This window comes from Coenobita brevimanus, chromosome 107 (genome assembly GCF_032717465.1).
Source record: "Coenobita brevimanus isolate Jiangsu-jjx chromosome 107, ASM3271746v2, whole genome shotgun sequence".
Lineage (NCBI taxonomy): Eukaryota > Metazoa > Arthropoda > Malacostraca > Decapoda > Coenobitidae > Coenobita > Coenobita brevimanus.
The window spans coordinates 15,561,039-15,633,127 of NC_137060.1; the positions used below are offsets into that span (position 1 = coordinate 15,561,039).

The 72,089-nt window shown below is 41.6% G+C and overlaps 1 long non-coding RNA gene across 1 annotated transcript; it reads left to right on the forward strand.

Moving 5' to 3' along the window:
- The first annotated feature begins 5,168 nt into the window (after positions 1 to 5,168).
- LOC145416804 (uncharacterized) lies at positions 5,169 to 57,728 on the forward strand. The gene is made up of 2 exons (XR_013900332.1): positions 5,169 to 5,356; positions 57,584 to 57,728. It is a non-coding gene; the product is annotated as an uncharacterized LOC145416804 (long non-coding RNA).
- The last annotated feature ends 14,361 nt before the right edge of the window (positions 57,729 to 72,089 follow it).

Consider the following 72,089-nt stretch of genomic DNA (forward strand, 5'->3'; position numbering starts at 1 on the left):
ATTTTATTCAGCTTAGGAGGGACTGTTCTAACTGGGGTGGGGGGGTTGGATACAAGCTTTATTAACCTTTTCACTACCACAGATCGTTTCTAAGCTGAGTAAAATCGTCTGGAATCGGAAATTATGAAATATGCATGACATCTCTATCTATAACCAAACACCTTAATCCTGCATAGGGTGGCCACAGACAAATCGCCTCCATATCGCCCTGTTCTCTACCATTTGGCTGCCCTGCTTCCAACTCCCCCTCCCCCCCTTTCTCACACATCTCTCCACTTCATCCCTCATCTCATTCTCAGTCTCCCCCCCCTCCTCCGTCCACCTCCACCTCACTCACATATACTCTTCCAGTCAGTCTCTCAATCTCCACCCTCTTCACATGACACCTCACTCACATACACTCTTCCAGTCAGTCTCTCATTCTCCATCTTCTTCACATGACACCTCACTCGCATATACTCTTCCAGTCAGTCTCTCATTCTCCATCCTCTTCACATGACCCCTCACTCACATATACTCTCCTAGTCAGTCTCTCACTCATCATCCTCTTCACATGACACCTCACTCACATATACTCACCTAGTCAGTCTCTCATCTTCCATCCTCCCCATTAACATACTCAGACTGAAGGGGATGAAAATGCAGCCCTATCTATTTCTGAAGCCCTAGTCTATCTATTTTCATCTGAAGGAACTGGATCACAATTAAATACTAATATCGTGACTGCGTAAAATTAGATGAGTAATGAGGTTGGAATGAGTCTCCTTGGTTACTAGTCAAAAATACATGTTCCTCTCTGACTACACCTAGCCTCCACCTGAGCTGAAAGGGGGGTAGGGATCTTGGACAGGTAAAAAAAAAAAAGACGGCAATACAGCAAAGTGAATCACAGTGACGTCTTTACTACGATTCTGTGTGTGTGTGTGTGTGTGTGTGTGTGTGTGTGTTGTCTGCCTGTCTGTCTGTCTGTCTTGTCTGTCTGTCTGTCTGTCTATCTCTCTGTCTGTCTGTCTCTGTCTGTCTGTCTGTCTGTCTCTCTCTCTCTCTCTCTCTCTCTCTCTCTCTCTCTCTCTCTCTCTCTCTCTCTCTTTCTCATTCCTGCTATCTCCAGACGATTTTATTCAACCCTGGAAACCTCTCTCGTGGTGAAGGGGTAAATGAAGCCCATATCTAACCCCTTCAGTTCGAGAAGCCTCTGAATAAAAACCGTCTGAAAAAAAAGAAACATGAAAATAAAACGTTCTCGGTCTGAAGCGGTCAATAATCTCCTTGGTTACTATGGGATTCGAACCTAAGGCCTGTATTATATGTGGCACGCTTCGTAACACCCCTTCTTTATCGATTTATTTTGCACCTCACATGTGTAATGAAAAAATCCCCCTATGACATTCGAGTTCGTCCTTTTGAAGCTTAGTTTACGGATCTTGAGGCTACGATAAGATGATGCTACTGCTCAACATCCTTTTCACAGCACTTCTTCGTGACTAGCATCATATTCCAGTATTAATCTTGCACATTGGTAGAAAATAGGCAATACTAACGTTTTACATTCTTTCCATAGCACTTCTTCGTGACTAGCACCATGTTAGCGTTAATCTCTTGTTACTGTATAGAATAAGATAATACTACTGCTCTACATCCTTTTTCATAGCACTTCTTCGTGACTAGCATCGTATTCTGGTGTTAATCTCATCTTATTGCTCAGAATTCAAGACGGAGAGATGGGAATTCTAGGCCAAGTTAAAGTGGATGGAGTTAGGGTTCATGGTGGTGTTATGGTGGCAGTGTTATGGGTGCTATGGTAGTGGTGTTACAGTGAGAGATGGTGTTATGGTGATCGTGATGGTGTTAGGAAAGTGTTATGTTAATGTGGTAGTGTGTTATTGTGCTGATGTAGTAGTGTTATGGTGAAGGTAGTGGTGTTATAGGAGTAATATCCAGGTGCAATGGTGCTAGAGTAGTGCTGATGTTGTGATAGTAATGGTGCTATGGAAGTGTGATGGTGTTACAATGATAATAATTGTGCTAAGGGAAAATGGAGTTATAATGGTAGAACCCGTTTTACTGTGCTGGTGTAGTGGTGTTATGGTGATGGTTATGGTGTTATGATGGGATGGTGGAAGAGCACTTTTATTAAGGTGATGAGAGTGGTGTTATAAATAAAGAGGTAAATTGTGTGCTGGTATAGTGGTGTTATGGTAGCAGTAGAAAATGGTGCTACACAAGTGGTATGATGGTATGGTGGTAGCTATGTTATTGTGCTGGTGTTAAGGTAGTGGAGTAATAGTACTAAACAACAGTGATGTGGTGGAGATAACAGGCTTCTGATATGGTATGGTGGTGTTAAAATAATGATAGTGTTATGGCAATGGTGCTGCTATGGTGAGGCAGTGTGCGGTATGGAAGTATGGTGCACTTGCTGTGGAGTAGCAGTGGGGCTGTGGTGTAGCTGTGTGTGGTTGTGAAGTTGTGGTGTGGTTGTGGTTGTGGTGTAGCAGTGTGTGGTTGTGGTGTGGTAGTGAAGATGTGGTGTGGTAGTGAAGTTGTGGTGTGGTATGTGTTTGTAGTGTGGTTGTGGTGTGGTAGTGTGGTTGCGGTGTGGTAGTGTGGTTGTGGTAGTGTGGTATTAAAATGCTGACGACGATTAATAGCCATCTGAAATACTACTAGAGTGGTGTTCCGGCGATGTGAAGGGATGGTGTATAGATATGGTGCTATGGTGCCCTGATGTGGAGGGATATGGTGCCTCTCTCAACACCTCCAGGACGAGAAAAAAAAAAATCACAGCTGACTCATCATTTTTACCCTCAGACGGTTTTTCTTTCCATTAGGAGGGGTTTTTCGTCCTTCTCGAAGTGTTATTTTTCTCACAGTCGATGGATGTTTGGTCGATGTGATGTAAGGTTATGATGTGGGTGTTGTGATGTGGTGGTGTGATGTGGTGTGCTTGCATGTGATGATTTGCTCTTGTGATGTGGAGTTGTGATGTGGTGTTGTGATGTGTTTGTGCTGTGATGTGGTGTGCTTGCATGTGATGTTTTGCTCTTGTGATGTGGACTGATGATGTGAAGTTTGTGATGTAGTGCTTTGATCTGTTTGTGACGTGATGTGGTATGGTGTGCTTGTCTGTGATGTTTTGGTCGTGTGATGTGGAGTTGTGATGTGACTTTTGTAATGTGGTTTTGTGATATGTTACTGTGATGTGATGTGGTGTGATATATTGTGTTCTGATGTGTGCTTGTATGTGATGTTTTGGTCTTGTGATGTGGAGTTGTGATGTGACTTTTGTTATGTGGTGTTGTGATATGTTACTGTGTTGTGATGTGGTATGGTTGTATGTGATGTGTATGTAGTGTAAAATTAGTAGGCTATGTAATTTTTATGATGTGGTGCTGTGATGTGGTGGTGTTCTGATGTGCTGGTGTTGTGATGTACTGTGATTTGATGGTGTTGTGATGTGGGAATGATGTGATGTGGGAGTGTTATATGTGTCAATGTTGTGATGTGGCAGTGGTGAGATGCTGTGTTGTGATGTGGTGGTGTTGTGATATGGTGATGTGATGCTGAAGTGTTGTGATGTGGTGTTGTGATATGATAATGTGATGTGGTTGTGTTGTGATGTGAAACTGTCGTGGTATTGTGATGTGAAGGTCTGATATGTGGTGTTATGGTGATGTGGTGTGATGGTAGTGAGGTGGTGGTGCTATAATGTGATGCTATAACAAATGGTCATTATTTTCGTGTCTTAGTGATATGATGTGGTGAAATGTGGTGCACCATTGCTATAGTGGTGTGTGATGATGTGTGGTGAAGTGTGTTTTCGTGGTGTGGTGTGTTGTGATGAAATTTGGCTTCGTGATGTGGTTCTGCGACCTGGTGAGATGTGGTTTTGTGATGTCATGTGGTAGAATGTGATGTTGTGATGGTATGGTGTGTGGTAGGGTGTGGTGCTGTGATGTGGTAGTGTGATGTTTATGTCATGTAATACTAAAGCAATATTGATGTTATGTGATGTTAAGTAATGGTACGGTAATTGATGGTCTATGTGTAGTATACTATTCTAGATAAGTGTGGTTTTGGTGTGGTAGTGTGACTATATTGCGATAGTGTGACTGTGTTGTGGTAGTGTGGTTGTGGTGTAGCAGTGTGGTTGTGATGTGGTAATGTGATTGTGGTGAGGTAGTGTAAGGTAATGTGGTTGTGGTGTGGTAGTGTGGCTATGTTATGATACTGTGACTGTGTTGTGGTAGTGTGCTTGTAATGTAGCAGTGGTGTATCAGTGTCGTTGTGCAAGGGTCAGTATGGTTGTGGAACTGTGTTGTGGTAGTATAATGGTAGTAAACTGGTAGTAACGATGGTAATATAATGCCACCATTACTGCATTAGTTAAGTGCGGTCAGAGGTTAAGTGTGGTGTGGTGACAGTAACATGTGGGTGGTGTGGTGTGTTGCGGCGGGTCACTGCAGCGGCGGGTCAGGGCGGGTGGGTGGGTGGGTGTGTGGGGCAGGTGCTGACGTGGCGGGGCAGCCGGCAGAGCAAGGCAGGGCAGGGCACCTCGGCTGGGCATCTCGGGTGGGGCGAGGCGGGGTGGGGCGGGCGAGGAGCAGGGCATGTGGCGGGGCGGGGCGGGGCGGGGCGAGGCGGGGCGGGGGCGCCATCTGTGGGCCGGCAGTGCCACCACCGGTATCGACCTGGCGTCATGCTGGTGGCCGGCCTGCCTGCCCGGTCATTCAACTATGACCGTGCGGCGGCGGCGGAGGTGGCGGCGGCGGGCGGCGTGTGGTGGCGGCGGCGGCAGTGTGGCGGTGCGGGAGGCGGCGGCCGCTGGAGCACTGGCCACCCGGCCCCGCAGGACAGCGGGCGGGGGTTGGCCCGGACCCCACGGGGCGTGTCCGTGGGCGGGGCGTAGGCGGGGCCAGTGGGTGGCCAGCCAGTGGGCGGCTGCGCGGCGCGGTGGTGGCGGGGCGGGGCGCGTGCGCGGGCAGGGCCGGGGCCGTGGCGGGGCTGGCGGCGCGGCAGCCACACTCGCGTGTGAGCCTCCCTGGCGGGCGGAGGCGCGGGGCGCGGCGGTGTGGTAGTGTGGCGGCACCACACCACACCACACCGCACCAGCCAGTGTGGTGTGGTGTGGTGTGGTGAGGGGCACTCAGTCAGTCAGTGACGTGGCGGGGTGTGAGGGCGGGAGGGGCTCCAGTGTACCGTGTACCACACCAGGACCACCGCACCGCTCTGCTCCTCTCAGGTGATGGCATCATGTACCGGTACGGGAGGGCCACTCGGATCCAGGCCGCTGCACCACCGCCTCCACTCCACCGCATCAGCGCACCACAGCATCACCTCTGCACCACCTGCCACAGTAAGACAACCACCTTCAGTTGTTAGGTGCAGGGAGGGCGACGGCAGCGGCGGCGGCGGCCACGAGGCGGGAAAGTCGGTGGTGCCGCCGCGGGGAGAGGGGGGGAGGGGGTGATAAGGCGCAGCAGTTATTGCGCAGGTCCGTAACACCCCTGGTGAGCCCTCATTGGTGCTGCCAGGCTCTGCCTCTTAATTGGTAGTAATTTTTGGAAATTAAACAAGTGGGGCGGACGGCCCGGCCAGAACCACGTTCGGCAACCCCGTGGCGGCCATTTTGTACCGTGGGTGAGGCAGGTGATGGCGGAGGCGGCGGCTTAGGCCTGGTGGCGGCCACATGTGCACTGCTACCGCCCTCACGCCCACACCGTCCCCGCCCTAACACCTTCACGATCAGGGTGGGGGCGGGCCACTTCACCTGCCCTCCAACACCACACTCGGACACACAGCACTTTTTTCCCCTTTGCGGTTCCCAGTGCAACCACCACGAGTCGAGTCCATCCATCACAAAAAAAAAGTAAAAAAAAATCTTAGAGAATTAACGAGCAACTCCTGATTCACGATTATTGCGGTAATTAAGAAGTCAGCCAGCGAGTACTACCTCATTAAACTTTTTGCCAGCCCCCACTCTCACGAGACCTGAGGCAGCCACGAATCAACTGAACATCCAAACTATCCTCTTCCTCCACTCTAAGATCATTCAACTATGACCGTGCCATGAAGGTTACTAAAAAAAAAAAAAAAAAAGTTCCTCGTAAACTCTTACCCCAGGACCATCGAACTTTTCCTTTTCTTTTTCTTTAGGTGCATATTCAAGCATCTTGCTATTTTTCCTATAAACACTTAACTTAGTCTGGAACTTGAATACTTCCAACATTTTATCAAGTTTTGGTTCTTTGTTTCTGATGAATTTTCAGTGTTCTTCAGATTCATTGCAGCCTTCAAACCCTAACTGCATAGAGTCTGTGTAAGCTGAAACCCGTCTTCAGCTTGGATGAAATACGCAGTTCCAAATTCCTGATCAAAGCTTACATGTGGACTTAGTTTTGAACCTCTCATTGCTGTGATAGGTGTCCGAGAGCTTAATAAATCAGTCTGACGTCACCCGGGATAAAATACCAAAGTTCGTAATAAGGCAGTAAAGTTCAAGAGATGCCGTTTTTACTGTAGTGATTCTCGGAGTTTCACAGTATCACTTGACGAACTGGATAATTAATACAATGTTCTTCCCAGAGCTCCTTATTGTGATGTGTTTCTCAAAGCTGAAAATAAAGAAAAAAAAAAGGAAGAAAATAAGTCAGATGTTAGCCTGAGTGAAATACTGTGTTCGTAATTTTTTTTTTCGATGCTGTAATATTTTCCTCCAAGAAAAAAATTATTGTCTGAAGCTGAACAAAATATAAGTTCTAATGTTGATGGTGTACAAGGGACTCTGTTGATTCAGTCTTTTTTTCTTGTTTTTTTTTTTTTTTCAATTACCTTTCGTCACTACTAAGGCTGAATACAATCGTCAGGCGGCAGCAGGAATAAAAATAGTTTGGATGTGGCAAGAATAATACAGTGCGTAATATGTGTGCTGGTATGAGGGAAGAAAGTCGCGTGCTTGCGTGTAAACCACCATGTGTCTTGGTTGTGTGTGTGTGTGTGTGTGTGTGTGTGTGTGTGTGTGTGTCGGTTCCCCCTCCCCCCCAGAAAAAAAACTTCGTCTCACATTAAGAGTTACGATCAGATTAATCAGGCATTATATTACCTCTTAGCTGATTTGCACGGCGTCAAGCTTGTGTCTCCTGTTTACTCGCCCTACCTTCCCAACCGCGGTAACTTTAACAGCCTCGTAACCGCAAAGACGACGCACCAATTAAATCATAAAAACTAATCCTCGTTATCCCAGAACACAACACTCTGACGGGGGTACAAATTTGCTTAAACCCTCACACGCTTGGGACTACTCTACTGGCATGTTCTTGTTTCAGTCCACGCAAGACGAATTTATTCAGCTGAGTGAGTTAGGGGAGCCTGAGTATCAATAAGAAATTCACAAACTTGTTCCCAATCTGTTCCATGTCCTAACTTAATATGTGTTTGTGGAAAGAACCAAAGACGCGGGACAACCTGCATTTTTTTCCCGCCTGCAGAGAAAAGACTTAAGTTACGATGCTTTTTCCCTCGTAACTAACATTTCTTTTTGTAGAGGGAACAAGAGATAATGAGTAGACCCAGCATTTTCCCTTCCCTGTTCCTCCTGCAAGAAAAGATACCGTAGTTGCGACTGGAAATTGGTTGTGAATTTTGCCCCAGGATTTACGCACTCTGAGCAACGCACTTACGGAACCCAATGAGGCCTAACATATACGCAGTTGCAAAGCCAAACAAACCTCACTCACACACACAAAAGCCACACATCATTCCCACAGTGACGGTAGACAGAGGGGGTGTGTATGAGTGATAGATTCAGATTTCACATTTAGATTCAGACCCCACATAAACATTACTTTATCCTGCATGCAACATTGAATCGGGAATGCAAGGTGAATGTGTTAGTTTGCAGGCTTATTGAATCGTGAATGCAAAGTGAAATAATTTTTTATAGTGTTCAAGTTTACACCAACGGGATAAATTTTGCACAGTAGGTTAACTCTTCTTGCCGTGACGATTTTTCTATATTTTATTTTTCCTTGCTACCATCAGGCAGTTTTACTCAGCCTGGGAGAGACCTTGGGAACTGGAGGGGTTAGATGTAGCCTTCCTTCACTGACCCCTTCACTACAAGAGGCCTCCCCTAAGATGAATAAAATCGTCTGGGGATAGCAAGAAATTAACCAGTGAGTCACCAGATTAAGAGCATACGAGGAAGTGAGTCAGATCTCCCCTAAGCTTAGCAAAATCGTCTGAAGGAAACGCAGTAAAAAATCACCATCGGATTTAACGAGCTAAGAATCAGCTCTCCCCTTGAGCCGAATAAAATCGTCCTGAGGCAGCACGAACTAGGGCAATAATAAGACCTCGCGAGAATCAAGGTGTGTGAGCCAAGGACGATGAAAATTTTGATCTTTGGCGTCAGTGAAAAGCATATTAAGGCGAAATTAAGGAGTCTGGTTGCGTCGAAGGCATTTTTGTCACCGTTTACGTCGAGTTACAGGGGAAATTATCCAGACTCCTTAAATTTAACGCCAATTTAAATGGGGATAATGAAGACTTTGAACTTTCAGCCACACTTTGCCGTCACATCAGACCTCTCAGTTTACCAGTTTCAAGTCACGTGGAATCATCAGCGTGAGATTAATGTAAACTCCATGGAAAAAAAAAAAAAATGTGTATGCGGTTTATTTCTTGCCCATGGGTAAATATGGTAACTACTGACTTTCCGTACGTAAATATAATCATAGATGGATTTTTTTCTCCTAAGATTTACGACAACCAGGTTGATATTCCAGTGAGAAAATTTGGAAATACTTAAGTGATGTGTAAGAAATTCATATATAAATACACTCAAATTAAGATTTGTTTCTGGAAGGCAGTAATTCTTCAAAAATAATCCCGAGACTCCAAAAACAGAAAGGGAAAAAGTCACAACCAAAAGGGAAAAAAATAAATCTTAACGAGAGGGGAAAAAAAAAATATTATCAAGCTTAATGTAACTTTACCTTATGAGATGAACAGATGCAGAGGCTGCCGAGAGAGAGAGAGAGAGAGAGAGAGGGTCGATGGGTGTGACTGCGGACCGAGAGAGAGATGGAGAAAAACTAAACTCCAGAAAAAGTTTATTATAATACGAATTTAGCCAAAGCCAATGGTCTCCAGTTTTTCTAATGAGGCCAAGTTAAGAAAATTTGTATCTCATATATCCATACCTGTCGTGCGTAAAATTTGAGATATCTTTATTCTTCGCCATATACGTACACAGCCGCTCCTTATCGCCGTTGTTCTATTAGCTGAATAAACTGAGGAAAAATTGTTACAAGGTCTGAGGAAATAAATTGTTGCAAGGACTGACGAAATAAACTGTTGCAAGGACTGACGAAATAAATTGTTGCAAGGACTGGGGAAATAAACTGTTGCAAGGACATAGGAAATAAATTGTTGCAAGGACGTAGGAAATAAATTGTTGCAAGGATTGACGAAATAAACTGTTGCAAGGACACAAACACCTCGCTCGTGTATACTTACCTTACTTATACTTATAAACGGTACACTTAATACATCAGTGTTTGGATACGTGTTAAATTGATCGTTTTGAAAAATTTGGTGTATGAATATTTTTGGTGTTCGAAAAAAATATGCCTAGTTTTTTTTTTTTTTCCAGTATGTAACAGTGTATACATATGAACAGAAATATGTAACTTTTTAGACATGAGTGATTCGATATGCTTTTCATTATTTTCTATTTTATTTATATATTGGTAGAATGTGAGTATTGAAGGATGTTAATTGAGAAAAATGTGCTTAATATTCTTACAGTGCTCACCTCTATATGTTTACTTTTTAATTTTTAGGAACAACAGTTTACATAATTATCAGTGTTTTTGGATTTGTGATTTATAATTATTCTTGACAATTAGTTTACGAAATAATATTGGTGTTAACTCAGAAAATTGTTAAATATTCCTACAAGACTTACCTACCTGTCGTATATTTACTTCTTGCCTTGAACGACACCACGTGACTATATTCAGCGTTGTTTATATAGAGTTAATAGCTACTTGTTTTCGTCATGAACCGACGTCTGACTCTAGTGAGATGTTTTTATTCCAGTAGTTATATGCGTACTCATGTTTACTTCTTGTCTCAAATAATTGCACGTACTGTTATGCATCAGTATGGTGTTGGAAATTGACCTTAATCTAACTCTGCCAGTAGGTATGAAAGCCACAGTGTCACAGTATGAATACCAGCATGGCAAAGACTGAGGGATTTTTTTTTTTTTTTTTTAATGCGAGTGTACAGTATATATAAAACAAATTGGGAAATTCATTTATATGAGATTACTAGCTACATGCACAATTATGAAGCAAATTAGAAGCAGCATTTATCTGAATTACCGGATTGCACACTTAAGCATACAGCAAACTAAAAAAAAAAAAATGCCTGTATGAAATTGTTGAAGGCATAGTTAAGCATACAAGACTCAATTGATGTATATATATATATATATATATATATATATATATATATATATATATATATATATATATATATATATGCACATCTATAATATTACTAGCTGCGGCGACCTCATGCATACAGTTTGTTCGAGATAAGAAACCGAGGCTCATACATAAACACTGATAAATACTGATGTGCTAAGGTGTATTACTTAACCTTGGTGTTGGACAGTGACGAGGTGGAAAGAAGAAAAAAAAAATAGTGCCACAAATCAGCATAAATATTCCGTGGAAGAGAAGGAAACGACAAAAATATTAAAGATCGAAAAAAAAGTAATGAAAAAACAGTAGTGTCACAATTTAATTACTCTAAAATAAAATAAAAAATTGAAATTGTTATATGTAAAGGCAAAATCCTAAAATAAATGTAATACTATTAATATGTGACAACAGTAGTAAATGAATGACATGCACGATTTGTAATACACTTTTTTTTTCGTTTTTTTTTTTTCTTTCTCTTGCCCTATCATCCTAACTTGCATTCAGCTCTGTTGGATGTGTTGTAAATGTGGTTCTCTTCTCGCGATGGTGATTGTGGTGGTGCTTTAACGACTCTGCTAGTGACGGCGATTGTGATAGTGGTAGTACTAGCGGAAGATTGTGGTGGTTCTTTGCGATTGTGGTGGTGACATTTTGATAGTAACTGTGGTGGTGGTACTGGACGATAGTGACTGTCAATGCGATAGTGGTAGTGATTATGGCAGTGACGGCAGCTACTGTGGTGGAAGTGGAGAAAGTGGCGAGTGATACAGTATATATTTTCAGATCAGTACCCTTTGCCTTTGACGAAGACCCGTTCATCTTTTCCGAGCTCAAAAAGAAAAATGTAATACGTGAAATAGCTTAGAGATATATTAAATTCTACGGAGATGAGTAATAACAATTAAAAAAAAAAAAACTTCGGAACTTTTACACCGCAAACCATTAAAAAAAAAAAAAAAGGTGTTTTAAGATGTTTTATTTACACAGAAAAAGGTATGGGTTGAAAATTAAACACGTAATAGAGAATATGTTGAAAAATAAAAAAATGAAATACCCAGAAAACTGAAACACATGGAGAAGAAAAGTACCAAATTTGAGGAAAAAAAATAGATATAAATAGACCAAACCAAAACACATACAGGATTCTACACAGAACAAAAAAAGAATAATGGACAAAACTACGCAAATAAAATAGAAAATGCGAAAAGAAAAAAAAATAGCCAATAATTAAATGATAAAAATCACTAAATCAGAAAAAAAATAGACATGAGAAACTTAAAAAAAAAAAACTGACCGCGTCCATACTACCTGAGGGAGAGAGAGAGAGAGAGAGAGAGAGAGAGAGAGAGAGAGTTTTCAGAGTATTCAAAGACTATTAAATAAAGAGAAACAGAGTGGTTGAATATATAAGTAAAGGTAAACATAGTGGTCTGCAAAGAATTGAAATAATATACTGGAAAATGTGTGTGTGTGTGTGTGTGTGTGTGTGTGTGTGTGTGTGTGTGTGTGAGAGAGAGAGAGAGAGAGAGAGAGTCACTGAAAGGAGAGTAAACCACAACGGGTGTAAAAAAACGAAGAAAAATAAGAAATTAATAAGTAACTCGGATTAACGAAAGGACCAGACAATCAGAAGGCAAGACAACACTGGATTTTATATGGATGGTGAAAGAGGAAGTTATGTGGTAAGAAACTGGTCCAGTATTTTAATTTTAGTGTTATAAGGGTTAGGAGAAGCGATTTTTTTTTTTTTAACTCTCTCTCTCTCTCTCTCTCTCTCTCTCTCTCTCTCTTTGCACAAAAATCAGCCAAGTAGATAGATAGCGAGGGTAAAGTAGATAGATAGATAAACAGATAAACATAAATCTGTAATGGTGAAATATAAATATCTGGTAATTATAACTACAAAATATGTCATCGTAACGAAGGAATAAAAAGGAGACTCCGTAACACCTTTTCCTAAGCGATTTATTTTTGCCTATTAGACCTTACCTTCTCTCGTCTTGAATTCATATCCTTCATCCATAAGACCCCAGATGACATCGAGGTGTAGAACGCAAAATAAATCGCTAAGGGAGAGGTGTTAGGGCATCTCAAGACCCACTGTGTAAGACGTGTTTAAGGGCCTCTCATCTGGGAGTTAATTACCCGATGATTTAACTAGTACGGACGCAGCGTTGAGATGATAAGACAGGGATAGCAGCAACTTAGTATTTTGCTGCGTTGTAAATGGTAAGCGCAACAGTGTGAGAAAAGAAGCGTTGTATTTGGCGATGTTGCATGTGGTCAGAGCGACACTGTACTTTGTGATGTAAAGCAGCGATGTATTTTGCGAAAGTGTTGTCCAGACTGTGTAGGTTGTGAGGTCGCCCACCTTTAAAGGAAGAATTTTTGGTGCTGATCCCCGTAGTCTGGTGTGTGTGTGTGTGTGTGTGTGTGTGTGTGTGTGTAGTTTAGCTTGTGATTTTTTTTATTGCTAAGACATTTTTCGTGGCTCGTGTGACTTCATGCGTTCTCTGCAATGGCTTCAGCTTTTTTGGATTTCACCTCGTACGTTTGGAAGCCAAGTTTGTATATATATTTTTTGAGAGAAGTTGTGTATTGGAAAGTCCTGATAAAATTTTTTCTCTCTCTCTTTTTTAGTCGTTATCGTGTATTGGAAACCACGATATTATTTCTGAAGAAGTTAGTGTATATTTGAAAGCTTGGGTCCCATTTTTCAAAAGTTGTCGTACGTCTGGAAGTTGCGGTAATATACTTTTTTTTTTTTTTTGCATTTTTGTAGAGCACGGTCACATTTTGAAAGCAGCTATCGTCTATTTGAAATTCACAATAACGTTTTTTAAAAGGAAATTTAGAAGTCACAGTAGCATTTTGTGTATATGGTATCGTGCGTCTGGAAGTTGTGTGTCTCTGGGTGTCACACGCCTGGAAAAAGTGTCGTACGAGGGGTGAGCGTCCCTCCCTTACCCACACCCCACCCCACCTTCCTTCCAACGCCCCCACCCCCTCCCACCTTGTCATAATTAAGCTTGTAATTTGCTTGTTAGACGTGTCATGTCGCTTTTAGGCTTGTCATGTCGTTTTTAGGCGTGTGTGTCGTTTTTGTGGAAGGGGTGGAATTGCTGGCTTTGTCTCTTGCGTAATTTGATTTTGTGTCGCTCATTTTACAATATGAGGTGTGACATATCCCCAGTCCCTTCAACCCGAGGACGCTTTTTAATCCTTTATTCTTGCTGCCCCACAGACGGTTTTCTTGAGGGATTTTCTTTATCTGTAGTACTGGAAGAATTTATTAAGGCTATATCAAACCCCCTACACTCTGAAAAATCTCTCCAAGGATGAATGAAATCGTCTTGTGTCCAGCTCAGTGTCATGTCATCTAGAAGTGCCATGTCCTAGCTACTCCTGTCGTACCCTAGTTAGTCTCGTCAAATCTTAGCCTCCTTTCATGTCCTAATCATCCTGTCACATGTCCTAGTCAGATGTCCTAGCTGGTGTCATATGCTAGCTATGGGTGTCATGTCCCAGCTTATCTAGAACAGTTATATCGCGTTCAGTCCTAATTCTAGCCCATGATTTTTGTTCACCGTTCTAGCTCGTTTTTCATATTCTATCCAACCTATGTCTCAGTTATTTTATCGTAGCAGTTTTTTCCTAGTTATTGTTGTTCTAGTGGGATGTTTCATTTTGTGCTTACTGTTGTCCTGGTTACCTTTGTCCTGGCTTGCTTGTTGTTTTGTCCTGTTGTTCTCGTCTCCTGTGCTCTATGTCTTACTGTCCTAGCTTGTATATACTGTCGTCCTAGTACTGCCCTAACTAACCAGTGTTCTTTGTCCTTTGTTTTGTCCTGTTGTCCTGGTTAGAGTTTAATTTTGTCATACTTAAAATTCCACTTACAAGCTACCTGCGTTTCATTTTGTCCTCTTGTCCTGGCTTTAATTTTGTCCTTTTGTAGCTGTTGTGTACTGGTTTGTCACATTGTCACGTTTTCTGTGTCCTATATTGTCCTATTGTTGTCCTAGCTGTCTCCATATCTCAGCTTTATTGTGCTCTGTGTCGTCCTAGCGTTTTCCTAGCTGTACCTGTGTTTGTCCCATTAAGCTGTGTTTTGTGATTGTCCCTCAGTGTGTCCTAGTCAACTGTGTCCTAGTCAGTGTCCTAGCTAGGTTATAGTCTGTGTCTTTACTATACTGTTTTCCTAGCTAGCTTCAACTCTAAGCCAACTGTGTCCTGTGATTTTCCTTGCTATTCCTTGCTACATCTCTCAGTGTTTTTCCTTGTGTTAGCTACTGTTTTCCTAGCTAACTTAATAGCAACTAGGGCCTGTGAATGTCCTAGCTAGTTCTGTGTCCTGGTGTCCTCTCCTAGTAAGGTTGAGGTCTGTGGTCTTGCATAATGTCCTAGTTCACTCTGTCCTAGCAATTTGTCTCCTGTGTTACTCCTAGCCTGATGTCCTAGCTATCAAGGTCCTATTTTCTGTTTCGTTAAGATGTGTGTGTGTGTGTGTGTGTGTGTGTGTGTGTGTGTGTGTGTGTGTGTGTCCAGTGATAAATCCTGCTAGTGATGTCCTAGCCAGCAGTATACAAATTATTCTTCCCAGTCTTCCTAGTTATCTTAGTGTCCTAGCAAACGATGTCCTTTAACGGTCCTAGCTGTCCTCATGTCCTAGCTTACTATATCTATGACTTATTTTCCTTTAATGTCCTGATTTGTCCTAAGCGTTGTCCAAGCTAACTTTGTGTCCTAGTTTTATGTTCTAACTAATTTTTCCTCACATATGTCCTAGTATGTGTTATATCCTAGCCATATCCATGTCCTAGTCGCTGTGTCCTGTGATGTTCCTAGCCAGCTCCATGTCCTAGCAAGCCATGACCTTTAGCCGTCCATGTGTCCTAGATAGTTTCACAGTCTAGATATCTTTGTCTGTCTGTCTGTCTGTCTCTCTCTCTCTCGTGAAGGGGTTAATGAAGCCTGTATCTAACCCCTCCAGCTTGAAAAAAATCTCTCCTAAGCTGAAGAAAATCGTCTGTAGGTAGGAAAAATAAATTTAAAAAAATCTGTAAAAAAGGTTAAAATAAAATGTATATAAGATTTTTGGGAGGGCTCCTGAATTTCTGGATAGTAAAATTTCGAAGGTATGGAAAAAATATATATATAAGAGAGAATAAAAAAAAAAAATACGTCTCGGACACAGCACAAAATATCGAAAAATATTACCGAAAAAAAATCCCGGTCATTCTCGTTTAAGTAAAATATAAAAGTGAGAGAGAGTAAAAAAAAAAAAAAATGAAAGTTATGGTGATTTGGTAGTCACGAAAATGTTCTCGTTTGAAGTGAAAATATATTCTTGGATTTATTTTTGACCTCCTCGTTCTTCGTTGTCTTGTTCTGCCACTTCTTCTTCTCATTCTTCTCTTTCTTCTTCTCTTTCTTCTTCTTCTTCTCTTTCTTCTTCTTCTTCTTCTTCTTCTTCTTCTTCTTCTTCTTCTTCTTCTTCTTCTTCTCTTTCTTTTTATTTTCTTCCTCTGCCGCTTCTGTCTTCTGGTTCTTCATCCTCTCTTTCTGCCACTTCTTTCTCTTCTTTTTCCACTTCTCTTTCTTCCGCTGCTGTTTTTTTCTTTTTCTTTTCTTCTTTTGCGTTTCCTTGTTCTTCCTCCTCTCGTTCTTCCTCTTCTTTTTATTCTACTTTTTATTCTACTGTTCTTTCTTTACCTTGCTTTTTCCCTATTGTTCTCTCCCTTACTCTGTTCTCCACCTGATTGTTCTTTCGTTCTCCCACGTTATCTTTATTATCTCATTGTTCTTAATCATGTTCTTCCATTTTTGTTCTGTTGCTATGTCTTCCATTCCACCTAAAATTTTGTTCCTCCACTAATTCCTCCATTCCACTTTCTTTAACTCTTCGTTGCTCTGTTTTAGTTACTCTTCCACCTCTCCTTCACATCCACCTCTTCTGCTCATCTTAATTCCACCTTCAGTTCTTCAATTAAGCTTCCATCTTTCATTCTTCCACTCTCCTCCACTCACCTTCCACTCTACCTTCAAGTCTTCCATTATATCTCTTCCACCTCTCACTTTCCCACTCTTTCTTCCATTGTTTCCCCCACCTCTCACCCCTCCACCTTCCTTTCTTCCACTCTTCCTCCACCTCTCCACCTCCACTCTTCATAATTCTTCCGCTTCCCTTCAGACTTCCAAAATTTAGAGTTATAACAAGGATATACTGTGAGTGGCTCGAGAGAGAGAGAGAGAGAGAGAGAGAGAGAGAGAGAGAGAGTGAGTGAGAAGGAGGAGTAAGAGAGAATTATTTTTACTCGCTCTTGTGTTCTCTTGATCAGATTTTCTTCACTCATTTCTTTCGACTTGTCTTGATATCATTTTTTCTCCTCTCTCTCTCTCTCTCTCTCTCTCTCTCTCTCTCTCTCTCTCTCTCTCTCAGCTCAAAAATCTAAAACTACTAAGTGCTTTTCTTTTCACCTGATTGCAAATAAATCATGCAATATTTCTGCAACACTTAAAAGCCTATTAAATGATACTCTGTTTGGTGTAGAATTAATATATATTCGTGTCTTTTTTTTCGGGGGGGGGGGTTTCACGTGTTTTTCCAGTCTGTAATGTGTAAGTTTTTTCTGATGGATAATTTTAGTCATATAGAGATTTTTATGTAGTTAGTATAAACATCGAAGTTCTCTCTCTCTCTCTCTCTCTCTCTCTCTCTCTCTCTCTCTCTCTCTCTCTCTCTCGGTATTCAGGTCTAGTTTATTCATCTGATTTCTTTCTCTCTCCCACTCTCTCTCTCTCATTTATCATCTTGCCCAACTGACCACGTTTTTCACAATTACCGTCTTACCTACTCTCTCTTTCTCTCTCTCTCTCTCTCTCTCTCTCTCTCTCTCTCTCTCTCTCTCTCACACACACACACACACACACACACACACACACAGAATGACAAATCTAGGCGACAGACTTGGAGAGTATTAAAGGCACAGAGCGGGATTAAAAAGAAAGATATAGAGAGACAAGTAACAGGAGAAAAAGATTGAGAGAGAGAGAGAGAGAGAGAGAGAGAGAGAGAGAGAGAGGTTCAAAGTAAACAAGGATATTATCATTCCTCAACTTTCCTGCCTGAATTAGTTAAGGGAACATTTCTCAGCAATTGTTATTTGTCTCCTTGAAGTGTTTGCCCCTCTGATGACTCTCTCTCTCTCTCTCTCTCTCTCTCTCTCTCTCTCTCTCTCTCTCTCTCTCTCAACTAAATAATTTACTCATCAGCAGATCCATTTATCACTCTTTACATCAGCTCTTGAAAATAAAAGCAACCCAATCTCTCTCTCTCTCTCTCTCTCTCTCTCTCTCTCTCTCTCTCTCTCTCTCTCTCTCTCTCTCTCAGCTTTAAACTCTGCGCCTACGACACCCAGCGCTCCCCTCCCCTTCCCTTCCTTCCCTCTCTCTCTCTCTCTCTCTCTCTACTCTTTGCACTCCCTCTCTCTCTCTCTCTTAGTATCTACGTGTCAAAGGAACGACTGATAACTAGCATTTTTTTTTTATTCACATCTAAATATTTTAACACTGTATTTAGTCTACAATAAATTTTGAAGCCAGTTAATCTCCAAGAATATATATGAAAACACATACAGTTTTTGAACCACATTATTATTATCATTATTATTATTATTATTATTATTATTATTATTATTATTGATGGCAGTTATGTTTTATCTTTCATTTTTTCTACCATAGGCCTATGATAATAATGAATGAGTTGGAATAATAGCATAAAAATACAGAGAAGTTAAAATAATAGAAATATGTAACTCAGCAAATAAATGGGTCTGAAATAAGAGTACAAAGAGACAGAAAGTGAAGTAAAATATATGAAAATTTTGTGACTGTAATTACTTTCCCTTTAGCTAAAAAAAAAAAAAAAATCCTCTCGTCCATATCAACGAAAAGTGTTAAGTGTTATTGTTATTGCTGTTGTTGTTGTTGTTGTTGTTCCAGGCTTATAGGTATAGAGATAATTTCTGGTTTACATGTTTGGTTTTCTCTCAGCTTTATAATATCGTCTTGCGTCAGCTTGAATAATTTCTTGAAGAAACTCTAGCAGCGAGAGGGAGAAATTTTGCCGATAAATAACTGGAGTTTATTTATTCATTCATTTATTTATTTTTGACAATGTGGATATTTTTAGGCCTTAAGCGAAGACCCCTTAAAAATATTACTAGGTGGATATAAGGAAAAACCGAGAGAAAGAAGACATTACCGAGTTAAAGAAGACTTAAATAATTACCAAATAAAAGACATAATGAAACAAATTAAACGTGAAAAAAGCAGAACATGGACCAAGCGAATATGCAAAGTTAAAATTGGGAAAAATTAGAGATAGCTTGGCGGATTAAAGTTAGGATGAGTAAAAAAGGAAAAGAAATAGAAACATTATAGCTAAAGAAATGAAAACTGAAATTTGCAGGAGACATAACGAAGCAGAGCAGAGTTAAAATGAGCAGACGAGAAATATAGGGAAATGGACACTGCCTTCTGGAATTCAACATAGACGTAATTGAGGTGACCAAAACTATTCACACACACACACACACACACACACACACACACACACACACACACACACACACACACACACACACACACACACACACACACACACACACACACACACGGTAAGAGGCAGTCTCATACTATCCCTCTTGGAGTGTAGGGGTCCTAGGTTACGCTATCGAAGTTCAGTACATAAAAGACTAGATGATCACCGTATCTATCTATCTATCTGTCTGTCTATCTACTGTCAGACGCCTTCATCTCGTAAAGGGTGGCCTAAAACAAATCGCCTCCACGTCGACCTCTCACTTGCTATTTGGCTACCCTCCCTCACGTTCACACTCTTCTCTCCTATATCTCTCTCCAATTCATCCTTCCATATCATCCTTGGTCTTCCCCTCCTCCTCTCTCCTTCCACCTCACTCGCACATACTCTTCTAGTCAGTCTCTCATTCTTCAACCTCTCCACATGCAAAAGGGTCACTCTAGGGCGTTCTAACAACATATTTTACTCATTGTTTTTTGTCTGACTGTCAAAAAAAATAATGGCAAGTAACCCTGTCAGGATGGTATGAGAATTTGCGCCAAGTTAAGGGAAAAGAACTAGGGCGATTTGACAGTTGGTTTTGGTGGTGTTATTATTATTATTATTATTATTATTATTATTATTATTATTATGGGGGTTTTAGCATGAAGAGATAGCAGCACTGAATGGACGGAGAGTTTGTCTATAGAGAAGTGAGATATAGTAAAGTTAAATGTTTCAATAGTGGATGAAATATTGTGAATGGTGGTGCTGGTCATGGTGATTTCAGTGTGAGCTTTAGTAATAGTGATACAAATTAATGAAGTATTGTGACGGTGAATGAAACTGTAAACACAATTAGAGGTGATTGTCTATGGTGATGAAAATAATGATGATGATGATGACCATGATGAAGACGATATAGAGTGAAGCCAAAGTGCTATGACAATGAAGAGTGATGTTTATGGTGAGATCTGTCATTATTAAGGGTTTTTAATAATGATGATGATGATGGTGATGATGATGAGTAGTAAAGAAAAGAAAACCAGCTAAATACTGTTCATTATTACGGTGAGTGTGATGAAGCTTTGAGTGATGATGATGATGATAATGATGAATAAAAACGAACAAACAAGCTTAATTCGGCCAAATATTGTGCACTATTATGGTGAGTGTGATGAAACTGGTGTGATGATGGCCAGGGTGCTAATGTGTGGAGGTGGTGGGGGATGTGGTGTGTCTCTTTCACCACAGCGTAATCTGATAGGCTGGAATGTGGTAGTGGTGGTGGTGGTGGTGGTGGTGGTAGTAGGGTGGAAGCGACGGTAGTGTTGTTGGTGTTTGTGGTGGTTTTTTTGGTGTTGTGGTAGTGTGGTGGTAGTGTTAGAGGTGACTGTGGTAGTGTCAATGTTAGTGGTTGTGGTAGCATCGTTGTTTGTGGTAGTGTTGGTGGTAGTGGTAGTGTGGTAATGATAGGGGTTGTGTTGGTAAGATGTATGGTGATGGTGATAGTTACTCTGGGGGTAGTGGGGATGATGGTGGCTATTGTTATGAGACTAATGGTGAGGATGAAGTTGGTTGGTGATGACGGTAATGGCAACCAGTGATGATGTTGGAAGTGGTGGTAGTGATGATGTTGAAAATTGTGGTAATGTTGGTAGTGAACATAATGATGGTGGTGATGGTGGTGACTGAAATGGTGCTGAACAGTAATGGTGAAGAAGTTGTGATGATAATGGTGATGATGATGATCTGAATATTGTGGTGACTAATACTTAGTGATGGTTGTAGTATGGGTTATAAAAGAATGGCAGTTGTGATGAGTATGATGAACAATGAAACACCATAACTTAGAAAATACAGTGCACGATACAAAAATATTATGAAGTATAGTGTGAAAAAATATGCTACAGTGATAGAGTATGATGCTGGGACAAACATATGGTGAAATACAGTGAACCTAAAGATTCAAATAGCGTTATAGTGCTTTGTTGATATAAGGGAGTGGATATGGTGTTACGTAAGTTGAGATATATAGTTATGGTGATCCCTTGAAGTGCTGTCTATATACAAAATACAGGTACAGTGAAGATACAGTACTTGGAAGTGGTGTTATGGTGTTAAGTGATGATGTGATGTGATGCAAGGTCCTGATAGGGTGCAGTGTGGTGTATGACGTAGTGTGGCATATGGTGGTGGTGTGTGGTACAGTGTGGTAGGTCAGCGTGGTGTATGGTGATAGTGTGGTGTAGGCTATGGTGATCTGGGGTAGTGTAGTGTGATGATGGATGGTGACTGATGTGGTACTAGATGAGAATGATTCGGTGTGATGATTAGTGTGGTGACTGGGATAGGGTGTGATGATGACTGTGGTGTTTTATAGTGATGATGTAGTTTAGGGTGATGCAGTGTGGTGTGCATGGTGAAAGCAGTATAGTATATGGTGATGTGTTGTGTTTTGTGGTGTTAATGATGATAATGATATAAAGTGTGATGATATGGTGAGGTGTGGTGTGAATGGTGATACTGGGATACTTTATGGTGTGGTGATGTGTGGTGAGGCGTGATGTTAAAAATGATAATATAAAGTGTAGGAATGTGGTGAGTGTGGTGTGTAGTGAGGTATGATTCTTGTGCATGAAGTGTGGTAGAGTGTGGTGTTGCAATTCCTAGCCCTACCACAACTACCGCAATTAGGACTACCACAATCACCACCCAGCCGCTACCACCATCTCTAATAACTACCATAAAGAATCTAATCGCAGTCGTTAGCTTAAACAGGACAACCACAACTACCGCAATTGACATTACCACAGCACCCACCTTGACAACTACCAGCACTAGGGTCAACCACAACTACCAACATTCGTCCTACAACCATCAGCTACTTCCACAAACACTGTCCTACCCAACCACACCTACCACAACTACCAACATTTCAGACCGTCAATCCACCACAACTACCACCACCACAGCTAACATACCCATCACTTCTACCACCTCCACTGCCACTAAAACCTCCATCAACACCACAATAACCACCACAACTACCACAGTCCCAGCCACTACCACCACAGTCACTTCCACCACCAACTAACACACCTACTACCTCCACCAATACCTCAGGCACCACAATCACCACCACAACTACCACAATCACCACTGCCACTACCACACAAGCCCCACTCCAAGTATCCTCTTACCACCACCCACTGAGAGGGCCTTACCACTCCTCTGCTACCCCTCTTACACGTGATCTTAACCCCTTCCACCCGGTGACTTATTTCCTCCTTTATTCATTGTTACCTTCAGACGATTTTATTCAGCTTAGAAGAATTCAGAGTTTTATTCAGCAGAGAAAACCCCCTGCTTAATTGTCAGCTTTATTTCTGCCTTTATTTCCGTTTTTATTTATTTTTCTGCTCTTTCTCATTTCATTTCTTATTTCCTGTTTTATTTCCTACCTTCTATCCAGCTTTATTGTTTTATTTAGTTTTATTTCTTACTTTATTTTCTTTTATTCATTTATTGCCTGCTTTATTTCCTGATTCATATTTACTTTGTCATGCTTTATTGCCTTATTCTTTATTACTGCTGTCCTTTTGATTTCCACTTAATTTTTTTTGCTTTATTTCCTGCTTTATTTTCCCCTTATTTATTACTTTATTTCCTGCTTTATTTCCCCTTATTTATTACTTTATTTCCTGCTTTATTTCCCTTATTTATTACTTTATTTCCTGCATTATTGCCTCTTATTTATTACTTTATATCCTGCTTTATTTTCCTTTATTTATTACTTTATTTCCTGCTTTATTTTCACTTATTTATTACTTTATTTCCTGCTTTATTTTCACTTATTTATTACTTTATTTCCTGCTTTATTTTCACTTATTTATTGCTTTATTTTCTGTTTTATTACTTTATTCCCTGCCTTATTTTCTGTTTTTATTACTTTATTCCCTGCCTTATTGCTAATCCTTTTCTGTTTATTACTTCTGCTTTTCTTTATTTGCCTTACGCTAACATTAAGCATAATAATTCCAATTTACGATTTTTTGTTTTCTTATTTTATTATTATTATTTTTTTTTTTTGGCAGCATACAATCTCACTCTTTTTTTTTTTTTTTGGAAATATATACAACAATTTTCATTAATAATTGGTGATTCTTGGCATACATTACTTTGTGTAGATTATAGACTATTTAACCCCACGACATAGTTTGTGGCGGGGGACAGGGCGACATGGAGGCGATTTGTTTGTGGCCACCCCAAACGGGATTAAGGCATCTGGCAATAGATAGATAGATAGATATAGCTTGTATTTATATCTTACTACTAAAAGACGATTTCATTCAGCCTGAGAGAGTTATGGAAGTTAGTTACATATTTTTTATTAACCTGTTCAGTTCAAGAGACTTTCCTAAGATGGTTGAATAAAATCTAATAAATGAAATAAGAAAATGCGTCACCAGATTGAAGGGATGTTCCTATTACCTAACCATTTCAGGTTAACTCCTTATTTTCACAGAAGAACTTAAAATTGGCCTCGAATCTGTGATATATCAATTCCCTTACATTTTAGCCATTACAAAATCTCATATCCAACGGCACACTTTCTTACTATGGCAATTTTCGATCCCAAATGTGGATTATTTTTGGAGACTGCAGGTAAAATCAATATGCTATGTGATTCTGTTGAAGGGAGGGCAATTTACTGATTTATAGCAAGAGTTAGAGCTTATGGAATTAACTCTGCGTATAGCTAAAGATTCATCGTACGAAGCGCTCTCCCGTAAGCCCCATATGCAGATTATCCCTGAAGAAATACTTGTTTGTGGCGTTAGTTCGTGAAGGGGTCGCTAGGTGGCAGCAGCGGGCGAGGAAGCAGCATCACACACAGGGAGTGCAGTGTGGCTCTCTCTCTCCTTTCCTTCCCCCCCCTCCTCTCTCTCTCTCTCTCTCTCTCTCTCTCTCTCTCTCTCTCTCTCTCTTTCTCAGCTATTGTTTTCATTCTCTCGCTTAAGAATCTTCATTTTTTTTTTTATTCACGTTACTTATTCGCATCTTATAAACCCGTCCACTTCTCTCTCTCTCTCTCTCTCTCTCTCTCTCTCTCTCTCTCTCTCTCTTTAATACGGATTGTGAGGTTTTCATATTTTTTAGGTTGCAAGCACAGCAGATGAAGAAATGGTTTGCTAGTGCAAAAGCGCTGACCCTGTGTTTGTGTGGGGATGAGAGAGAGAGAGAGAGAGAGAGAGAGAGAGAGAGAGAGAGAGAGAGACTAGTAGTGCCAGAGTGAGAAACTAGCTGTCACACACGAAGGGGAAAGTGAAAATTACCAGGCAAAATAAGTTACCGTCCAAAGCAACGAATGAGAGAGAGAGAGAGAGAGAGAGAGAGAGAGAGAGAGAGAGAGAGAGAGAGAAAGGGAGAAAGACAGAAGGCAAAAGGGGAGGGGAAGGGAAAAGGATGAAGAGAAACTAGAAAAGAGGAGAAAGAGGGAAAGAGACACCAGGAGGAAGGAGAGAAGGAGGGAGAGAAACCAGGAGAGAGGGAGGGAGGGAGAGAAAGGGGGAGCAAGATAGCGTCAATGATGAAGCCTACTGCTCCCTCCCTCCCTTCCCGCCATCCTCCCTGTCTCCCTGCCTGTCTTTCCGTCCGTCAAATAATTTTAGCTTGGCCACGCTCTGTAATGCATGTGTTCTGCCATATTCCATGAAAATTGAGAGAGAGAGAGAGAGAGAGAGAGAGAGAGAGAGAGAGAGAGAGAGGAATATATATTGAAGGTGGAAGAATATTCATGGCAGAAATGGGGAATAATTTCTGGGGTGGAAAGTCGAGAGAAAGAATACATGATTTTGGAAACGTTTGATGGATTTTGGAAAGTGAAATATTGTCGAGAGAGAGAAAGAGAGAGAAAGAGAGAACACATGAATTTTGAAACAGCCTGATAACATACTGAAGTGCAATGTCGAGAGAGAGAATGCATGGATTTTGGGGACAGAATGACAGATTTTCAAAAGTGAGAATTCCCCAGTAAATATATGAATTTTTCTGATAGCCTTACAGATTTTTGAAAATGACATATAGAGAGACATCACATGGGTTTTAGAATTGATGCATTATATATATGGTAAAAAACGGCCTTGTGTGTGTGTGTGTGTGTGTGTGTGTGTGTGTGTGTGTGTGTGTAGAAGTGAAGGAAGGTACACTAAAAAAAGAACAAATTTTGAGTGATTGGTCCATGATTTGTAGATGATTATATTTATATGGTTTTTCTATTTCTTGAGTGAAAATACACACACACACACACACACACACACACACACACACACACACACACACACACACACACACACATGGGGAGAGCCCTAGCTTATATTTTGACCGTTGATGGTAGAGAAAAATAAAGAGAACCATGACTAAGACTGAAAATTTGAGAAAAGCAACCCTTAAAAATCATGAATTTTTATCTTACGTTTTTATCTTTACTGATGATTTTTTTCAGATAATTTTTGCATCTTTCATGGCGTCTATCAATTCCTGACTGATTTTGTAAAGGGAAATCATGAAAAACTAAAACAACTGTGATTTTTAGGGAGTGATTTTTCCGGGGAATTTAGGCTTAGGTGGTTGAAATAAGAATTAGTTGATACAGAGATTGAAACTGCGAAATCCTTGACTCTGAATAGGTTTGGAATTTTTGAAGAATACGCTTGTTTGAAAAGCATATATGTAAAATCAAGCTCATTGTCAGTGAAGTCAAATTTGGATGAAAATATTGGTGAAAGATATCGATGCGAGTGGATGCAGTTGAGTAAAGTGACACATAAGTCTTGAAAATTTTTGAAACTAGGGAACAGAATTTGACCGAAAAAGTACAGAGAAAAATAAAAATGGATTGTAAATACTGTAGAGAAAAAAAAAAACAGGAAAAAAAATGAGTTAGAGTGCAGGAAAGGAAAAAGGCGACGTAGAGAGTTAAAATGTGTGTGGATGCGAGTGTGGGTGTGGGTGTAGTTGTGGAGGTGGGTGTGGGTGTGGATGTGGGTCTGAGGCTAGATATAAATGTGGGTGTAGTTGTGGGTGTGAGTTTGAGTGTGGGTGTTGGTGTAGATTCTGAGTATGGGTGTGAGTGAGGATGTGGTTGAGGTGTCTAAGTCTGTGTATGGGTGTGGGTGTGGGTGTATAAGTATGAGTATGGATGTGAGTATATGTGAGTGAAGGAGTGAGTCTGGGTGCGAGTGTAGGTGTGGATATGACAAGCCAAAAAGGACATGGGTGTGGACACAAGAGGTGAGGAATGACCAGAATTTTAATACAAGGGCGATTGGCGACAAACATGGGCGTGGGAGGGTTAAACAGGTGTGGGCGTCGGCGTGGGAGGGTTAAGCAGGTGTGGGCGTGGGAGGGTTAAACAGGTGTGAGCGTGGGCGTGGGAAGGTTAAACAGGTGTTTGAGTGGGAAGGTTAAACAGGTGTGGGAGTGGGCGTGCGTAAACCTCGTGAATACAGTGAAGCATTTAGTGTTTATTCATTCTACTTCCAGACGATTTTATTCAGGGAAGACCTTTGGTAATGAAGGAACTAGAAGCTAACACCATCCACTCATCGGATGTAGTGATGGTTCTTTATTCAGTGTACTATTGCTAACTTCAGACGATTTTCCTCAGCTCAGGAAAGTGTTAAAAAATTCCTTTCTGCTTTCTTGCTAGGATTTTTGCTACCTATAGACGATTTTCTTCACCCTACGAAAGGTCTCTCGTACTGAAGAGGCGTAAGGGGGGGTGTGAGTTTGGGGGTGGGTGAGTGTGTGTGTGTGTGTGTGTGTGTGTGTGTGTGTGTGTGTGTGTGTGTGTGTGTGTGTGTGTGTGTGTGTGTGTGGCTGGATTAGCGTGTGTGGGCGTGGGTGTGTGAATGAATGTGAGCGTGGGCGAATAAGAGTGTTTGGGCGTGGACGGGTGAGCGTGTGTAGATGGGTGGGTGGAAGTGTGTGGGCGTGGGTGGGTGAGCAAGTGTGAGCGTGGATGGATGACTATATGTGTGTGTGGGTGGGTGAGTGTGTGTACATGGATGGATGACCGTGTGGGCGTGGGAGGATGACCGTGTGCGAATGGGTGGGTAGGCGTGTATGGGCGTGGGCGTGATTTTAAGAGCCTATTATCACTACATGTGAGTCTGGTCGTGAGTCTTGCCGATAATTACTGTCCAATATTATGCTCTCATCACGACCCCAACCCTTCTTGTGAGCTAGATTTTTTGGCTTTGTTTTCACACATTTTCTTGAGTTTTATTTCATTTTCTCTCCTTCCCACTCTTTTCCTGTACTCTCTCTCTCTCTCTCTCTCTCTCTCTCTCTCTCTCTCTCTCTCTCTCTCTCTCTCTCTCTCTCTCTCTCAACAAAATTATATACTGGATCTTATTTCACCCTGTAATTTTGCTGGCGATGTAAGACTCATTGGTAAGATTGGGGTATAATTTGGTCACTTAGGTGAGTGAAACAAGGCTGGGTGGTGCTGTTGAGAGAGAGAGAGAGAGAGAGAGAGAGAGAGAGAAGAAAATGTTAGTTGCAAGGCAGAAATCGGAAATCTCTAACCAGTTCAGGGCGAATGAACTCACAGGTAACGATATATTAAGAATTTTGAGAGGGTTAAAAAATATGCTTCTCTCGTACTTGCATATAAACAGACTGATGGATGGGCATTTTTGAGTACCTTTTATGATTTAAGCTTAATATTATACACCAGCAAAGAATAGATTTTATACATAATTCTGAATACATGATGAAATTAAGAGACATTCAGGAATTGGTTCATGAATTAGTATTATGTAAATGTTATAATTCACCTGCTAATTAAAAAGACTGATAAATAATAGGCAGGTGAAATCTAGTGTTATATAAATCTTTAGAAATTTTTTTAGTCTACATTTTCTTTAAGACATTGAAGTTTATTTATATTCCTTTCTCTTTTTTCTTAATTTACTCTTACCATCTCAAGTTGTTTTTCTCCAGCTTAGGGTAAACTTCTTGTCTTGAATGGGTATATAAATCAATTAGGTCACCTGGTAGCAAAAATAAATAGAAAATGGGCATCGTGGCAGTGGAAGGGTTAAGGCTTAAGCAGCACTCCAGTATCTCTCAGCATCAGATTAACGCCCCTGGTAAATTTTTTCCCCGTTAGCTAAAGAAAAAAGAAGAAACACTGAGCTAATAAATCAATCATGTAGCCAGTTTTTTTTTTCTGTTTTTTCACTAAAGTTTTCTGACTTGCCCGAAACACCCCATAACACTCCATCATTTTAGCTAGTAAATGTCTGGCTTCAATTAGGCACTAGGCGAAACTTGACTCTCTTTCCCTCTCTCTCTCTCTCTCTCTCTCTCTCTCTCTCTCTCTCCCAATCACCCTACGAGTCGACCCATTTGCCCTGTTGCACCTTCCACAAGAGCTTTAGGGCGAGACTGACTAGGAGAGGAGGAGGAGGGGGGGGTGGCATGCAGTCTGATCAATAAAGGTCTCCCTCTTGGTGCTTGATACCGTGTGCTTTAAGGCGCTTGTCTGGCCACGGGTTTGTGTGTGTGTGTGTGTTTGGATGTGCTTGAGGTTGTGTTTGTGTATTGTTGTGTGCGTTATTTATGTGCTCTTAATAACAGCGTGTTTTTATGTGTACAAGTATAAAGAGGAGCGAACAGAATAGTAACAACAGAAAGAAACGAAATATTTTAAAAAATCATTGTGAACACCAAAACTACGTATCTACATCATTGCATCAAACCTGCATGTTGAAATTCAGTGTCTCTCATAGTTCTTTTCTGTTCATAGTAATAATGTGCAGCAGACGGAACACTAATGAATGATGAAACTAGAGGGGTACTCAGTGGAGCGCATCTCTCCGACAGGGCAACGTAATTTCCAAACCACTCTTCATAACGGGTTAGGTTTTCTCATCACTGATTAGGGTTTCGCAAAAAGTGTTTTCCGAATCCAGAATCTGTAATTCTGTCCGGAAAGGTCCCAAAAGTTAATCAATTGTTCCCCATGAGCTACCTACCTATTAAATTTGGTCCAAATCTTCCTTTTAGTTTTGAGTAATCCTGCTAACAGACAAACAAACAGGGGTGAAAACATACTCTCCTTGTCGGAGAGAAGCAAGAGATGAAGTTACGCTGAGGGGATGCTGTGAACGTTTATAGCTGCCACATTTCTTAATTTTCACGCCAAAAGCTGCACTAAAAGTAATGAGGTAAATCATAATGATAAATTCAATTGATGCTTTTTCAATTTCGAGATCTCTAAAATTTGCCGCCTAAACTGTTACTAATAAAGCACCACATATAATAAAGTAGTAGTAGTTGCAACCCCAGGCTCATCTGAACGTGAACCCGGTGGACGGCTGGCTTAAGTCCCTCCTCCCCTGCAGGCCACCATCCTCGTTTCGGGGGATAGGGAAGTAAAAGAGAGAATAATCAGATAATGTAGATGACCGACCTGGTTATATCAGTGCCACCACATGAAGGCGTCCCTCCCTAAAGTATATAAACAAACTCATAGCAAGAAACTGAACGAACAGAACACTAAATAAAAGTGAAATAATGATGAAAATAACCAAATACATGCCGCGGAAACCAGCAGTCCAGTTTTTCATTGTGAGAGGAAACTAGCATATTTATATTCATATTTTGAAAAGTCACTGCGTAAAAACTTAGCCTTACTTAATAGCCAAATGAAGAAGTACAAATAGAGTCAATAGACGCTGTGAAATTTGTATATGTCCTCGAAGTCTGCAGTATTTAAAATGTCAATAATCTATGTGTGAAAAAAAGGAGGTAAAGTCAAAACTGAATCAAAAATAAACTCAAAAGAAGCTGTGAAAATCGATACCCCAGTTTCTCATTATCAGGGCAAACTTGCATATCCAAATTCAAGGTCTCTCTCTCTATCTCTCTCTCTCTCTCTCTCTCTCTCTCTCTCCACGTCCGCAGTCTAGGGTGAGGAGGTGCGGCGTTGAAGAGAGAGAGTGAGAGAGAGGGGGGGCTCCGTATGGCCTAGCGTCGACCCTCCCATTACACGACGGTCGATATTAATTACTGCTCCTGAAACTGGGCCAGGAGAGAGAGAGAGAGAGAGAGAGAGAGAGGGAGAGAGAGAGAGAGGGAGAGAGAGAGAGAGAGAGAGAGAGGCCTGTAGGAAATAAATGCCGTCTTTATTTTACTTTACCTTCTCAATGGGTGTGTACTTTTAGATATACCTTTACTGGTGTTGACGTTCATTGGCATCTTCATGAATAATACCAGAGCCTTTTAGTACAGATACCAGGGCTATTACCGGTATTTTCATTAATTTCTGACTATTACCACTCGCTTTCCTTTTGGGGGAAATACAGAGAGAAATATACCACTTTATATATTTTTTCTTAATGTGTGTGTGTTTGTGTGTGTGTGTATTGGTATTTCGTTAATGATGGTCATGTATACCACTCGTTTGCACTGTGCTCGTTAATGATGGCTTGTGATATACCACTGGCTGCTGGTATTATTGTTAGGATCACATGAATTATACCAATTGTGGAAATAACAAAAAAAAAAAAAAAGTTGCAATAGACTCGTAGCTGATGATACAGAAAAAGAAAAAAATATCGTTCCTTCTGGTATTAATATTTTTGACTATATATATAAAAATTAATACATAATAAATCCCCGTCAAGACTTTATGCTGTTAATTTTAGGTGTTGCAACACCTCTTCCTTCAGACGATTTTTTCGGCTGGGGAGAAGCCTGTCCTCGTCTTTATTATTATTATTATTATTATTGGTGTTGTTGTTGTTGTTATCGACCTTGTTTTTCTTCTTTTTCTTCTCTCTTCTCCATCATCATCATCATCATCATCTTCTTGTTCTTCATCATCATCATCTTCTTCTTCTTCTTCTTATACATGTAAACCCTGTGGACTTCAGGCTGAGGTTGCTTTGCCCTTCTCCTGCAGTCCACCTTCCTCCTTTGGGTGGATAGGGATGGAGCCGGGGGGGGGTATGCATAACCGGGCAACTCCACCACCCAGTTATATCAGTGCCACCACACGAAGGGGTCCCTCTCCACGTAATTGGATAAATGGAGAGCCCAATTTTCCTCCTCGTTTACGATTACTTGACTTGCTTGAAATATTGTACTGTACTTAGATCCTGAGTACACTTGAGACGCAGTACAGTACACTTTATTGACCGAAATGTGCCCCTGTCATGCCTGGTGTACTGTACAAACGAGTGTGCTGTGTAATGATTATGTACACCACTTAAAGATTTGCAGGTACATGTGGAAATATATTGAAAAATTGTGATGGTTATGGTGTTCGTGGTTGTTGCTATGGTGACGATGGTGATGATATGGTGGCCGTTGCTATGGTGATGGTATTGTGATGGTTGCTATGGTGACGATATTATTTGTTGTTATGGTGTCGACAGTGGTTGCTGTGGAAACGGTATAGTGATGGTTTTTACGGTGCCGATGGTGATGGTCGCTATAGTGACAATGATGATGTTATGGTGTTAAATGAAGCCACAGGAGTGTAGTGACTAGTGGAGTGTATTGTATAGTGCTAGATCACCATACCATCACTTATTTAGGATTTATTGTGGTGAATGTGATAGTGATGATGGTGCTCTGGGGGCCTTGTGGTAGTAATGTTGGTAGTTTTGGTAGAGAGGTCGAGAAATGAGATTAACATGTTGGTAGTTGTGGTAGTAATGGTAGTAGCACCAGTGATGTTGGTGTATGTGCTAAGATTGATGATGTTGATAGTTGTGTTAGTAGTAATGTTGGTAGTAGTGGTAGTAGTAATGTTGGTCATATCAGTGATAATGGTAGTTGTGGTGAGTGTCACGATATTAGTATCAGTATAAGTAATATTAGTAGTATTAGGAATATTGATGTAAGTGGCATAAGTATTATAGGGGAAGGATTTTAGTAATGTTGGTAGTAATGCAAGTAATGTTGTCTGTGGTAATGTTGATAGTTGTGGTAGTTGTGTTGGTAGGCTTGTTGGTAATGTTGGTAGCAGTGGTTGTAATGTTGGTAGTAATGGTAGCAATGTTGGTAGTGTGACAGGCAAGGAGGGAGAGGGGACGCGTACACATACATACATACACGCGTACATGCTTACAGGCTCATACACACACACACACATACACACACACAACACTCTCTCTCTCTCTCTCTCTAGGTGCTTTAAATTTTCTGTTTAATCTTTAGTGATTTATTCCAAATGTGTTTCCATTAATACCGATAAAAGGAGAGAGAGAGAGAGAGAGAGAGAAAGAAAGAGAGGGGAGTCAGCCAAGCCAGGAGGGAGGGCGCGAGGGGAGAGGGAAGGAAGGGAGAGGAAGGGAGGGAGGGAGGGAGGGAGAGGCGTGAGAGGAGAGAGAAAATGGGGAAGGAAAGGCCTCACGTGATGTGGAGTTTTAAGATGGGGGACTGAGAGAGAGAGAGAGAGAGAGAGAGAGAGAGAGAGATTGAGGAAAAGAGGGGAAGAAGGAGGGATAGAAGGAGAGATAGAGTGGAAGAAAAGAGGGAGGGGAGGAAAAGACGAGAAGAGGGAAAACAGGAAAGGTGAAGAGAGAGAGAGAGAGAGAGAGAGAGAGAGAGAGAGAGAGAGAGAGAGCAGCCATGAGAGAGAGAGCAGCCATGTAAATAAACTCGGGACTGAGATCAGCTGATGGCGCTCTCTCTCTCTCTCTCTCTCTCTCTCTCATTATCTAATTCACTCCTCATAGAGAAGGGACACACACACACATCTCTCTCTCACACTCTCTCTCTCTCTCTTTCTCTCTCTCTCTCTCTCTCAATTCATGTTTTTCCCTCTGAGAGTTACACAGACCTCACAGACTTAGTGATCCGGCCTAAAAGAACGGAGAGAGAGAGAGAGAGAGAGGAAGGGGATGAGTTTGTAAGAAACGAAGAAGGAATGTGTTTGTAAGAAACGAAGAAGGAATGTGTGCAAAAAAGGGAGGAATCTTGAAGGAGAGTATGAAAACAATAGCAGTGAGAGAGAAAGAGAGAGAGAGAGAGAGAGAGAGAGAGAGACTATTTGAATTCCCAGGGTGATAGACAGAAAAACAGACAATGGGCCATTCTTCATCCTGTAATTTATTCTCCCCCGACGCTGGCTAAGGGGATGGTTCTCTTGGCTGTTTGTCTGTCCTTCTGTCTCCCTTGTCCGTCACTCTAGACATCTGTAGCTGTTTATTTTTCTTTCACCTGTCTCCCTTTCTCCCCTCCCCCCCTCCCTCACCTTTCTCTCCCCACCTTTCTCTTTTTTTCTCTTCTTTTTCCCTGGTTTCTCTTTTCCTCTTTTTTCCTCACCTGCCTCAGTGTCTTTTTTTATCTTTTTTTTTCCTGGCTTTCTACTTTATCTGTCTGTCTGTCTCTCCCTCTGTCTCCCTTGTCTGTCACCCTGTTTCTTCTTCTCCTCTCCCTTTTTATTTTTTGTTGTGTGTGGATTTTTCTTGTTAAACCATTTTTTTTTTATGCTCAGGGTTCCTAATTAATCTGTGTGTTTGTTTACTTGCCTGCCGCTTCTCTCTCTCTCTCTCTCTCTCTCTCTCTCTCTCTCTCTCTCTCTCTCTCTTATTTTTTGGTCACTTTAGGCATCTGTAGCTTTCATTTTTCGTCTTTTTTTTTTTTCATGATGGCGAGTTTTTGTTTTGAAGCATCTTTTTAGGGTCCTTTTTTCTGTCTGTCTGTCTGCCTGTCTATCCTTCTGTCTCCTCTTCTGTCCCATTTGTCTATCACTCTAAGCATCTGTGTCTCTTTTCTGTCTTCCTTCTGTCTTTATTTAATTCCCTTTTGTATGCAGTTGTGCTGTTTGAGACACGAGTTTATTCATTGGCTTTCTGATCACCTGTCCTTCTGCCTGTCTGTCTGTCTCCTCATCTGTCTCTCTTGTCTGTCACTCTTGCCATTTGTGTCTTTCTTCCGCCTTCGTCTCACTTTAGTTTATTTTTTAGAGTTTATTATTTTAGATTTTTTTTTTTAGTTTATTTTTTAGTTTATTTTTGGTGTGAGTCTGTATTTGTGTGTATCGTTAGTTAAGCAATTGTATGAACACGTATATGTAGCACTAGATGAAGACATCCACCCTCCACTAACTCGACATAGAGCTGCCTTCAGGTGACTCTACACTGAGGGACAATCCAAGCAGTTCCCCGTAATCCAAGAGACCATTTACCGCCCTGGGTGGTAACCATGTATCCAAACGACGCCTGGTGGTCTAGTGGGTTACGGCACTTCATTTGGATGGGGTGCGTAAGGGTTTTTATCTGAGGTATGGTCAGTAGGGAGAGTAAGGCTGGTTTCCCTCACCTTAAATGTCGGGGCTGAGTATCCTAGCCTCGGGCCCCTAGGCTCCTGATGCAGCATAAGAGGACTGGATGACAGAATTACTATATACAGGATGAGTATGTGTGTATATATGGCTCGCTGCTTCTATACTATGCTCGTATGACGTGTTTGTGTCGCTGTGTGTAAAGAAATCAGTGTATGTGTATGTATGTATGTATGTGTCTGTGTGTGTACGTATGCCTATGTATGTATGTGTGTATGTATGCCTATGTATGTATGTGTGTATGTATGCCTATGTATGTATGTGTGTATGTATGCGTATGTATGTAACGTATGTATGTATGTGTGTATGAGTGTAGCGTGGAGTTATGAGAGAAAGGGGTAGGGTAGGGAAGGGTTGGGTATAATTTATGGGGTGTAGGACCATGGGGTGTGATACGCCTCTTGTGCCGTGGGATCAGCCCTTTACATGCTCCTATATACCTTGTCACCTTACTCTACCTCCCTACCTTCCCTTTCCTCCTTACCTCCATAGACCCTTTTTTCCCTTCCCTTTCCTTCTCTCATTCTTATCTTCCTATCTTCCTTCCCTTTCCGTTTTGCTCCTTACCTCCGAACCTTCATTCCCCCTCCTATTACTTTCTTACCTCCCTATGTTCCTTCCTTTCCCTTTTCTCGTCTCTTGCTTTCCTCCCTACCTTCCTTCCCTTCTCTTTCCTCTTTTCTTCTTCCCTCCCCACTATCCGACTCCCTCTGCCTTCAACCACACCCATCTTTCCAGGCCCTGCTCCCTTCTATCCAGCTCCCCCATCAATTCCAGCCCCATCTTCTCTGCATCTTCCCCACCTTCCAGACCCTTCCCTTTCCTCTACCTCTTACCCTCCTCCACTCTTCCAGTCTTTCCTTTCTTTTCACTGACCCTTCCTCCTGTCTCTCCACCTCCATCCTTCCAGTCCATTCCTCTCTTTATCAACCTTTCCTCATTTCCATTCCATCCTCTCCCAGCCCCATCGTTCCCTCCTCCTTTCTTACATCTTTTCCATCTTTTCCAAACTCTTCTCACTCTTTTTCCCGTCTCTATTTTTAGCCCCTGTCTCCAGTTTTCCAGTCCCTCTTCCAGCTTTTTCTTCCTTTCTTTCCTCCCTCCATTATCTATCCAGCCCATTTTTCCAGATTTTCCCTCATCTTATAAGCCCCATCTTTCTCTCCCCTTCCCCTCTTAACATTCTCTTTCCCCTCTTTTCCTTCCCTTTCTCCTCCTTTCCTTCTCTTTCTCCACTTTCTTTCCCTTTTCTCCTCCTTTCCTCTCTTTCTCCTCCTTTCCTCTCTTGCTCCCTCTTTTAGCACCTTCTCCTTCCCTTCTATACCATCGCTTTCCACCCTCTCACTTCACCATCTTTTCAGCTCCCTCCTTTTCTTTTCTTCTCTCCCTTTTCCCTCCTCTTCTTCTTTTCCTTATCTTCCCTTTCCTTCCCTTTCCCCTCTTTTTCTTTCTTTTTCCTTCTCTCCTTCCCCCTTCCCTCTTTTCCAGCACCTGCCATTCCCTCACAACACCATCTTTTTCCTTTCCTTCTTTCCTTTCCTCTCGTTCTCCCTCTCTCCCTTCCCTTCCATTTTCCTCCCCTTCCCCTCTTTCTCTCCCCTTCCCTCTCTCTCTCTCCCCTTCCCTCTCTTTCTCTCCCCCCTCCCCTCTTTCCCAGCACCTTCCAGCGTCCTCACCGTCACCACAACGCTTCCTGACTCCGCTAATAAGACGTGAATATATATCACAATTTCCGGTGTGCCCACTTGATGACACTTACACGCCCTCATTAAAACACGTACACACACACACACACACACACACACACACACACACACACGCCTACCTACCTACCTGCCTACATACATAAATACATACACACGCATAAGCCTCGTATGTACACTTGTGGAGATGCATACACTCCTTTGATTACACATACATACATACACAGGATTAACTTCCTAGATAGCTACTTACATTTCCTAGACACACACACACACACACACACACACACACACAACTACACTCTTACCCTTTAAAAAAACACTGACCCCAAAAAGCAAAATTAAAACAGAAAAAAAAAACAAAAAAACACCGAAGAAATCCATTTTAATTAAATTTTACGGTTCCCGATTTACTGCCACGTATCCACCATTACGCGACCCTGATTTTCCCTCACCTCCACGTCGCAACCCGGAATTAAGATCACGTAGCTGATTGACGGGGGGGAATCCATCGGTGTTTTCCTTGATGTGAGAGAGAGAGAGAGAGAGAGAGAGAGAGAGAGTTATTTTCCCCAGATCTGTTTCACTGGATAATTTTCTGTCTTTTTTCTGTCTGTCTGCGTTTTTTTTTTCCTATAAGGACCCTTTTTTTTTTTTTTTATCATATTCCATTTTCTGCCATGCGATTTTGTTCGCCTGACACCACTGCCTTAATCCATTCCAACCGGTGACTTATTCTTTAGTATTTTGTTACCTCCAGACGATTGTATTCAGCTTGGGGGAGGCGGGATTTATTGGAGGGGTTAGTGAAGGCTAGATCTAATCCTCCTAGCTTGAAAAATCCCTCCTGAGCTGAAGAAAAGCGTCTGAGAGAAATAAGACTGAAATAAATAATACCTTGTTGATGATTAGGGGTAAATAAAAGGCCTAGGTGTGTGTCTATTGATTAATTCTAAGCTCAGTGCCAAAGGTGTCTATGATGCTGATAATAATAGTCTGTTGATAATAATAGTCTGATAATAATAGTCTGGTAATAATAGTCTGATAATAATAGTCTGGTAATAATAGTCTGATAATAATAGTCTGGTAATAATAGTCTGATAATAATAGTCTGATAATAATAGCCTGATAATAATAGTCTGATAATAATAGCCTAATAATAATAGTCTGATAATAATAGTCTGATAATAATAGCCTAATAATAATAGTCTGATAATAATAGTCTGATAATAATAGTCTGATAATAATAGTCTGATAATAATAGTCTGATAATAATAGTCTGATAATAATAGTCTGATAATAATAGCCTGATAATAATAGCCTGATAATAATAGCCTGATAATAATAGCCTAATAATAATAGCCTCATAATAATAGCCTGATAATAATAGCCTGATAATAATAGCCTGATAATAATAGCCTGATAATAATAGTCTGATAATAATAGTCTGATAATAATAGCCTGATAATAATAGCCTGATAATAATAGCCTGATAATAATAGCCTAATAATAATAGTCTGATAATAATAGCCTGATAATAATAGTCTGATAATAATAGCCTGATAATAATAGCCTGATAATAATAGTCTGATAATAATAGTCTGATAATAATAGCCTGATAATAATAGCCTGATAATAATAGCCTGATAATAATAGCCTGATAATAATAGCCTAATAATAATAGCCTGATAATAATAGCCTGATAATAATAGCCTGATAATAATAGCCTGATAATAATAGCCTGATAATAATAGCCTGATAATAATAGCCCGGTAATAATAGCCCGGTAATAATAGCCTGATAATAATAGCCTGAAGGATAAGAAAATAGGAAAGACCTCATGCTATTGAAAGAGATGCTCCCACCCTTTCAGACCGATGACCTCTTATCTTACTTTCCTTCTTGATATTCAGCTTAGGAAAGATCTTTTGTAATAATCCCCATTATCTCTTCACAATTTTTATTTATATTCTTATTTATTTATTTTCTAGTTCAATCGTGCTACCGTCAGCCGATATTATTTGAGGTTAGGCTACTGACAGGCTACAAAGGGAAGCAAAACACCCCCTTTCCCTTTGTGGGTCCACCTAAAGGGTTGTATCGCGCCCTTTAGACCACAGGGATGCCATTAACTTTTTAAGGGACCCCATAAAGAGGGATTTAGGTGGATGGATGACAAGGCTAAGGTGTATTTAAGGGGTTTAAGTGCAAAGGGAAGGAAAGGGGGAGAGAGGGGAGCAGGGAAAGGGGAGGGGGGGAGAAGGAAGGATGGAGGAAAGGAAGAGGAGGGACTGAGACGCTGGAGAGTGAAGGAAAGAAAGAGGAGGAGGGAGAGGGAGGGAAGGAAGAGGAGGGACTGAGAGACGATGGAGGAGTGAAGGACAGCGAGAACGGAAAGGGGTGAAAGGGAAGAGAGAAGGGAGGAAGAAGGAGAGGAGAAGCGGAAGAGGGAGAGAAAGAGAGGAGGAGAGACATCGAAAGAGTGTAGGAAGGAAAGGAGGTACGGAATGAGAGTGAAAACAGGAGAAGAAGAAGAGTGAATGGGAAGAGGACAGAGGGGAAGGAAGAAGAAATAGTATGAGAAAAGAAAGAGAAAGGGGAGGGGGAGAAAAATGAGAAGAGAGATAGAGATGGAGGGAAAAGGAGAGAAGGAGGGAAAAGGAGAGAGTGGTAGAAAGAAGAAGAGTGAAGTAAGGAAAAGAGCGTGAGGTGAAAGGAAAGAGAAGATGGAGAGGAAAAATAGAAGGAAATATAGGAGAGGGAGGTGGGAGGAAGGACAAAATGAGAAGGAAAGGGAGGGGGAAGGAAAGGGAAGGGGTAAGAGATGGACGAGGGATAAGGGAAAGATGATTATACCTGAGTACGTGTGTGTGTGTGTGTGTGTGTGTGTGTGTGTGTGTGTGTGTGTGTGTGTGTGTGTGTGTGTGTGTGTGTGTGTGTGTGTGTGTGTGTGTGTGTGTAAAAAAGGACTTTGTGTGCGTAGATGGGGAAAGTATGTGCTACGTGTGTGAGTATGCGCTAGTGTGCGTGTGTGTATAAAACCGACCTGTGTGTGTATATGGGTGTAGATGCCTAACTCTAAATCCCACGTATGTGTGTACGTTTTCATGTGTACGTTGTGAGGGTGTGTGCGACATGAGCCGTGTAGGTGCGATGACACCATACATTTATCACGTCCCGGCTCCCTTTCTCAGCTCCAGCCGTTTTTACTTTTTATTTTTTTTCCTTGCCTCCATTATGACACCCACCACCATTACCCGGACCCACCAGGCGTGTCGGGTCACAGAACGAACCCGCTTCATTTAGGGGTTCGGTCTGACAGAGCTGGGTTCAGTCATGGAGAGTTGGGTTCGGTTATAATAGGGTTTGGTTTGGTTATAGAGGGTTGGATTCGGTTATACTGAGTTGGATTCGGTTATATAGAGTTGGATTCAATCATGGGGACTTGGATTCAGTCATAATGAGTTGGGTTCCTTCTTGTGGGGTTAGGATCCCTTACGCATGAGTTGAATTCGATTATATGAAAGCTGGGTTTGGCTACAGAACACTTGGGTTCGGTTATATAAGGTCTGGGTTTGGTCACATAGAGGTAGATTCGATCAAAAACAGGTCACATATGGGTTTGTTTGTGCAGTACCGGGTTCTGTTTTATTACTCGAACCCACCAAAAGTGTCGGGTCACTGAACGAACTTGCTTCATGTAAATCTGGGTTCGGTTACTGGGTTTCACTTAGTATCATTTTTTTTTTCTATTTAATCCACTGGAGGGTTTGAGCTTTCATGATGGACTAAGCCCTTTGTCAACCCTGTCTCTCGATATTAGTTGGCTTAATCCCTGGCTGCACCTGGGAATTTTCCGGGGAAGGTCTTTATCGTACCGCCCTTCGCCTACTCTTTCATACTCGCGAAGCTCATTAGTGTCCCCTACTCAATTTACCTGGAAAATGCCCGACACCATCCTCTATATAGGGCATTGGGTGCAAAAGGGTTAATGGTATAATCCAGACGAATGGGTCTACAGGCACAGGCACCGTAGGAGTATTTGGTCCCCACTCTAGAACATAAAGCCCTTTCTGGTGGGTCGGGGATTTGATAGCTTCCCTTTACACACTATTGAACTTTTCACGTGTGCCTTTATTGAATACAGTTTAAATCTGCTCACTTCAGGTTGCTACAGAGTGCACTGGTTTGATTCGATACTGTTTGCGAGACTGCAGTTGTTTCGACTCTTATCAGGAAAATAAAAGCTAGGTCTGCAAAACATTACCTTCCAGAGAAAATAAGAGTTGAATTATTTGTTTGGCAGTGTACGAATCAGGGCAAATATGGACTCCGATGTGTGCGAGTTCGAGAGGGAAGGAGTGAAGGATTCTTGAACCCCATCCAGATGTTTCAGTTCAGCGTCGGATACTCTAAGCCCTTGTGGTTGATTCGTTTCTCATTTCGAACCCTCCCAGATACTTTGGCTAAACATCGGATAATCGTAAACCTCTATGGAACCCCTTGGGAACCTCGATTACTCTTGAACCCTTTTAAATGAAACTATGTTGCTTTCGAGGCCCCCCCTCATACTCCAACTAAACAAAGGATACGCTAGAACTCCTGTGGATCCCTATGGTAAACGGATAGGTGAGCTTCATTCTTATCCGGTTGCGTTTGTGTTTGATACGGGATAGAAGAGGTGGTGCGAAAAATCTCAGTTCAACTTCGGATGCTCTAGAACCCTCCCAGACACGTCCTTTAATCCTCGGAACCCCCCGTGTATACTGTATACCTGTTGTTATCCACACGGACGGAATGTGTCTCCAGTGAACCCTACCTCACCCATGCCCATTCTGCTCTTGAACCCTCCCGGACACGTCGGTTGAACCCCCGTGGACCCGTCGGTAACCGGACGAACAGGCTTCATTCGGGTCCGGTAGTCAGGCAGGGAGGAGGTGCTCACAGCGGGTTGGAATTCCTAGCCTCACTTATGTCAGTCGAGGCGATCATCCCGGGGCTAACCCTTACTTGGCCCTCTGTTGCCACTTTCAACGCCCCGATTTTTTCCCATTTTTTCCTAATTTTTCCCATTTCCTGATATAGTTTCCTCATTTTCTTACTGGGGAAAGTTGGAGGGTGACTTGCTGAAGGTCTTGAGTGTAATTGGGAATTTGTGATGGGTTGTTTAGTGGATGGTTTTGAGGTTTTATGGTGATTTGTGTGGCGCTGTGTGAGGGGGAGGGATGGTTGGCAACAGTCTAAGCCTCCAGCCTCACCCTCCTGCCTCACTCACCTGCCTTACCTGCCTCAACAGCACCTGCCTCCTCCTCCACCTGCACCTTACCTTACCTTACCTTCTGTCTTTGTCTAATATATCTGTTTTTTTGTCTCTGTTTTTATGTCTGTCTGTCAGTCTGTCTACCTCTGTCTCTGTCTGTCTCTCTGTCTCGCTCTGTCTCCTTCTCTCTTTCTCTGTCTCTTTCTGTCTGTCTGTCTGTTTGTCTGTCTGTCTGTCTGTCTCTCTCTCTCTCTCTCTCTCTCTCTCTCTCTCTCTCTCTTGCTGTGAAGAGATTAATAAAGTCTGTCTAACCTTTTTTATTGTAAAGGTCTACCTGAAACTGAGTAAAGTCGACTGAAGATTGCAGTAAAGAAAAAATAGGTCACTGAACTGCTGTTGTTGTAGTTGTAGTAGCAGTAGTAGTTGCAGCAGTAAGTAGTAATAGTGTTAGCAGTAGTAGTAGTAGTACTGGTAGTGATAGTACTGGTAGTTGTTGTTGTAGCCCCAGGATTATCTAAAACGTGAACCCAGTGAACTGCAGACTCAAGTTGCCCTTTTCTTGCAGTCCACCTTTGTCCTTTTGGTGGAGAGGGAGGGGAAGTGAGGGTAGTGGAGCCGCCTGGTTATATCGGTGCCACCACGTGAAGGCATCTTTCCCCATCACCTGATATTAGATTCATAGGGTTAAATTATCCCTTAGAAAAAGACCTTAAATAATATCAAGGGAGTAAAACGGACCCTAAAAAAACCCTTTGAAAAAACACCCTTAAATCATGACCTTATTAGAGTCACACTGTATTTTTTTACTTAATGGCAGGACTGTAATTTTAAAATGAGAGGGGGTCACTTCAGAGAGAGAGAGAGAGAGAATTATGTAGGGAAAGAATATGAGAAAACACGCAAAAAAAATTAATGGACTGACAGCGAAAGAAAAAATATAGATAAAGGGACATACGAAGATATATAGATAGATAGACGGATAGACAGACAGACAGACACAGACATAAACAGACAGATGGTAGATAGAAAAATAGGCTGATAGAAGAAAATCAGCCAGACATTGAGACATACAGAAACGAAAACCGAAGCAAAAAACAAGACACCAGCTTTCAAAATACTTCGCTCAATGACCCAGAAAGGATAGGCAAGACCCGAGGGATAGGTCGTCCATCACAGAGACGCATAATTATGAAAATGGCTCGAGACGATACGGGAATGAGTAGTGAGCGAAGAAAAGAGGGGCTAGAGAGAGGGGGGGATGAAGAGCTGGGCCTTTGTACCACTATTTTCCCCTTTGTTTTACGTATCTTTCCTTAATGTTTTTGTTGAGTCGCGAATCTATGGTTTTTCTGGTGTTTTGCGTTTCTTACTTCTTTTTTCTTAACAGGTAAATAATTATCTTTCACTTTATCATCCCCCTTTCTCGTTTATTTTATTTCATGTTTTTGCTTTATTTGTCACCCATCTGGTTTCCCTTCCTAGCATATCAGTAGCATAATCAGAAGCGTATAATCAGTAATTCCTTTCTCTCTCTCTCTCTCTCTCTCTCTCTCTTGAGGAGAAATAGTTGGTGATTCGCAAGTTCCTTTATATTATGGCGTTTTATTTCTTATTCATATTTATTAATCCTATCCACCCCATTGAAGACGAAGCTGAAAAATGCAAGAATGATGATGATGATGATGATGATGTTGGTGATGTTGATGTTCATGATGGTGATGCTGATGGCGTTGTTGATGATGATGATGATAATGTTTTTGTTGTTGTTGATAATGATGATGTTGTTGATGATAATAATGATAATGGTATTGTTTCTGCTGTTGTTGTTGATGTTGATGATGATGATGATGATAAAATACGAAACAACACAGAATTGTAAATTATTCAGGTACAGCTGATGATGATAATGGAAAACGAAACGATACAAATGTGAAAATTACTGATCAGGAAAGGAAAAATACCAGGTAGCTCTCTTTTTCTTTACTTTTTTTTTTTTTTTACGTCTGAGGGTCATCTGCTCCTACCATTAACCTTTCCTGATAGACCTTATGACTTTTATGGGTATATTGAAAGGGATTATTAGGTGGGTGTGTTTTTTCTGGTGTTTTTTTCGGTGTTTTATTGGGAGAGAAGAGTTACACAGACCACACAGAACGAGAGGTCCTTTCATGGTGGTCCCAGCCTTACTGGAAAGACTTTAAGGTGTTCAGTGATTATAGAGGTTAATGAGAGAGAGAGAGAGAGAGAGAGAGAGAGAGAGAGAGAGAGAGAAGTAAATGGAAAAAGGAAGGAATGAAGGCTGCAGAAATAAATAAAAAATAAAAGACAGGGAAAAGAAAGAAGTAGAAAAAGTTGGTAATGGAAGGTGGTTGAAAAAGGAAGGAAGGAATGAAAGCTGAGGGCCTCTGTACATTAACCCAGTTGGGGTAGGGGAATAGGAATAAGGAAGGAAGGAAAAGAAAAGGAAAGGGGAGGAAGGAAAAACAAAAGGCAAGAAAGAAAGACCAGTGAAGCGAATGATGACGAAGAAAGAATAAGACAAAGAACAAGGAACAAACAAATAATAACAAAATGAAGACAGATCGAGACAAGGAAAGAAGGGAGATAGAAAGAAGGATGTAGAAAGAAATAAAGCAAACACGTATCACGGAATAAAGAAAGAAAGGAGAAAAGTAAAAGTAAAAAAGACAGATGGGTATAAATAAAAATAGGTAAAGATAATGACGGCAGGTACAAGAAATAAAGGAGGTATAAATAAAGAAGGCAGGTGTTTGATGGAGGGAAGGGAAGTAAGGATGAAGACCCCTGCAGGCTATAAGAGTCAGGCGTGAGATTGAGGCCCCACGGGAAGCCAATAGTGTCCTGTTAACGCACATCAACCATCCAAGCCTCTCCTCTCCTTCCTCTCCTCTCACTCCTTGTTTCCTCTCCTCTCCTTTCCTTACCTCACTGCCCTCCTTACTTCCTCTCCTCTCCTCTACTTACCTCACTGCCCTCCTTACTTCCTCTCCTCTCCTCTACTTACCTCACTGCCCTCCTTACTTCCTCTCCTCTCCTCTCTTTACCTTCTCCGTTACTTTCTCTCCAAACTTAACCTCCTCATCTTCGTTGCTTCCTCTCCTTCATCTTTGCCCGTTACGGTGTGCTCTTTACCTCCTCCTCCAATTCATCGCCTATCCCATCCTCTCCTCTCCTAACTTCAACCTCCTCTTCTCTCCTAACTTCAGCATCCTCTTCTAACCCCAATCTCTTCTCTCAGCTTCACCTGACTCTCCCTAGTTTCATCCTCCTCTCCTAACCCCAACTTCCTCCTTTCCTCTCGTTCCATAATCTGTCCTTCGCTCCTCGTTTGCTCTCCTGTCCCTACTTCATATAGTTTTGGTCGTAGTTTTTATTTTGGTCTTGGTTTGCTTTTGGCTGTGGGAGATTTGGCGGCAATTCGGTTTTGATGGGGTTTTGGTCCGGTAGATGTTTCTGGTCTGGGTTTGGGTCAGATTAATTCAACGTTTGATCATGGTCTGGTTTTGTCTGTCATGTTATTTTTTTTTTTTTTCTGGCTAAGTCGCTGTTAAATTTGATTAGTTTCCTTCTTATTTTTTTTTTCATGCATGGCGGTAGATATGTATGATTTTTTGCGATATTAACTTCAGATTCTCAAAATGTACCTTGAAGTAGGCCAGATCGAACACGCGTCCTGCATGTCCTCTGTCCACTGCAGCTATATCCACTCCACCGCCGGGTCTGGTCCTGGTTTGGTCTCGTTTGGTCTTACTGAGCCTTTGTTGAAATTGTCTGGTTTGGTCTTCGCTTCGTCTGGTCTTGATGTGTGTGTGTGTGTGTGTGTGTGTGTGTGTGTGTGTGTGTGTGTGTGTGTGTGTGTTAAAGTTTTGGTGAAGATGTGTTTTATCTTATCAGTTGTATTCTCTGTCTGTTTACGTGTCTGTCTGTCTCTGTCTATTTATCTGTCTATCTATTCATCACTTTCTCACTCAGTCCCACCCACTTTCACATCCTCTCTCTCTCTCTCTCTCTCTCTCTCTCTCTCTCTCTCTCTCTCTCTCTCTCTCTCTCTCTCTCAGGGTAACCATCATTTTGCCACCTCCAACTACATATTTTTTTTCACTGTGTCCCGGTCGTAAAAAAAGAATTATTACAGAGAAGAGGAAGTTGGGAGGAAAGGAAGGGAAGGGTTGGGTTAGATGGGAGAGGAAGGGACAGGTGAGGAAGGGAGGGGAAAGGAGAGGAAAGAAAGAGAAAAAGGACAAGTGAAAGGGGAGAAAGAGGAGAGGTGAGAGGAAGGAAGAGAAGAGGAGAGGCGAGAGGAAGGGAAAGGGAAGAGAGACGGATGGGAGAGGGGAGAAAGAAGGAAGCGTGAATAAAGGGTAAAAAAATACACTTACACACACACACACACACACACACACACACACACACACAGAAAGAGAGAGAGAGTACTTAGGAGAAAAAACAAGCCAGGAAGAATTTTAAGTAGGGATAAAGAGTAGAAAAGCAAGATGGAAAAAGAAAGACGACGTAAAGATAATTGAGAGAGAGACGACAAAAAGAACGTAGAGGGGAAAGAATTTAGACTGAACAAGAGAGAAATAGGCCTAGGATAACGAAAAGGAATGATGGAGGAACAGACGGTGAAACAGGGAAGAAGGAAGGGATAGGAAGAAGCAGGAAATGAACAGGAGGATTAAGGGAAGGAAAATTGATCCAACTAAAAGGGAACGGGGAAGGTAAGACACACGAACCCAGATAAAAGAGAAACGGAAGAGACGGAGGGTGATGGAGGGAAGGAGGGGAGGGAAAGGAGGGGTAGGGGAAGGGGTAGGGGGGTAGGGGAAGTGGGGCAAGGGGTGGACAGGGGATAATATTGACCTTTATTGCACAGGTCTCCTTGTAATTGTAGGGCAGAGGTGATGGGTAGGTGTGTATGGCAGCGAGTTTAGGAGGGCACTGAGGAGGTGATGGCGTTTGTGTGTGTGTGTGTGTGTGTGTGTGTGTGTGTGTGTGTGTGTGTGTGTGTGTGTGTGTGTGTGTGTGTGTGTGTGTGTGTGTGCGCGTGTGTGTGTGTGTGTGTGTGTGTGTGTGTGTGTGTGTGTGTGTGTGTGTGTGTGTGTGTGTGTGTGTGTGTGTGTGTGTGTGTTGATAGGTAACAGTGATGATAGGTTATGGTGGAGGGGCAGTAAAAGTTGTGTTTGGACGTGGTTGGGTGTGCTAAGTGGGGGTGGTGGTGGTGTTGAGGGTAATTGTGGGTTTGATTGGGTCGTTACCGGTGTTGCTGATGATTGGTTGTGTGGATAGTTGGATGGTTGGAGGTGTTGATGGGTTGTGTGGTTAGTGGTAGGTGTGGTGTTTTTTTTTTTTTTTTTGAGGAAATTATGGCTGGTTGTTTAGTTAATGGTGTGTGTGTGTGTGTGTGTGTGTGTGTGTGTGTGTGTGTGTGTGTGTGTGTGTGTGTGTGTGTGTGTGTGTGTGTGTGTGTGTCTTTTTTGTTGAGGTGATGATTATTGGTGTTGGTAGTTGTGGTGATTTTACTAGCGATGATGATGATGACGATGATGATGACAGTCTTCCTAAAGGTGGTTAAGTTACGAGTTGATATTGGTGATGATTATTTATGTGGTTAGTGATGACCCTTCTTAATGGTGATGATGATGGTGGCTGCGTGCTTAGAATGATCCTAAATTATTCATATATTGTAGACTGGTTGTGTGGTTAGTTGTGCTGCTTGATGGTTTGGTATGGTTCTGCTTGGTTGTATGGTAGATGGTGGTTGGCCTGTGTGGTTAGGTGAATGGTATGGTGGTTGGAAGGTAGCTAATGGCCTGTGTGGTTAGGTATGTGGTTAGACTTGATGGTAATTGGTTGTGTGGTTAGGTGGATGTGGGTGAAGGAAATGGGGTGCAGTGTTCAGATAGGTAGTGGTTAGAGAAATTGCTATACCATATTTATATATAAATTATACAAGGGTTACCCAGCGATATTCCCTGAGCTGTGCTGTTTTCTGTACTGATTCTCACACTTATACAAAACCACTAGCATCACCACTGCTACCACTACTACACTACTACTACTACTACTATTACTGCTACTACTACTACTGCTACTACTACTACTACTACCACACCTGATGTAACCGTGGGAGAATATAAGCAATTCTCTTACACCATCACATGTTCCCAGAGTTTGAGAGTACTGTAAATTGTGTCCACTCACCCACACCCACCTCCACACCCACCCACGCCGTCATGTCCACCCTCACCCACCCTTATCCACCCTCCCGCTCATCCTTACTCACCCATTTACTCTCTCATTCTCACCTGCTCTCATTCACACCCACATATCTAGCCTATGCTCACCCACGCACCTACCCACACCATCAAATCAACAGCGCTAACCTTCCCTTACTCATCTCGCCTCACTTACGCATATCCACCTCTCATACTCTCAAACTCATCCACCTCCACCCTCAGTCTCACCTATTCCCACCCTCTCCCTCACCCACACCCCCTGACTATCCCAAACCATCCTCCCTTTACCCCCACCCTCCCTTACCCTCCCACCCCACCCTTACTCTCACGCACATCCACACATTCACCCTCATCAGCACCGTCTCCCATCCCAACCTCACATACAGAAGAAGCGAGAGCAAACAGCAACAGTCGTATTAGTCTTGTCTAGGCTGTTTGTCATAGAGTTGGGTATAACTAATGTAACTATTCCGAAGGTCAAAGACAAAGATAACAAACCAGGAAAAGGAGACCCAGCCACCCTCCATCAATACTCCTCTTCATCCACTTATTTATTTATTTATTTACTTATTTTATTATTATTATTGTTATTATTATTATTATTATTATTATTATTATTATTATTATACGTTGTCAGAAGAAATTTGATCAAATTGGTACAGTAAGTGAAAAAGAAAACTGTGTTAGGATATAGATGTATCCATTCTCACGTATCTCCACCCTCACCCCACCCACACCCACCCACCCTCATCCACCAGAGTGACAGTGTGAGTGGAGTGCGTGGTGGAATGGTCAGCCTAACGAGGGTAAAGTGACTAGGTGGGAGGTGGAGGGGGATGAGAGGGAGGGAGGGAGGGGTAAGGAGGAGAGGAGGGGAGGGTATACAGAACAGGGGAAGAGGGTGAAGGAATAGGAGAGAGGGAAGAGTGGGAAGAGAGGTGGAAGACGCGAAAGGAGAGGGATGGGGATAGGAGGGTAGGGAGACGAGGGAGAGAGGGGAGAAGATAGAAGGGAGAGGGAGAGAGAACAGGACTGGGTAGGGTAGGGTAGGGCTAGGAAGGAGGAAATGTGAAAAGGAAGGGAGGGAAAGGAAAAGAGTGAAAGCAAGGTCTTAAGAGTGTGAAAGAGAAGAATGAAAGAAAGAAAGAAAAATAAGGAAGTATAAGAAGAAAGTGAGAGAATGATGGAAAAAAGTATGAAGGAAACTGAGACGGGAGGGGAAGGGAAGGGAAAGGAAGGGAAGGGAAGGGAAGGGAGGGGAAGGAAGGGAAGGGAAGGGAAGGGAGGAAAAGGAAGGGAAGGGAAGGAACGCTAGAAGAAGAGTGTGAGAGAGGAGTAAAAAGATGAGAGAGATATAGGAAAGAAGTGAAGGAGCGGGTGGGAAGAAGGAAGGAGGAAATGAATAAATATGAAGGAAGAGGAGGAAGTCTAAGAAATAGCACAGGAGGAAATATTTACGAAAATGAGCGGACGAAAGAGGAAAGAAAGTAAGAAAATGAAAGTCAGTTGTGAAAAATGAAGAGAGAGAGAGAGAGAGAGAGAGAGAGAGAGAGAGAGAGAGAGAGAGAGAGAGAGAGAGAGAGAGTGAAGTAAGGATATCAAAACTTTAAGCAGGAAAGATGCAAAAAAAAAAAAATAATAAGATATACAAGAGAATGACAAAGATGAAGAAACTGGAGAAAAGAGATGAGAAAAAAGAGAGGTGGGAAGGAAGAGACAGAGATGAGAGAGGAAAAATGAGGAGAAAGAAAGATCATTTGGGAAAGGAGAGAATGGAGGGAGGGAGGAAGGAAGGGGGGGAGGGAGAGAGGGAGGGAGGGAGAGAAGAGAGCGTGTGTTGCAAAGTGGTTGATGAAAGGGTGGTGGTAGTGGTGGTAGTGATGGTGGTAGTGGCGATGGTGACAGTGATGGTGGTAGTGGTGGTGGTGGTGGTAATGGTAGTGATGGTGGTAGTGATGGTAGCTGGTGCAGTGATGGTGGTTGTGGTACAGTGATGGTGATGATTGTCCTGGTGGCAGTGGTGGTTGTAGTGGTAGTGGTGGTGATGGTAGTGATGATGGTAGAGGCAACCTGATGATAGTGGTGGTGATAATGGTGGTGGTAGGACTGAAGGGGGTAGTGGTGATGGTGGCAATGGTGAATACATGGCAGTGGTGATGATTTTGGAGGTTATGGTGTTAGTGGTAGGGATGATGGTGATGGTAGTTGTGCGGGTGATGGTATGGTGGTGATGATGGTAGTGATAGTGGTGATGGTAGTGATGGTAGTAGAATTGAGTACAGGACCGTAATAACAACAGTGGTAGTGACACTGATGGTGGTAGTGTAGATAAGAACTGCAGGTATGTGTTCCTGCGTGTGTATGTGCGTATACTCTAGTTTTTCCTGTGTGTGTGTGTGTGTGTGTGTGTGTGTGTGTGTGTGTGTGTGTGTATTGAAGAGAATATGCACACATCTGTGTAGTTTGTATGTGTATATGTATGTATAGATATAAGCATGTATGTATGTATGTATGCATGTATGTATGCATGTATGTATGTATGTATGTATGTATTCTTGCATGCATATATGTATTTATGTACGTATGTATCGTATTTTTTGATGTATGTATATTTACGCATCTAAAATTAGAGCATGTAAGAGTGTGTGTGTTTTTTGCGTGTGCGTGCGAGTGTTGGTGTTGTGTGTGTACGTGAAGAGAACGGCTCCTGGGGTTAACAAAATATAAATTGACTCACTTATGCTATTATTAAGCCAAATTGCTATGTGGAAGTTAACTAGCGAAGGGAGGGAGGTGGAGGTGGGGGTGGTGGAGGGGGATGGTTGGGGTGGGTGGGGGTGGTGATGTTGTAGGGGCTGGGGGAGGGGTGTGGAGGTAGAGGGGAGGTGAGGGGATAGAGATGGGGGTAGAGATGGTAGTGGATGTGGGAGGGGGTGGTAGGTTGGGTGGGGGAGATAGAAGGTGGGGAAGGTGGAGAGTATCAGGAAAATAGTGGGATGTTTATGGTAGGGTGAGGAAGGCAGTGGTGGTGGTAATGGGGAGGGGGGAAGTAGTGGGGGTGAGGTAGAGTGGGGTAGATTGGGATGAGTTAGGTGGAGGGAGGGGGGGTTGTGTAGGGGGGGAGGTAGGCTTAGTGCAGGAGTATTGTAGGTGTAGTAAGTGTTAGTGTAGAGGGATAGTGTAGTGGTAGGGAAGAAGGCACAGTGTACAAGGTATTATGAAAAACAAACAGCAGTATGTCTATTGATCCTTACCATGCTATTTCTTCTGAGGAAAAAAACAGAGTAAAACGAACGATTAGAAAAACAGACGGCTCTCCCCCACCCACCAGTTCCTCCGTTCATTATAGGAATATTGTCATGGAATTTTTAAAAGGTGGAAATAGGGTAGGGATATGGGGGTTTTGTGTGTGTGTGTGTGTGTGTGTGTGTGTGTGTGTGTGTGTGTGTGTGTGTGTGTGTGTGTGTGTGTGGCGTTTGCATGCATATATTCATGACTTTCTGTGTGCCCGTGTCTTTATATTTACTTGTATTTGTATATTTGCCTGTGTATGCTGTTTATTTTCTGTGTGCCTGCATGTGTATTTTTTGCAGGCGAGTGTGTCTGCATGTATGTGCGTGTTTTCTTGTGTATGTAAGTGTCTGAGCATTTTCTGTGTATTTATGTATGTGTGCTTGTGAGTAGATGTATGTTTGCTTGTAGATGCATATGTGTGTTTGTTTGTATGTGTAAGTAGGCTCTGTGTGTGTGTCTGTTTGTGTATATATGTGTGTGTATGAATGTCTGGGTGCTTGCTTGTGTGTGTATGCAGTTGTGTGTATATCTGTGTCTGTCAGTGCATGTGTGGGTGCTTGCTTGTGCGTGTATGCGTTTGTATGTATATCTGTGTCTGTGTATGCATGTGTGGGTGTTTGTTAGTGTGTGTATGTGTTTGTGTGTGTATCTGTGTCTGTGTATGCATGTGTGGGTGCTTGCTTGTGTGTGTATGTGTTTGTGTGTATGTGTGGGTGTGCGTCGCGACCTCAATTTCCGGGGCCCATTTTTCACCACGTCTGCAGACTTGATATTTTCCCTTCCGCATTTGCAACTCTCTCTCTCTCTCTCTCTCTCTCTCTCTCTCTCTCTCTCTCTCTCTCTCTCTCTCTCTCTCACACACACACACACAATTCCCATAACTTACACGTACAAAATATGAAGAAATACATTATGTGTGTCTTTCCCTGGTTTGCTGTTAACTGTAAATAAATAAATAAATAAATATGAACATATATTTAGTTGAAGAATATGGATAATTGGGAAATAATTTCTTTATTTTCCCGCGTTATATTTGTTGTTCAGTTCTATAGATGAAATTTGTATGGCTATAACGGAGGTGAAGGTGTGTGTGTGTGTGTGTGTGTGTGTGTGTGTGTGTGTGTGTGTGTGAGAGAGAGAGAGAGAGAGAGAGAGAGAGAGAGAACGTCCTTATATATATATGAATATGAATACGTATACCACAAGCAATTTCATTCCTGTATAAATACACATACATTATACACCTATATGATTATTTTTTTTTTTTTAGAAACCGGTTCAGTAATCCTGTATAAAATTGCCATGTCGTATACAAAATAATTATAGTATCTTTTTGTGGATAATTTTTGTGTTATACTGAGGAAGGTTAGAACGCCAGCAACAGCAATAATTCGTTTATTATTTAGTGAAGGTTATGGTTCTCTACGGTGTGCTGCTTCAGCTCTCTCTCTCTCTCTCTCTCTCTCTCTCTCTCTCTCTCTCTCTCTCACACACACACACACACACACACACACACACGCACACACACACCAATGTAAATAGAGAGTAAGCTTTTCCCTTGAGGCCGGGTTATCTTGAAAGAACCAAGACGTATATGTCTCTCTCTCTCTCACACACACACACACACACACACACACACACACGCACACACACACCAATGTAAATAGAGAGTAAGCTTTTCCCTTGAGGCCGGGTTATCTTGAAAGAACCAAGACGTATCTCTCTCTCTCTCTCTCTCCCCCGAAACCACAAGGCCCATCGTTACATGCACAGAGCCCCAATCTACCACCCCAATTACAACAACCCAATTAGACCCCTTGAGCAATTAGCTTTGACATATATATACACACTAATTGCTCTATAAACACCCCCTATACGTCGAGCGCTGTAAGTGACGTCGGTTTGTTATAGCAGTGTGTGTGTGTGTGTGTGTGTGTGTGTGTGTGTGTGTGTGTTTAGTTAGTTTTGAGAGAGAGAGAGAGAGAGAGAGAGAGAGAGAGAGACGGGGGGATAACTAAAACAGGAAGTGTATCCGAAATAATGGCACATAAAGAGAACATATATATCCCAAAGTAATTACCGAGTGCTGGAACTGAGTGCTATAATGAGAGAGAGAGAGAGAGAGAGAGAGAGAGAGAGAATAAGAGGCACAGCTGAGGATTTATGAATGAAGGACAAAGTGGCAGAATTAGAGAGAATGTTTTTGTTTACTTACATTTCTTTTTTATTTTTTTATTTTTTTTTTACCTTTTTTTGTCCGTGATATTTTGTGAGTCTATGAATATGAAAAAATTACCCTTTTTTACTTCTGGCAACAACTTGTTTTTTTTTTTTTTTCCTCCTTGTTTAGTAACCCTGCACACTTAGGGAAATTTTTAGCTCGATTACAAAAAAAAAAAAAAAAAAAAAAAAAAAGAGGTCGACATGGTGATGATGGTGATGGTGATGATGATGATAAGAGAGCGACCAAGAGGAATGGAGGAATGATGTGAAAGATATTGATTGCTAAAGTTATGAGTTTCTAGGAGAGTGGGAGGCGAGAAAGGAACGGGACTAAGTGACGAGGAAGAACACACAGATTTTAAAAAGACAAAATTCGCTCACAGTCATATACATAACAAAAAAGAAATGAAGTGTCTGGGGTATACTAAAACAAAAAATGAAACCAGTACATAAAGAAAGCAAACAAATAAACAGGGAGGAATCAATACGTCAAACAGCTTATGAAAAATATAATACGGGCAAAATGAAAACTATAAAATGGACATAAAACCGCCAATGATATATAACTAGATATAACAAACCAAACTACAAGTAAAACAAGGATAACCAAACACAACAAATACACAAACACTGCACCAAAATCGAAATCAGCCCAAGTTCCCCTCGGAAAAAAAAAAAAAAAAATCACAGATGCACTAGTATGTTAATAAAAAGTAAGATTGACTCGATGGCAACTCACTTGTACCGTTACCAGATACCACCTGAATCGCATCCTAGAGAAATCCCTTTATATTAACATCCCTAAACCTTTAAATGACCCTAAAATGCATTCCTAAAGTGTGATAGAGAGTTTTTAGGGTAATGTAAGGTGGATTAGGAGTGTTGTTGGTTTAGATGGTTGCGTAATTAGCTTGAATTGGGCTGTTAGTGTGTTTGTTGATCTGCTAAGGGAATCTGGCAACAGTGTAAGCCTACTATCTCGCCTTCCCCTCCTCCTCCTTTCCATCTTTTCCATTTCCAATCTAAAGTTCGCTGTTTCTCTCCCCTCCCCCTACCCCCTATTTTCTTGATTGTGGGAGAGATGGAAGAGGAAGAGGAGAGAGGAATGGAAGAGGGTGAGAAGAGGAGAGAAGAGAGAAAAGGGGAAAAGAGAGGAGAATGGAGAAGAGAGACGAAGAATTTAAAGAAATGTGTGTAAAAGTTAAATTCGGTGACAAGGATCAGAGAGAGAGAGAGAGAGAGAGAGAGAGAGAGAGAGAGAGAGAGATCCAAGGGGGGAGCTGAGTGATTGATGCACATACACGAGGGAGAGAGGGGGGGAGAGGGAGGGAGGGAAAGGAGAGAGGGGGGAGGGGAAGAAGAGGGCAAAAAGAGGGGAGGAGGCATGTAGATGAGAAGGCAGAGGGAGAAAGAGGCATAAGAAGGGTAAGAAAGTGGGAAGGAAGCGTGAAGACTTAATGGTAAGGGAACAGAGAGAGAGAGAGGATAAAGAAAACAGATGAGTACGTAAGATGAGAAGAAGGAATGTGCCAAGGGAAAAATTCGTAAAGAAAACAAAGAACAAGAGAAGAGAGAGAGAGAGAGAGGATGCACATTCTCCCCTCAGCTGCATTTCCCCTCACGCCCCGCCCACTAAGATAATCTCCCCTCTCTCTCCCCTTAGAGCAAAGCCTCTCTCTCTCTCTCTCTCTCTCTCTCTCTCTCTCTCTCTCTCACACACACACACACACACACACACACACACACACACACACACACACACACACACACACACACAGCTCCTGTTCTAAGTTTTCTTATTTTACTCCAAGAAACGTCACTTTTTTGCACACATACCTTCCCCGCATTTTACATACTCATCTTATGTTTGCTTTCTCTCTCTCTCTCTCTCTCTCTCTCTCTCTCTCTCTCTCTCTCTCTCTCTCTCTCTCTCTCTCTCTCTCTCTCTCTCTCTCTCTCGTCTTTGTTTCTTATTTCCAGTATTATTATTTTTTATCAAACCAGTATAAATATGCAGTAAATTTGTAAACAGAAATCCCTATAACATTTTCGTTAGTATAAACCACAAAATTACTTCACACTTGGCCAAGCGTATGATTGGCTCAAACCACAATGACGTCACGCCCAATAATGCGTCTGATTGGCCCATAATGACGTCATATCTTAACCCCATCGTACTGAAGGGGCTAAAGGGGCCTAGAATTGGCTAAAATGAAACCAAGATGACGTCACATTCAAACTAAGACCTGGGAGATGACGTCACACCTCAACTAAGCTCATGATTGGCTGAAGAAGGTGACGTCATACCAAAACTAAGCCGCTGATTGGTTGTAGGGGATGACGTCACACCCAAGTAAGCCGCTGGTTGGCTAGATGATGACGTCACACCTAAACTAAGCCTCTGATTGGCTGAAAGTAGGGGGCCAATTTAGAGACCAAAGCCATACCTCTCCAAACACAGATAAAAGGACCAATTAAGGGGTTTGGTTAGCACTTTCGAGGGTGAGGAGGTGTTTAGGGGATTTATTCAGGCTTGGACCAGACGATTTTGTTCAGCTGAGGGAAGTCCTAGGCGTCAAAGAGTTACGGGATATTCTTTTTTTTTTTTTTTTTTCAACTCAAGGCTGCCCAATTTCATGTCGAAAAAAAATCTTGCAAAAACTGAATAAAATCGTCTGGAAAAAACTATAGAAAAGAGAAAGTTGAGGCAATTCACTCAGGCTTATCACAGACGATTTTTCTCAGCTGATATAATACCTAGTGGTTTATTATTCTTTTCACCTTAACCCCTTCAGCACTAGGGTGAATTTTGCTTTATTCTAATCGTCTTCAGGGGATTTTATTCATAGGATCGACTTCTAGACATGAAAGAGATTGATACAACCTTCAAAACCCCTTTATACCACGTGGCTCTTCAAAGCTGAGGAAAATCGTCTAGTAAAGAGCAAGAAAAGTTTAAGAAAAGACATCATCAAACTGGAGGGCTTAAGAGACACACATGAGGGATTTTTTTTTTTTTTTGAGGGGTAATTTTATTTTTGATTATTTATTTATTTTTTGGAGGGGGTATGTTATTTTTATTTATGTTATTTTTGGAGGGGGTATTTTTCTGATTTTTCGGAGGAGGATATTTTAGTTGTATTTATTCATTTTTGCAGGAGGTGTTTAATTTCTAGTTATTTGGTGGCGGGGGTATTTTATTTTTATCAGTTTATTTACTTTTGGGAGGGGGATTTTTTCAGGCGGTTGTCAGACGATTTTCTTAAGCCAAAAAGAAATCGGCCAAATCAGTGAGGTAATGGTGTTAAGGAGAGGCAATGGGGTATGAGAGGCGGAATACACTTTGGCAAACAGGATGGTCTGTATGATCTCTAGTAAGGGCCAATTAGAGGCTGGGATTACGGTTGGGTGGAGGGGAGGAGGAGGAAGGAGAAGGAAGAAGGAGGAGGAGGAGGAGGAGGAGAAGGAGGAGGGAGAGGGAGGAAGATGTGGGACAAGATGAGATGAGGAGGAGGAAGGAGAAGGAGAAGGAAGATAAGGCAGGGACGAGAAGAAATGAATGAGGACGATGGAGGATGAAGAAGATGAAGAGATGAAAGATGAAGATGGAGGCTGAGAACATAAGAAGGAGGAAAACAGATGTGGAATAGGAGAAGGGAAGATTGAATAAAAATAAGGAGATAGGAGAGGAAGGGAACGACGACGACGACGATGATGATGATGATGACGGGGATGGTGACAATGATGCTGACGGTGATGATGATGGTGATGAGAAGGATGGAAATGAAGTGGAAGATGAGGATGGTGAAGATGAATAAAAGGAGGAGGAGGAGAATGATGATAGGATGGGTGGGTGGGTGAGTTTTGGAGATGAAAAAGGAGGAGGAAGAAATGAAAGAGGAGGAGGAAGAAGAAGAAAATCTGGATGATGAGTGGCATGTGTGATGAAAGAGGGATGATGATGATGATGACGATGATGATGATGATGATAAAGAAGAAGAGGATGACAATGAACAAGAGGAGGAGGAGAAGAGAAGAAGAAGAAGAAAAAAAAGGAGGAGGAGGAGGAGGAGGAGGAGGAGAGGGTATGTGGGTGGGTGAAGATGACAGAGGAGGAAAAGAAGGAAGAAGAGGAGGTCTGTTTGTTTGTCCACCCTTTCTTTGTTAATTCTCTCTCTCTCTCTCTCTCTCTCTCTCTCTCTCTCTCTCTCTCTCTCTCTCTCTCTCTCTCTCTCTCTCTCTCTCTCTCTCTCTCTCTCTCTCTCTCCAATTATCTATCTATTTATCTATCTAGAAACTTGGGCTTAACCATATACGAAATTTTATTAATAATTGAAAGCATATATATTGAAAGAAAACGAAAATAACTAACATCCATTTTCTTTCTTTCCAGGTTCGCCCATCCTAAAAAGAGAGAGAAAAAGAGCGAGAAGACAAAAGGGAGAAGAGAGAAAAGAGAGCAAATAAAGAGAGGAAGAGAGCGGTCGTTCAGGAGCCTTCTTGTATAGTCGGTAAGAAAGTTGTTTATTTTTTCAAAGGGTGGGAAAAGAGAGAGAGAGAGAGAGCAAGACAGTGGTAGTAAGATAATCCTTAGAATGAGAGGCAAGAGGGAGGGGTTGAGGAGGGGAGGGGAGGGGAAGGGAGGAGGAGGGAGAGGGAGGTCATAAGCCATGTGTGGAAATGGGCTGCTCTCTCTCTCTCTCTCTCTCTCTCTCTCTCTCTCTCTCTCTCTCTCTCTCTCTCTCACACACACACACACACACACACACACACACACACACACACACACACTGGGGAAGAGAGAGAGAGAGAGAGAGAGAGAGAACTGAACTGTCTCTTGGGATGTATAAAAGTGAAGGAGGAATAATGAGAGAAAGAGAATTTAGAGATTGGAAAGAAAATGGAGTAAGGAAGAGAGGATGAGGATGAGGAGGAGGAGGAGGAGGAGGAGGAGAAAAGGAAGACGGGGGAAGTAAAGAAAAGAAGACAAACGATAGAGGAAGAAAGGGAGGAAGATGAAGAAAGTGCATAGTGAATGAGTGGTGAAAAAAAATGAAGGAAGAAAAACTGAGATGAAACTACGAATGAAAATTAAAGAAGCATGAAGAAAACCATGAAAGGGATGGACGATGAAGACAGGAAGGAAATGAAGAAAATAAAGTGAAGAAACAGAAGTAAAGAATTAAAGGAGAAGGCTGGATGCGCAAGAATACTAGAGCGAGGCATGAGATATGAAATAATTAAAGGAGAGAGAGAGAGAGAGAGAGAGAGAGAGAGAACGTAGGAAAAAGTTAAAAACAGTGAAACAATGATGGCAGCGTAAATACAAGAATAATACAATTTAAAGGAAGGGGAAAGAAAATAAGAACAAAAGAAACTTAAATATATGAAAGAAACGAAGGATTTTGAAGAACAGAGAATGTGAACGAAAATTATGAAAAGGGAGGGGGAAAAAAGGTGGAAAAATAAAGGTAAATATTGATGAGAAAGATTAATTTTTTCTCTTGGCTTCGAGAGGTCCTTTTAAAGCTGAATTAAAAGGGCGAAAAACAGGAAAATTTAGAGGAAAATAAGAAAAAATATAAATAGAAAAATGCAAGATGAAACACAGAAAGGTGAAAAAAATGACAATAAAACAAAGAAACGGAGTGTATAACAAACATAAAGACAAAATCAAGAAAAAACAAAACAACGGTCAGGAAAACAACCAGGAGAAGAAAGAGGAAAATGAGAAACTTGAAAACACGGAAAGGAAAAGTGAAAATAAGAAAAGAAAAATTAAGAACAATTACAAAAAAACAAAACAAAAAAATAAGCATCTTAAATCAAAGTAAGAAAAAAAAAGAAGAAACAGGAGCAAGGAAAGAAAAGAAAATCAAGGAAAAAAAGGAGGAGGGGAAAATGTATAATATAGGAAAATATAATAAGGGGAATTTTAAGCAAGAGGGGAAAAAGAAAAGTTGATAAAACAACAAAGAAAAAGAAAAAGGGGTAGAAAAGACAGAAGAAAACGGAGCGAGGTAGAAAAAAGTAATATTGATATGAAGGAAAAGAAAATAAGGAGAGGAATAAAAAATGAATGCAGAGAGAGAGAGAGAGAGAGAGAGAGAGAAAAGTACCCAGAGAGCGTCTTACTCTCAGTAATTACCTTCCTCACAATATTCCTTCCCTGGAGGCTCTCTCTTACTCACTCTCCCTCTCTATCCACCTGTCTATCTATCTGTGTATCTATCTGTCGGTTTATCTATTAATCTGTCTATCTATGTTTAACTATCTATCTATTTATCTATTTTTCTCTTTCTGTTTGTCAATATATTTATCTTTCTTTTCTTTCTCTTTTTATATCTTTCCTCCTTATTTGGCTTTATCTCTTCTCTCCCTATTGCTATTCCTTCTCTCTCTCTCTCTCTCTCTCTCTCTCTCTCTCTCACTCTGAATAGGCATGTGAGAGAGCCAGCCAGGCAGAAGGGGTAAGAGTGGCTTGTTTATGTACTCTCTCTCTCTCTCTCTCTCTCTCTCTCTCTCTCACACACACACACACGAACTCTCCTCACACACACACACACACACACACACACACACACACACACACGAACTCTCCTCACACACACACACACACACACACACACACACACACACACACACACACGAACTCTCCTCATTGCTGCTATTTCATTTTCATTTTCACTAGTCCCCCCATTTCTTTTCTTTCGTCTCCCAGTGGTCACTAAGAATCCTCCTCGTTTTCCTAAATTAAAGCACAAGGAGGAAAAATTGGGAGCGAGGAGAGGAAGGGAAACAAGAGGACACGTATGAGGAAAAAGGAAAATAAGAAAATAAATGAAGGAAGAAGGTAAACGAGGAAGAGAGAAAATGGACAAGAAAGAAAATGTGAAAATAAAGAAAACGGATGAACTGTCTTCACATAAAAATATAGTGATGGAGGGAGATGAATGGAAGAAAATAAAAGACGTGACAAAAATGAGAAATGGAAAAAAAAGCTAGAAAACAGAGAGGAAAAAAAAAGGGAGAAAATGACAAGAGCTAAAAATTACTGGCCAAAAAACAGAAAAAAAAATCCAAGGGAAAGAAATATGAAAATAGGAAAAAAAAAAATGAAAAATACGAGGTGCCAAAACAGAAAGGGAATGAAATTGTCCTTAAAGAAGAAATTGGTAGGTTAGCTCAAACAAAGAAAAACGACATGTACCCAACACGCTAGGAGATTTATATGAGAGAGAGAGAGAGAGAGAGAGACGGATGGGGGTGGCTTAAGGTCGAACAGAGGTGGTTGTGTGTGTGTGTGTGTGTGTGTGTGTGTGATTATTGATGAGAACCTTATGTTTGTACGTGTGTGTGTGTGTGTGTGTGTGTGTGTGTGTGTGTGTGTGTGTATGTTTGAAGTACTTGTGTATATGATGTTTTTGTGTATGTCTCTGTGAGAAAGTGTGCATATCTGTCTGTGTCTGTGTAACTGAGTAGATCTACATGTGTATGTGTGTGTGGGGGGGTGTTGTGTTTGTGTTTTTATGTGCGTTTATGCGTGTGTGAGTGCATTAGTGAGGGAGTGAATATACACATGTGTATGTAAATAAGTCAAAAAGTAAATGTTTATGTATGAATATATATATATATCTATCCTGTCTATCTATCTGTGTGTATATAAAGAATGTAAGCATGTGTGTGTGTATGTGCGTGTATGTGTATGTGTCTGTTTGTATGTATATCTATCCATCCTTCTATCTACCCGTACATACAAAGAACGTGGGAGTGCGTGTGTACGTGTATGTGTGTATAAGTGTATGTGTGTGTATGTGTGTATGTGTGTGTATGTGCATGTGTGTATATCTGTGTGTGTGTGTGTATGTGCATGTGTGTATATCTGCTGGTGTATGTGTGTGTGTGTGTGTATGTCTGTGTATGTCTGTGTGTGTGTATGATCTAAAAAGAAACCCAGATATCCATTGTGGCTCCCTGTAACAAAAGACTCTCCCTCTTTCACCTCTTCCGCTCCCACCTCTTTATTCTCTCTCTCTCTCTCTCTCTCTCTCTCTCTCTCTCTCTCTCTCTCTCTCTCTCTCTCTCTCTCTCTCTTAGAACCTCCTTATGTCACAATTATGGCATTTTTTTCCAGCCTCTCCTTTGACTCCTTTAGAAGAGGGGAGAAAGGAAGTGGAAAGGAAGAGAGGGAAAGAGTGGATGATGAGAGGAATTAGAGAAGAAAGGTGGAAAGAGAGGAGTGGGGGTGAAAGAGAGGTGAAGGGCAGAGAAGAGAGAAATGATAAAAAAGAGGGAAAGAGTTGATAGAGGAAAAGAGAGCCAGGATGAAAAGAGAAAATGATAAAGCCTGATAATTTAGAAAGAGAGATAATGGGAGATAGACTGATAAAAGAAAATTAAAGAGAGAGGATGGATGAGAAGAGAAATAAAAAGAGAGAAATTGGAGAAGAGAGGTGGAAAGAGAGGGAAGATGATAAAGGAGAAATGAGGAGGTGAAATATGATAAAATGTGATAAAGAAGATAGGAAGAAAATGTGGTCCAGACAACGAAAAGATGATCAGGGGATGAGAGAGAAAAGAGGTGTTAAAAAGAGGAGAAAAAAGATGGTAAAAAAAGAGAGGGAGAAAAAAGGTGATAAAGAGAGAAAGAGAGAAAAAGATGATGAAATGAGAAAGAGGGAGAAAAGAGGTGATAAAGAGAAAGAGAGAAGAAAGATGATAAAAAGAGAAAGTGAGTAGAGATAAAAATAGAGAAAGAGAGCAAATGTGGAAGGTGGTACAGAAACAGAAAAAATAAACAAAAACAATAAAGAAAAAGGGAAGAGTTTTGATAGGCAGGTAAAGAGAAAGGAGTTATAGGTAGGGTGGAGAGAGAGAGAGAATTAGTTCAATCGCTGTCTGTCTTTCCCCTTCTCTCTCTCTCTCTCTCTCTCTCTCTCTCTCTCTCTGTCTCTCTCTCTCTCTGTCTCTCTCTCTCTCTCTCTCTCTCTCTCATATATTTCGCTTGGCTTCACCCCATCTTTCTCTTCCGTTATCTCCTTTCTCACATTATTCAGATGAAGCAGCATCCATCTCTCCATCTCTCTCTCTCTCTCTCTCTCTCTCTCTCTCTCTCTCTCTCTCTCTCTCTACCATACTTAATCCTTCTTTTCCCACTTTCCCACCTTTTCTTTACGCTTTCTTCGCCTCTGCTTTTTCTTCCTCCTCCTTCTTCTTCTCCTCCTCCTCCTCCTCATCTTCCTCCAGTTTCTCCTCCTTTCTTCATATTCCTCTTCTTAAATTTATTCTCCTCCTCTCCTCCTCCTCCTCCTCCTCCCCCTCCATCTTCTTTTCTTCTTCTGCTTCTTCTTCCTCTTCCTTTTCCTTCTTCTCCTCCTTCTCCTCCTCCTCCTCCTCCTCCTCCTCCTCACAATAAGAATCCGGAGAAAGTCACATCAAAGTCGGAGGGAGGGAAGGAGGAGAGGGAGAGGAGGGAGGGAAGAAAGTCTGTTAGGAGAGAAGGAATGAAGGGAAGGAGAGAGTGAGAGAGAGAGAGAGAGAGAGAGAGAGAGAAAGAGAGAGAGAGAGTGAGAGAGAGGGGGGGAGAAAGAAGAAAGGAAGAGACGGGAAAAATAGAAACAAAAAAGATAGATAGGAAAGAAATGGGAAAGAAGAGGGAGGTAAGAAAAGGAAGTAAGGAATGCAGTGAAGGAAAAGAGTGGAGAGATTGGAAGAGAGTAAAGGAGGAGAAGAAAAAGATAGAGTTAAGAAAGGGAGAAAAAGAAAGAGAGAGAAGAAGAAGAGCAAATTAAAGAATAAATTGCAAGAATAAAAATAAAACGAAGAAAAATATTGGACAAGAAAGAAGAAAAAATTGAAAAAAAAAAAAAAAAAAAAAAAGAGAATTTGGAGAGAGCAGAAAAAAAAGTTTGCAAGAGGATGAAAAAAAACTGGAAGAGAATTACGTGGGGAAGAGAAGGGGAAAACGAAGAGAAAAAAAAAGGAGGATGAATAGGAGAATAGGCGGAGGAACGGGAGGAAGGAGAGAGAATGAGGAAGATGAAAAAGGAGATAGGCAGAGTTTTTTGGTTCCCTCTCTCTATCTTTCTCTCTCTCTCTCTCTCTCTCTCTCTCTCTCTCTCTCTCTCTCTCTCTCTGTCAATCTAGCGTCACCACATGGAACGAAATCTACATACATAACCAAATTAAACCCAAACTAACCCAAATCTAACCCAATCCAGTCAACGTACCCTAATCCCACCTAGTTTGTCTTAGCCCGGTCTAACCTAACACACACACACACACATACACACACACACACACACCTAGGAAGAGAGAGAGAGAGAGAGAGAGAGAATTAGTAGATGTTGCAGTGAGAAATGTGAGTGAAGGGTTATAAGGCTCAGTGTGTTGGCAACTTCCTATATCATTCTCGACCCTACTGATTCTTGTGATTTGTGTAGGATGATAGCTACCTGTCTGCCTGTCTGTCTGTCTGTCTCTCATCCTACCTTCCTTTCTCTCTTCCCATCCTCTCCCTCCCTCCCTCCCTCCCTCCTATCTCCCCCATCTCCCCTTTCACCCTACACCTAAACACATCACGCGAGGAACCTTAAGAGGCCTCCCCCCCTTTCTCTCTCTCTCTCTCTCTCTCTCTCTCTCTCTCTCTCAAGGGCTTACTACACCCCTTGACGAAATGCCCCTCATTTTAGGGTCCCCCCCACACGCAAGGTGAGAGACAGATAGACAGACAGACAGAGACAGACAGACAGAGAGACAGACAGGCAGACAGGCAGACACACATACAGAGACAGAGACAGACAGACAGACAGACAGAGTGAGAGTTTGATGAAGTGGATGTTTATTAAAAGAAAGAAACATGAACACAACAAAATGACTGGGAAAAATACACCCCTCCCCTGACATCCATTTTCCGGTGACTCATTCTCAGCTGAGTATAATCGTCTGGCGTGGAATAAATGGCTAGAGTTTTCCTTATCATGAGAGGGTTAAAAGGACCTATTATGCAACTCTAACCTCTATGCATTAGGTACGTAAGGTCGATCACTGAAGGCTTTCGTGAGGAGCGGGACAGATTTGAAAAAAAAAAAAAAATGACAGTCGCGTTTCGTAAGGGCGTGTGTTGATGATGATGATTTCGTGTGTGTGTGTGTGTGTGTGTGTGTGTGTGTGTGTGTGTGTGTGTGTGTGTGTGTGTGTGTGTGTGTGTGTGTGTGTTTACCCTATACTTCGCTTTTTTTGTTGATGATTTTTGTTTTTTCGTTCATTAAAGCATTTCCTTCGTGATATTTACCTCATTTTTTTTTTTAAGTAAGCTTCAGTTTTATAAGGCTCGTTTTTTATTATATTATTTTTTCTGGTCTTTTTTTTTTTTTTTTTTTGTATGCTCGTTCCTAGTAGAGAAAAGTTTATAGGTTGTATGGAAATTTTCTTACCAGTAGCGAGTTATTTTATATATTTTTTAAATCATATTTTTGTTTTATGATACACATGTTTACACCATGACGTACACACACACACACACACACACACACACACACACACACACTGGCATTACCAAGACACTCTTCCAGCGTCCCCGTGCGAGAAATTACTTGTGTGTGTGTGTGTGTGTGTGTGTGTGTGTGTGTGTGTGTGTGTGTGTGTGTTTGTAATCCAGCTAAATTCATGTATACACGCTTTCATCAAACTAAATGTGTATACGCACGTAAGTGTGCACGTGTATACGTGTGTATTTGTGACTGAAAATTCTCACTCTCTCTCTCTCTCTCTCTCTCTCTCTCTCTCTCTCTCTCTCTCTCTCTCCACCTTAATTCCTCTTAGCTCTTAGTTCGTTCGCTTCCACGAAAATGAACCACGAAAAAGTCTACTCCTTTTAAAAGTAACACGAATCGGACCCTAAATATGCACTCGCGCTCCTTTGTAACATTCCGTTCTGTACCCTCGCGTGAAAAATAAGGGATTGGTGATACAAAAAGATTACAGACATGCGAGGTTTACAAGATACAGAGGCTTGGCTGATGAGGAAGACGCGTGTTACATGAGGAATGAGGTATGAGAAGTCTGTGAGCGGAGTGTGTTGTGGTGATGAGTTTTGAGGGTGTGAGGTGATGTGTTTGTGATGGTGTGGGTGGGGTGAAGTGGTATAGAAAAGGGAAAGGGTGGTAGAGAATAAGGAAAAGAGAGAGGGGCTTGAGAGGAGTGTGTGTGGGTATTGGTGTTTGGGTGTGGGATGTGGGAGGAGTGAGAGGGTGTAGGAAACTGATAGGAAGGAAGAGGTAGGAGTGAGGGTGTATTTGAGAGGTGAGAGAGGTGAGTGAGATCTGCAAAGTGAGGTATGCTGTTTAAAGGGTGTGGTGTGTGGTGTGTTAAGTGTAATGTGTCTAGGTGTAGATGGATGGTTAGGTGTTGAGGTGAGGTGTTGAGGGATGTGTGTGTTGGAGTGAGGTGTGCGTGTGTGTGGATGAGTACGTGGGTGGCTGTAGTTCTTGATGTAAGGTGTGGGTGGGTGGATGAGTAGGTGTTGGTGCTGGGATGCGGTATGAGTATGTGTGTGTGTGTGTGTGTGTGTGTGTGTGTGTGTGTGTGTGTGGGTGTGGGTGTGTGTGTGGATGGAGTTGGAATGAGATCTGTGTGGGAGGGTGGGTCTTAAGGTGAGATGTGTGGGGGGGATAGGTGGGGAGGGGGAGGGTGTTTAGGTGATTATGTGTGGGTGGGGGGGAATGGGTGTCGCGGTGGGTGAGGCAAGATGGGTGTGTAATAATGGGTGTGGTGATGCCGTGTGTGGAAATGACGGGTCTGGAGGCAAGTGGTGTGATGTAGGTGGCTGGGAAGTGACGCCTGGAAATGTCAGGGAAGTGTACAGGCAGGAGGAAGGGTAGGGAAGTGAGTGACAGAAGAGAAGTGATGCCAGAAAGTACCACGGAAATGAAGTGTTTAGACAAGAAGAAATGTTACGAAGATGATTATCAGTGAGAGCATAAAAGAAAATTGATGGGTGAAAGTGCCACGGAAGTGAGATAAATGTGAAGGCAGGAGGAAGTGAAGAAAAGTGTTTTAGAATGAGAAGTTACAAATGGATGCAACTAGGAAGTGGAAGATGTGTGAAGTCAAGGAGATGTTCAGGGAGATGTTTTGTAGGGAGAAAAGTGACGGGTGGAAGTGATAAAGCAGATAAATGGAGCGGCATACCTTCATGAATACATATACATACACACATATATACATACCCACAAACAGACGCAGACAAGCAGACCGACATGCACGTAGACGTCCATCCATCCATCCATCCATCCATACATACATACACGTCACATCTAAACACAAGACGGCAACAACGATAAATTTAACCACATGGATGATAAATAATGAGACGACACTGTTATTAAGACAAAATTAAGATGTTGGGCTAATTACCTAATACTATAAGTGGTGTCTATCACAGGTCATTAGGGTGTGTGTGTGTGTGTGTGTGTGTGTGTGTGTGTGTGTGTGTGTGTGTGTGTGTGTGTGTGTGTGTGTGTGTGTGTGTGTGTGTGTGTTCATCAGTGTTTGTGTGTATGAATTTCCTTGTCTCTGTGTGTGTGGGATTGTGTGAATATGTGTGATTGTATACATATGAATTACTTAGTGTGTGTGTGTGTGTGTGTGTGTGGGATTGTGTGAATATGTGTGATTGTATACATATGAATTACTTAGTGTGTGTGTGTGTGTGTGTGTGTGTGTGTGTGTGTGTGTGTGTGTGTGTGTGTGTGTGTGTGTGTGTGTGTGTGTAAATTTTTGTGTGTACATGTAGTAGTATGCTCAGGTTTGGAGGGCAATTGGGAACTAATGGAGTGAAAGCAAAACCATTCGATATATTGTTGATTAGTTTACCAAAACCTCTATTAAATTCTGACTCTACTTCGATGCAGTGTAAAGGAACTACTGCCCATAATTTCACACACACACACACACACACACACACACAACTTCGAGGTAAAATAATGGACACACGATTTTAAGAAAGTGGAGCTATCAAACCCCGACGATAAATACGATCATGTGTGTGTGTGTGTGTGTGTGTGTGTGTGTGTGTGTGTGTGTGTGTGTGACGGGGTATACAATAGAGCGGACAGAGTAGTGTTGTTGCTATTGTTAAATCGACCTTAATGACTCCACTCTAACTTGAATCATTACCTAGATTGCCTTAGATGCCGTGGGAGAGAGAGAGAGAAAGAGAGAGAGAGAGAGAGAGAGAGAGAGAGAGAGAGAGATTGACCAATTATGATAACGATGATTTAGCGTGTGGGTGGCAAAGCACGAACACACTTCACCTCTCTCATCACCACCAGTCTCATCACTAGCACTGCCATCATCACCACCACTACCGTCACCACTACCGCTGTCATTATCACCACTGTTGTCACCACTATCACGTCATCATCACCACTACTATCATCACTGCCAACATTATTATTACTTTTATCATCATCACCACCATCACTGTCATCACCATTACTACCACTACCATACCAAACACTAGTACTACTGTCACATCTACTAACACCACCACCACCATCATTAACATCACCACCACCACCACCACCACCACCACCATAATGATCTCTAACACATCCACCATCACCAATACCATCACCATTACCACCTATCACTATTGCTCTGCACCATCACCATTACCACCTATCACTATTGCTCTGCACCATCACCTCCTCACTCCCTCCACTGCTTTCCTCCTCCTCTTCCTCCTCCTTCTCCTATCATCCTCCGGGAGTGGGTTTGCTGGCTTAATTCAATAATCCAATCCATGCAGTTTAAGCCAGAGTGAGAGGTTAGTGTGATTATTATATTGGTGATGATGATGGTGATGAAGATGATAATGATGATGTCGATGATGATGACAGATTGAAATAATGGTGATGATAATGATGATGGTGGTGGAGATCAAGATGATGATGATGGTGGAGATAAAAATGATAATGATGATGGTGATGATGATGATAATGATGATGGTGATGATGATGATGATGATGATGATGCATTAACCAAGAAGTAATTAAGTGTATGGGGTTAGGAAAAATCGTATTATTAAGAGATTTTAAAAAAGCCTAAAACACCTAAAATACTGAAATTAAAAAAAAAAAAGCCTGAATCATAATTTTGGGACACTAAAAATTTTAAACAAGATGAGCGTATGGGAGGGACCAAAAATGAGAAAAATATTAAGACCAAAACTATAAGAATGATGATACTAATACTACTACTAATAATAAAACTAATAATGATAATAATAATAATAATACTGGACATAAACAACATAACAATTAATGTAAAAATTAAAGAAAAAACATATCTACCCAAAACTAAGCAATATAAACATTAAAACACTAGAACAAACCTAAAGAGAAAAAGATAAAGAAAATAAAAATCCAAAAATAAAATAAAGGAACCTAAAATAAAAATAAAATAAAAATAAAGATCAAAGGAAAAGGTAAAGAAAATTATATTGGGAAAAATAATAGTAAAAAAAAAGTACTGGGATCTATATTTTTAGAACAGACGAAATTGTTAAAAAAAATAATAATAATACCTGTTATAGAGAGTCGTAATTATTTTTCCTCCGATGTTCGATATTTTCTTTTATTTTCGCCGAAGTATAGCCGAGGGGCGTCTGAGAGTGTCTGTCTGTCTCTCTGTCTCATCACCTGTCTGTCTGTTTTTTTACCTGTCTGTCTGTCTCTTGTTTTCTGTCTGTCTGTTTCTCTATATTTAATTGTTTACTTGCTTGTCTGTGTCGTTGTCTGTTTCCATCTCCTTGTATATCTGTACATTCTTTCTCTATCAGTGGCTGTTAATTTATCTGTCCCTCTATCTATCTATCCTTTCATCTATCTGTCTTTCTATCTATCCATATGTTCATTTATCCATCCACCATCGTTATGTATGCATGTATTAGTATGTCTCTTTATTGTGTTGTTTACGTGTCCATCTATCCATCCATTCATCTATCCACCTATCCATCCATCCACTATCTATCTATCTATCTATCCATCCATCTATCTACCCACCTTCTATCTATCCCCCATCCATCCTTCTATCCGCCATCTATCTATCTCTCCATCTATCCATCTATTCTTCTGTTGCATGACACGGGTGACTTTGACGTGTTCTAACCAAGGGCAGGGAGAGGGAGGAGGGAGAGAGGGAAAGGAGAAGGAGGAGGGGGAGGAGAGATGGAGGGGGAGAGAGGAGGAGCGGGGGAGATAAGCAGGAAGTGGAGAGAAGTAGGGGGAGGGGGAGAAAAGAGAGAGGAAGGAAGAAGAGGGGATGGTTGGAAGGGGAAAAGGGGGAGTGTAGAGAGAAGGAAAATAGGAGGGAGGGTGTGGGTAGAAGGAGGAAAGAAGAGGATGAGGGTGGTGGAGAAGGAGAAGTAGGAGGGAGAGGAAAGAGGACGGATAAGAGGGGGAAGGAAAGAAGAAGAGAGGGAGGAGGAAGAGGAGGAGGAGGAGGAAAGGATGCAGAAGGGAAGAGTAAGAGGGGGGAGGGAGGAGGGAATGAGGAGGAGAAGGCATTGGTTGTGGTCGTCAAAGTCCCTCCTTTTCACCCTTAAGTGCTCGTGCAGTTATGTCCAAATTCCTATGAAACCAAGAAGGGGTAGGATGCGACGTGGCCAGGGGAAGACTAGCCTTATTTTGACCTCTAATCTCTCCCGCATTAAAGCCTAGTTTCCTTTGAATGGCTAGAAAGATATAAGCCGTCTCAAAGTTGACACGCTTTACAATTATAACCTCTATATTTGTCTCTCATAAGGTCTATAGTCCTCTGAATTGTCCAAGGGGTTGAAATAGTACCCTAGTTGACAAGATTTTCGATTTTAACCTCTAATTTCGCCCAGAACAAAGCCTGTTTTCGTCTGAAGGTTGATGTGTGAGGGAAAGTACCCTAGTATACAGGATTCGCAATTATAACCTCTATTTATACCTACGATAAAGCCTAAATTACTCTGAAGCTACATATGGGTAAGAACACAGAATTTTTAATTTTAGTACACAGCATTTTTAATTTTCAACCCTAAATTATATTACTGTATAGTCTATATTTCCTTGAAGAGAGAAAAAAGAGTCAGAAGAATACCACAGACAAGTTTTTTCACATTTTGATCTTTATGTTTCTATACAATAAGGTCCAAATTCGTCCACAGGGCAAGGAGGGTCGTAGCATAGCATTTTAATCGTACTTTAGCCCCTGTGCCCACCCTCAATTAGGCTCAATGTCCCCAGAAGAAGAAAAAAAAGTTGTCGATTGCACTTTAATTCGACACTCGGGTTTTTGTGCCGTGTTGAACAAATGAAGAGAACACATTGATTTGGCCTGGGTGAGAGAGAGAGAGAGAGAGAGAGAGAGAGAGAGAGAGAGAGAGAGAGAGACGGAGTAGGAGTAAGAATAGGGATGGGAGGAGGAGGAGGATTGGAAGAGAGAGAGAGAGAGAGAGTGGCATTTCCTCTCCCTCCAAGGCGTTGACTGGTGTGGCAAGAGGAACTGCGAATTGGGTGGATTGGTTGCGTTACTGAGGAGGGATTAGGGCACTCAGGGGTGGATTAGGGATTGGAGAGAGAGAGAGAGAGAGAGAGAGAGAGAGAGAGAACAAAGGATAATAGAACTATAGGAAATCACACACACACACACACACACACACAAAGAAGGAAATCAAATACTAAGCTGGAAATAGGAAGGAACAGAAATTACATGGTGGGTGTGGTGTAGTGATGAAATTGTAGCAGATTGTTGAAGTATTATAGAGTGATTAGAGGTATTGGTGAAATTATAGAGGCCTGTGGAATGACTAGAAGCTAAGATGAAGGAAAGAAGTAGTTACAGAATGATTAGAGAAGGAGTGAAGGAATTATAGAGGTTTGTGAAGTGAGTGGAAACTAAGATGAAGGAAAGAAGCGAAGACGCAGAAAGTACATAATTAGAGGCAGAGTGACGAAATTATAGATTATGGAATGACTGGAAACTTCTATGAGCGAAATGATTGAAGATTAGAGGACCATCAGAGTTTTATAATGATTGGAAGCTGAATTGGTTGAAAGAAGAGATTGGAGACTGACTGGTGGATGTTGGTATGTGGTGAAGATCAACAAAATAACAACAGACCTAGACACTGTACTAGAAATTAAGCTTTGTTTTCTAAATGGCTTTGAAATTTACCTAGCCCCTCTTACTGAGCGATTTATTTTGCCCATTTCACTTTAACATTCCCTTTTTATATCACTGATACAAACTATGTCGATATTAAAGTAGCATAATTAACATGGGTGAATATTAAGATTTATCAGGGAAAATGAGTCGCCAAGGAAGAGTTGCTACGGTTCAAGACCTTATAAAATTATTCGAACCTAAGCTGGATGGGAGGATTGGCGATTGTGTGGTGGACGTGGCTTGGTGATTGACAAAGTAATAGGAGATTGGGAGATTGAAATTAGAGAGAGAAAAAAAGGGCTAAAGGTCATGGAAAAATTGGAGCTTATAAGGTAATTCAAGACTGAGCTAGATGGATTAGAGACAGGTGTGATGTGGTGTTGGGTTTGTGGTGTGGTGGTGTTGTGGTCTGATGTGGTGGCGTTGTTGTGTGATGGTGTGGTGTGATAAAGTGTGGCGTGGTGTGATGTGGTGTGGTTTTGTTTTGGTGGTGTGGTGTGATGGTATGATGATGCTGTAATGAATAGAGATGAAATAATTGATTACTTATAGATTTGACGGATGGATTATAGATTACAGAATGATTGTAGATTATAAAATGACTGTAACCTAAACTGGGAAGGAGGGATTATAGATTGTGCTGTGGGTGTGGCGTGGAAGATTGAAAGACTGGAAACTAGACAGCTGGGCTAAAAGAG